This window comes from Thermobia domestica, chromosome 7 (genome assembly GCF_964235325.1).
Source record: "Thermobia domestica chromosome 7, izTheDome1.hap1.1, whole genome shotgun sequence".
Taxonomy (NCBI): Eukaryota; Metazoa; Arthropoda; class Insecta; order Zygentoma; family Lepismatidae; genus Thermobia; species Thermobia domestica.
The window spans coordinates 250,712,541-250,784,629 of record NC_137460.1 but is presented as its reverse complement, the minus strand read 5'-3'; the positions used below and the strand labels follow the sequence as shown (position 1 = coordinate 250,784,629).

Here is a 72,089-nt window from a genome sequence, read left to right as displayed (position 1 = left end):
AAGATGTAATATTTTGTATTCAGCCGAATACAAAATTCTCAATTGCCAATACAATAGTGTCGCAAAACCGTGACGCGTATCGAAGTTCTATTTCAAAGTAATATAATGCTATTTTCACTAAATATAATATTCTATTTTAATACATCTTTTTGTCTGGTGAGGGACTTAGGGATTTATTGTTTAACTTGCAGCTTCAAGGTAATGTTTCAAAGATTTCTCAAGAAACTCCAATTCCTACCATTGGATATACGGCAGGATTTCTTTTCTTTTCTGATTCTCGTTTGGGGTGGCGACCGTACTGTTGTAATAAAGATTAAGTAAAAGTTAATTGTTTCGACGTAATTGAATTCTTCATCAGTGACTATAGTTTTCATTACTCTTACAGGTTTTCTTGTAACATATAGCGTCTAACATATAGCGTTGAAGCCGGTTCATTGCAACAAGGTCTATTACACTGTGTAGTTTGGTTTGGTTTTGGTGTGATGAAGTATATTTTCGATTGTAATAAATATACGTGATGTGCCAACGCCGTACACATTGAAGAGTATATTTTACAAAGCATTATATTTGTTCTATTTTAGATACTTCATTTATTTCTGGAAGCAAGGGGAAATGTTGCTCAAGAAATACAGAAGTGTTGCAATGGAAGAAGACCCACAGAGAGCAGTAGCGTAGCCAGGATGTGTGTTTGGGGGGGCAAGTGCTGTTATAAGTACATATGGAAAAATTCCAAACAAAAAATATATAAACATAAAAATATAAAAAAAATTACAAACATCAAATTACATTGTCGGACCTCTTTGGGGGGCCCGGCCTCTCTGGCCCCCCCTTCCCTATGCCACTAATGGAGAGTATTGACAAAAATCATATGTACTAACATCCTTAAAGGTATTTGTAAAGAGTGGTAGGATATATGTGGGACTACACTTTTTTTTCCTTTTAGAACTGGTGAATTTCATTCAATCATAACATTTGTAAAAACTTTTCCATTTTGATGCGGTTTATTTCAAATCACACGGGAATTATGGTCATCACTTACCTTTCAAGCGAATATTGAGAATTACGGCTTTGAAATTGATTTTTGTTTTGCCAATATTACCTTAGTCTCCCTATCCCAGTTTTTGTCGTTAAATTCTTTTTTTTTATTATTACTTCATCTTTTCTATGCAGTGTTGTAAAATTTTCTGTATCTCTCTATATTCTGACAATCCTGATTCTGAGTTATTTAAATTCTACATTACTATTTCATAGGTTTGAAGTTTTCTTCAATTATAAAGACAACTGTTGTTTGATATTGTTCTTAACTTTTTTTTTTGCGTGGAATCAGTTAAGAGAGAAAGTGTAATTATATTTCTCAGAGTACAAGCTCCTTAACGGTGAGGTTCAGTACCATCGCCTCCTTTCTTTTCTATCCCATTGATTTGTAGGGGAAGTATTCTTCCTTTTCTTTGAAATGAATAAAATTTTTGACGTTCTGATTTTACTGATTTCTTCTGAATATCTATTTAAATGTCCCTTGCTTTGTCAAAATGATCTTTTAGTATATATAAGTATATTATTATTTAAATTAGATGTCATTTATGAATATTAAAACATACAAGACAGAATTTTATTTCCACAAAGTAAGAGACATTTAAATAGACCTGAAGAAAAATAAAAAGTAAAACCCTTAAAATCTCAAAGAAGCAGAGGAAGATTTCCTCGTATATATCAATGGGCTAAAAAAGAAAACTGGCGGAGTTATTCAAGACAAAATATGGATAGCAGGAATTCTTTAGAATAATATAGTGCTTTTTTGAACATTGTAATCACTTCATATATATTTGCTTTTCTGATTTTACATACTGTATGAAGGCTATCTGTGTTAAAACTCAATGTTATGAAATGCTACAAATTTCTGTTTAAAAAAAATTAGTAGTACATCCGAAGGGATATTACATATAACTTCTAAATGATGATAAGGTTCATTACATAGGCTAATGTATATAAGTTAATACGATGTGCATTGTATTTTGTTAATACAATTTGGTGCTTTTTTAGTGCTAATATAGACCAGAAAAAATTGTGATCTTCCCTTCATTTATTCTCTTAAAGAATTCCTTTAAAACAAAGGATCTTTGCAAAATATTGTGGTAAAACACTTCATTTTTGATGTAAATGACTTCATTAACCTTTTTTCTCTATATAATGGGTATGCACTATGAGTATACTGTACATGTGGTTGTTTCATTTACGATATAAATTATTTTCTCACATTTTTCTGTTTCATTGTATACAATTAATGTATAAATTATATAGAAACGAATTAAATGAACAATTAGTTACCTACTTAATTGTATTATTTTATCTTAATATGATTTCCACTTTTAAAGTGTATTTAAATAAATATTTAAGGCATAGAGTTAGAACTGATAGCTTAGTCGTTAGAACTTGTGTTTAGTGCATTTCAGTGTTTGGTTTCTACGAATATAGTCATGGGTGTAAGTAAGGGTAAAAGTGTGGACAATGCGGGTGGACGCCGTCCCCTTACTTCCAGGAAATATCCGTGGCGTCCCCACACTTTCTAACTTAATTACAATGTTCAAAGATAGGTACGGGGGAATTCATGCGTCTCCCTACCTTTTCAAATCCACTTTTACCCCTGGGTGCAAGTAAAACTGTACCCTGGCCAAGGGTGCCGATTTCTCTGTAAATTTCGGGGAGGGGGCATCCACATGCAAAAGCCATACATAGGGATTTAAAGACAAATTGCATTCAAATTATACCAAATATGGTATATTCATAAATACAATGCGAGGAAGCCCACATGAGCTTTGGGGGGGGCTAGGTCCTCCAGGATCGGCGCCCTTGACCCTGGTTTCAACAATACATACATGATGCTTTAGTATCGGGGATTTTAAATTATTGCCTCACAATTTCGACCATAGCCGGACAAGCAGACAAGTGATCGCTCGGGCCACTTTTTTTTTTTTAAATACCAAAGTTACAACAAATGCAGAGCCATTTTTGTTTTTAGTGTAGTATAAGAAAATGAATGCATTCAAAGACGCAGGCGTGGAATTGCTAATGAAAAATGTTTAACATTGTGGCCAGTATTTGAAGCTTGATTCATACACATAATCCCTAACGGCTGAGCTATACGGATATTTTGCAGTATCATTATATTTTAATTAGTTTATTTGACTCTGTGAATAATTTTTCGAGTTAATTTTATATTCACCATCTATTTGCAGTAAATTGAACAGAATATCAAAAACTCTGCAGTATGGAAATGGAAAGTAGAATTCACATTAAGGGCGGAGGGATACTGTCATGACTCTTTATAACATTGTTCGGCTTTTATTTCAATTGTTTCATATAGTTCACAATGTGTAAAAACTCACAGAGCTTCTGTTCTACTGTGTTTTACAGGACTATAAAAGCTTCATATTTTACAAAACTATGAAGTGCTTTATATTATTCAGGGTTAAAATTTTGTATTGATTTTAAGGTTAAGATTTTATGTCGAACCCAGAAATGTGTCCCAGTATAAACCGTTGAACCGCTTAAGTTTGACGTGAAACAAATCCATTCCACAAAGCTAAATTCTTTCCCTTTTATAAAACTATACATTTTTCGTCTTTCTTCAAATGATACAGAAAGGAAGTAACATGATTTTATGGATTATTAAATAGACCCTCTACTGTACTTTTAGAAATCTGTTATGTTGCAGCCGAAACAATTTTTCTAATTTCAATTAGCAAATTACTATAGGAAATTAAGGAATTACCATTTCGCATTGTATTGATAATCCTTTTCTATACTATTATTAATTAATATTTCCATTTATTCATTCTGAATCATTCTAAACAATGCTTTTACCTTTCTGTATAAGCTACCGTCCTCGGATTCATATTGAAAATAAGTACGTCACTTTATGTGGTTTTATAAACTAGAGAAAAATTTAGTTTTGTACATAAACGTTTGTTTCACATCGCTACGTTAAGTGGTTCAAAAATTATAAAGCGAGAACAATTTTGAATTGGGCATAAAATTTTAACCTTAAGAAAGGTTAAACACAATTTTAACCCTGGAAACTTTGTCAATATATGGACAACAAAGCAAAAGAGGTTATAACAAATTGAGTCATGGTTATTTCAACTAATAAAGGAGGTTATATTAGACGAGATACTCGGTTACTAGGATTAACTTACCCTATTACATTAATCGAGTAAACGGGTTATTTCAATTAACTGAACAGGTTAAATTAACCGATCTACTCGGTTAAACATTTGCCCTACCTTATTACATTAATCGAGTAAATATGTTATCTTAAATAATTTAATTTGTTGTATGAACCGATCTACTTGGTTATACTTTTGTCCTACCGTATTACTTTAACCCAGTAAATGGGTTACTTTAAGTAATTAAATATGTTATATTAACCAAATACTCGGTTACTGCAGTTGATGCACCCTGTTTCATTAACCGAGCAGTCGGTTATTCCAACATACTAACTAGGTTACCGGTTACAGGCTATGATAGATAGTGGTAACTACGTGATCGGTTAGCGTACCCCTGTGAGTTATTACACTGTAACCTAGCAATAATAACCTGTAACGCAAGGTTGCTATCACCTTCTCTCGTTAACCTTTTTGGCTTGGCTGCTTGGACACACGTCTTTTTCCATATATTGACAAACTAACTTGGTTACTGTCCACCTTTTTCTTGTTTACTAGTAACCTTTTTTTTTTTTGCGTGTAGGCTCGGTTTGAATCTCTCCGCCACCATATACCGTTTATTACAGTATTTTTATTTATAATTTTTACTTCATTAATTTTTATTTAAATCTCATTTTCCATTGGGAGTGTGACCCCTGTACTTTAAACAATTTAGAAAATCATTGTCGTTTAAAATCCTTTTCCAATAGTTGATGGGAAAATGACAACCTGAAAAGACCATATTCCGACGGATTGCTGCGGCTTTTTTTTTTTTTTTTTTTTTTTTTTGAAGAAAGCGTTTGCAACTAGCAAATTTTGATTGCATACAACAGAGTTGTTCCTAGTGGTCGTGATAGTGAAAGATGTGCTTTCAGGGGGAAAATGTACTGACTGTTATAAGTTTTTCACATTAGGCGCACAGACATGTTAATTGAATTATTCTTAGCGTTCATTATTAGCTGCTCAGTTGTTATTTTTAGTTCGCTTTTAAGCATTTGTAAGTCATTCCCAGATACTTTCCCTCTATATAGCGCTTAAATCGTACTGAGAATTGTAGAAATGTACTGCGTATGTACCGAGTGCAACATTACTGGTGGGAATCCGCCATGGTTTTTATTGCAGTGCTACGCATCTTTTCTGCTGTCTGTCGACTGGTCGGAAAGGCAACTTTCCACCGGCGGCGCCGGTGCATTTTATGCGCCTTTCCGGTTGTTTGCCGACTGCTCGAAAGGACCTCTTTTCGATGTCAGCTTCTCAATTCTCCCACAGGCGGCATCCGACCTCTTGCCGCAATCGAAAAGTAGTCCTTTGCCGACTGGATATCAACCCTTCAGGAAGGCAAAATTTTCACAACTTTTTACAGTAGCTTTGCCTAAGTTTGCCTCCGTGCTATGATTTCTCATGAAGGGCACAATTGCTAGTTCTGAAAGTATATAATACTTCCATGTCCCATTCAATTTCTTCCTTTTTGGCTGAGACTGCTGCAAAAAGCAAAAAGGAACAAATTTTATACTGGGACACACAACAAAATGCAAGTATTATACTTCAAGAACTTCCAAGGGTGCTCCTTGTCGAGAAATCATAGCATGGAGGAAGACTTAGGCAAGACTAATGTAAAAGCTGATGAAAATTTTGCCTTCCTGAAGCGTTCATTTCCAGTCGGCAAAGGGCCACTTTTCGACGGCGGCAAGAAGTCGGATGCCGCCTGTGGGAGAATCGGGAAGCCGACGTCGAAAAGAGGTCCTTTCCAGCAGTCGGCAAACAGCCGGAAAGGCGCATAAAATGCGCCGGCACCGCCGTCGAACAGTTGCCTTGCCGAGCAGTCGGCAAACAGCCGGAAATGAGCATTAAATGCGCCGGCGCCGCCGTCGGAAAGTTGCCTTGCCGAGCAGTCGGCAAACAGCCGGTAATTAGCATTAACTGCGCCGGCGCCGCTGTCGAGAAGTTGCCTTGCCGAGTAGTCGGCAAACAGCCGGAAATGAGCATTAAATGCGCCGGCGTCGCCGTCGGAAAGTTGCCTTGCCGAGCAGTCGGCAAACAGCCGGTAATGAACATTAAATGTGCCGGCGCCGCCGTCGAGAATTTGCCTTGCCGAGCAGTCGGCAAACAGCCGAAAATGAGCATTAAATGCGCCTGCGCCGCCGTCGGAAAGTTGCCTTGCCGAGCAGTCGGCAAACAGCCGTAAAGGTGCAGTAAATGCGCCTGCGCCGCCGTAAAAAAGAGGCCGGCAGAGGGTCGGAAAGAGGTCTTTGCGACTGTTTTGCCGACTCTGGCGGTCGGCAGCAGTCGGCAAAGGGCATTTTTTTACGATTTTCGACCGCTTACCGCCTCGGCAAAAGGTCGGCAATTTTGAGCAAGTAGATCGTCGTGCCGCCGCGGACGGGTGCCGGCGGCCTGCCACCGTCGACGACGGCAATCCCTCTTGCCGACCGCGGCATTCTGATGGGGTGAGAGGTGTTTTTCTATAGACACTAATGGCAATGGTGACCAATACAAGATTTGAATTTCTATTGTCAGTTTCAGGTTGTTATCCATCAGCTGGACTGTCATTTGAATTAATTTTTCTTTTCTTTTCTTCATCAATGGCACTGCTTTGGCCCACGTGCTGTCTTCTTTGCTTTTTCTTATGATAAATTGATCCATTTCAAACAATAAAACAATACTAAACAGAAACAAGAAATGAAAAACTTCATATCAACATTATATATTCACAGTAACACATAAAAACAGCTGTCAAAATAACGTTACTGTTGGAGAAAACACGCTGCAAAACATGTCATTTCAAAAACAGTGGCGCACTTGCGCATAGCCCACTTGACCAAGTTCAACAATACATTAGAAAGAACACGCAAAGAGAACCATGTTACCCGTACACGAAGAAAAAACATCTTTTTAGGCAGGTTTTGAGTTATATTTCCGAAGCTAAACAGTGTTGTAAGTCTTCCATCGATTTTCGAGGTTAGCACAATAATGGGGGTATTTTTACATGAAGCCGATACAGCAAGAGTCGGTATATTAAATAAAAAAATATCATTCCACATTTTCTCTTTTCCCTTTGTAATGCTATAGGTGTAGAAGGAAAGGAATCTTTTTAGATACTTAGAAAGCAACATTTTTTTTCTTGCCGCTACCGCTTTCTTGGAAGACTGAAGAAAAAATCTCAAGGCAGAAATATTTGAAACTGAGCATGAAACTTTTAATAAGTACTAAGTCAAATTCGAAATATTTTTGCCTTGGAACCAAGTTGTAAATTTTCACAAAGCTCTAGTTGTTCAAAATGAAAATACACACTAAGAATTGCGTACTTTCAATTAGAACCTATTTTCATAAATATTTTTATAAAGATTTTCATATAGCTCACATACATAATTAATTATATTGTCACTGATAGGCTATATAGTGTTCATTGGGCCAAACACTCCAAGTAATAACAATTCATCTTACACTGGAGAAATAGTTATACTTCGTTTTTCATTATCATTTGACCATAAAACTAATGCCGGAGAGATATATTAACCTCGTATACAAATGTGCGGTGTTGGGATGTATAATTGGTTGAGATATGATGCTTTACTTTTTAAATTTTGAATACTTCCGCGTACTCCTAATAAAATGTAATAAAAATAACGTCCATTTAAAAATATTCAATTATAACTCAACAATCGTCACAAAATTTTCAATCGATCAGTGAAAACAGCATCTTTCCAGAGCTTGTAGTTTCCGAGATATGATTGTTAAAAGAATTTGCCACATACATATAAACGTTTCTTGACCACAAACATGTAAACGTAGCATTTTAATATATAGATATTTCAAAATTTTATCTTTTCTGCAAATGAATGTGTGCATGCTTTGTGGTAGTTTTCGACGTATCTAATACAGTGTCGCTACTTTCTATACTTCATTTATATTCCCTGGTAATTGTTACAGTTTTCTTCAATGAAACTATAATTCCTTTCAATTCCAGGAACTATTCATTGACAATCGACGTTCCCATTCCAGTATTTCATCATTTTTGCGAGATGTTTGGGGAATAATTCCTGCTATAGAATTTTCTGGGGAGGAGAATCCCCTCCTAGAAAATTTCTGGGGTTGACGCGTCCCCTTCATCCTCCCCGGCTGGCATGCTTTGGTCCATCCCGTCCGTTATTCCGCACGAAACTCTTAAACGAAACTGAATTTGGTTCATGCAATTGATAGCTAGAGTAATTGTCTCGAAAGAGTACGTTAGTAGAGGATCATAAACCAGGAGGTTGTGGATCAGAAACCAGGAGTGGTAGAAATCAAACATTTTTGCTTTTAACGTTGATCCTGTACACCGAAAAGGGTAATACATAACAAGAAACCGTTTTCAGCAGTCGATTTACCATCCCAAGAATACCTTTCAACTCCATCCTTAATACTGTATTAAAATATAAAGTGGCAGAAATAAACAAGTTCCCGCTTTAACATTGAACGGGGAAAAAGGGTAATATATAGAAAGAAACAGTTTTGGGAAATCGACTAAAAGATTCCAAGAACACTTTTCATTTCTATCCTTAACACTTTGATAAAACTATGTAACTGTACCAAAATTTTGCTTAAAATATTTTTCGTATAAACGCAAATTCTGCGTTGGTGCATTATGTGACGTTCATCTGAATTTGTACACTTTGTGCGGTGTATGCTTCTTGTTGATCGTGCTGCCGCCTGGTGGTGCTAAAAGTCAGATTAGAAGAAAAGGAAAAGGAAAGAATGGAGTTTTTAGTTGGACTTCAATGTGTGTTGGTGTGTGTGAAACATGATTCAGCAATTTTCTTTTGCTGATCATGTTATGATCTTCTTACCAGACGTTATGTAAAAAGGAGTGTTAGTTGTCATATGATTTCGAAAATCTATCGTTATCTTCGAATATGCGTAAAACTCATTAAAAATAGTATTGCAAAAGTGAATATTTTGGTGATTTTAAGTAAGTCATTATTAAAGTAAATCGGCCCCAAGTAAAATTTTATAACGACGAGGGGGCGTGATCGAGATTAAGAGTGAAACAAAGGACTTGGCAGGTGGTACTTGAAGGTAATGGACATATAGTCAGCGACTAACACAAAAATTTGTCGAAATAAGTCAATTCTTCAACAGAAATCACAACATAATGCTGTCTCTGCGTTCGCATGGAATGACTGTCTGTTAAATTCTCTAAATCGGAAGAAAGGACTGTTTCTGTGAGCGGATTCGACGGATATACAGTGTTTCAACTTAAAATGTGATCACACCTACCGACGAGCCATGGCGGACAGAAAATATTGAAGTGAGTAATAAAAGTATGCTTACAAATTCATTACACAAATGGGGCGACTAATGTAAAGAAAAGTTTGTTTATCTCAGGTACGTTTGTTCATTTCCAATAAACGGCACTGTAATATGTAATTTTGTCAGTTTTTTTTTCTTTCACAGATTGCATAACGTGGTGAGAACGTGATTGTTAAATAACTTGTGTTCAATTCATAAAAGTAGGTGATGCTCTCGTCTATTTTCGTAATACGCCTTAGGTCTTCGCCCAGGTGATTCCCGTCCGAGTCTGGACCGTACGGTGAGGTACATCGCGCCTTCCTTGAGCGATTGTCGTGGGGACGAGCTTTCTGAACCCACAAATAAAATAGTGCAAAGCTATATTATTTGGGGGCAAAGAATGGAGGGTTCTCCGCGATGGCCGGTTAAAAAGGGTGGGTACCTAACAGCACTATGCTAGACCGTAATAGAATGGCGTTTCCCTCCAGGGACGGATCAATTAATAATAATTCACGTTTTTATTAATTGATTCGTAACGGATGTAGCATCTGGGAGAAGATCTAGGTGTAATATTCGATAGGTTTCATTTCTCATGATATGCTATATGCGCTAACTTGAAGATATTATTGGTGTTTGTTGTGTTTATATATTTGTAACTGGTAATCATGGCAGAAAGTGAAAATTTGAGTTTGCAAACTTTGCTTGAAGCTATTAATAAAGTTAACGCTGCTGTTAACGATACTAAAGAACAAATACAATCACTTAATGGTAGTGTGAACGATACTAAGCGACAACTCAATGATGTCATTACCGAGTCAAAAACTGAAACCCAAGTTCAGATAGAAAAGTTCTCTAACGATCTTACAGGTAAATTAGAAATGTTAGAACATAGGATGGATGGGCAAATTCAGATACTGTCGACTGAGTTAGTACAAATGAGAAGTGAAATAGACAGGGTTAGTCGTACTTGTGCGGATAACTTTGAAAAACTGTTATCCGGTTTCAGGAGAAATTAAATGTGCAAGAAACAAAGGTTGATGAGGTTAAGCTTGCCGTAAAAAATAACGAAGACAAAATACGTTTAGTAAATGCTAAAGCTAATCAGTTAGGAGACCAAGTTAGAGACACTGAGGAACGTATTATAACGATTGGAAATAAAGTTAAGGATTTAAGTTCCGATGTCAATTTAGTAAATGATAAAGCTGAGCGAGCGCAGGAAAAAGTGGGAGAACACGAAAGTAGAATCATGAAGTTAGATCAAAATGTTCGCAAGATTTATGATGTAAGTGTAGCAACCCGTGAAATAGCTCATCACACTCAAACAATGATAGACGATGTTAAGGGTGAAGTAGAAAGTAAGTTTGATATAGTAAATCAAGAGGTCAGAAATTTGCGTGTGGGTTTGATTGAAAGTCAAATTAGGTCATCAACACTTGTGGGAAATGTAAAACCCGAGGTGGAAATTAAAGAAGAAAAAGTTGATACCAGTGTACGTAAAAACACCAACCCTTTTCTTGACTATGATGTTAGTCCGGTGTTAAGTGAAAACGATTCTTCGGATTCTCACAGTGATAATAGCTTTGTTGGGGTAAAAACAATCAAACTGAGGAAAAAGCGAGAAAGAAAGGTAGCTTTAAAGTTACGAGATTTAGATTCTTTCGAGAAATTCTCTGGTCAAGAAAATGAATTAACTGCCACTGCATTCTTACGTTAAGTTTGAAGATCAAGCTTCGCTTACGTCAATTTCTCGTAGTCAATATTTAGATATTATCAAATTTTTGTTGACTGGTTCTGCGCAAAATTGGTACATTAACAATTGTTGTTTTTTCACTTCTTACGATCGTTTTGCCGAATTGTTCAAATTAGAGTTTGAGAATGAACAGGTTCGTGCTAACAAATTAATGGTATTGCAATACAAACCATATGATGCAAAAGTCGACGGAAGTGTACAGAATTTTGTGAAATATAGATGTAATAAGATTCAAGAAATTAATCCCGACATAAAAGAATCGTTAGCTATCAGTATGATTCTCAATTTGATTCCACCTTACTACCGACGTCAGTTAACAACATTGTCTACTATGAATTTGTCTTCTGTATTGTCCGTTATACAAAGATTAGAAGCAATTCCCAGGTCTGATAACCGTAATAACAGCAATAATCATAGATTTCTGAAAGTCAACCAGGTGTCTGTTAATAAGAATGGTAAGCGTGAAAATAATCAGAATAACGTTAATGATTGTGATGAATCAGATCAGGTACATTCGAACGAAAATTCAAATAACAGAGGTAATCGGAAAAGAAAAAATTCCTTTCGTAGAAACAAAAAGAAAAAATGGAATAATAATAGTAGTTCTGATAGGCATGAAGAAATTGTGTGTTTTTGCAATCATGGTTCAAATGTAAGTAATAGCAATGCTAATGTAAATCAAAATGAAGCCACTAGTTATGTAACTAATAGGCCAGCGAATAGTAATTCCCAAACAAGAAATTCACCTCAGATTGGTTACAGTAATGGAAACTTTGTAAATCCTTCGAATTTTGGTAATATTACTGGCTTTGGGCCACCAAGACCGAATTTTACGAATGTCACTGCAGGCAATTTTGGGTTCCAAGATAGATTTCCTCCCCCAAACTAAAAGCACCCTGCCTGAAGAGTGCTCATAGCAGAGAATTAATTCAAACGTGTAGTAATGAGTTAAATAATGCACTCCTTCCAAATGGTCAGACTGTTTTTGTAAAGCTTGATAAAAATCTAATAAACTTAGTACAGTGGGATGATGTTTTCTCATCTGACGAAGAGGAAACTAAAGATTTTTGTAAAACTAATGTAAATTCATGTGCCACTGCTGAAATTCTTGTCAAAATCATGAACGAAAATCTGTACGCTCTGTGCGATTCAGGTGCTTCGGCTAGTTTGTTAAGTTATAATGCATGGAAGAAAATATCTAATATAGTGTCAAACGCTGTATTACAACCCGCTCCTCAAATTGTTCTAGTAGATTATAGTGGAAAAAGAACGAAATCAGTTAAGGGTTAGGTTACCCTCTGTGTAGAAATTGGACCTGTAACTTGTGATGTTAGATTTATTGTTGTCAGTGACCTTAATTGTAATTGTCTGCTAGGCAGAGATTTCTTATCGCTAGCTAATGCAAAATTAGACTTTGGCGAGAAATCTGTTACTGTAGGTTACGACCCTAACACTTGTAAGGTACCAATGAAAGAGTATGAGCACGGATTTGGTAGTGACCCCCTTCTGAATAAAGAAAGTAAAGGTAAAGTAAAAATACTTACTAGAGAGAGTGTTAATAAGGTTGGTATTCATTTAAAAAACGTGAATTGTGTTGACACTGATTCTGCTATTGAAAGCGAAATCGAAGATGTAGTCGAACCTGTGCTAGAGTGTCCAATAGATAAGAATTTAGAAATGCATAAGAAACAGTTGACGCAGGAATGGATGGATAGTTTGTTAGAAAACAGTAAAGCATATGGACACGTAGATAAGTTTACTGTCAACAATGATTTAAATGTAGAGGAAATAAAACAAGCACGTTTGAACGAAGCTGCTGAAGTTAATTTTTTGTATCATTTTTATGTTGAACAAATTCATAAATTGGATGAGGAAATTCTAAAGTCTCATAATAATGTAAAAATAAATCAGGTTGTTTGTAATTCAAGTAAAATTTCTCGTAATACCCAAAGTCACTTTCCTTCTGTTACTGAAATTAGAACAAAAGTTCTTGAAATTGAAAATTAATCTAATGTTCAAAAACAACAACTTTATGATTTGTTATTGAAACAGATTGGTTTTTAGCGATTTGCCAGGTAAATGTAATAAATTTGAATACACTATCGAAGTTGAAACTGACCAACCGATTGTAAAACGTCAGTGCCCATTACCCTTTAAATATAAGGAAAATATTGAACAGCAAATAGCTGAATGGCTAGAATGTGGCGTAGTGGAAGAATGTATCTCTGTGCATTGCCATCCTTTCTTGTGTGTAGCTAAGAAAAACACTACTAAACTTCGTACTGTTGTAGATTTTACTCAATTGAACAAATTTGTGAAATTAAAGCAGTTAAAAGTCAATAAGAACGATGATCTTCTCATCAAATTTCAAGGAATTCAATTCGTATCTTGTTTAGATTTTGTGGGAATTTATTTACAAGTATGTTTAAGTAAAGAAAGTAAACAATACACAGCTTTTTGTTGGAACGGTAAAATGTATCAGTATACTCGAGTTCCGTTTGGTTACATAAACGGAGGAGCTGCTTTTATGTTGTGTTTGCAAAATGTCCTTGGGGCAGGTTTATATGAAAAAGTAGTCTCGTACATCGATGATGTCTCTGTAATTTCTGACTTTTGAAGAACAGTTACAATAATTGGATCAAATATTTCAGAAAGTTTACGAGGCTGGCATGACTTTAAATCTACAAAAGTGTACTTTTTGTAACACGAAATTTAGTTTTTTAGGATTTGACATCAGTCCGCAAGGCATTACAAAAAATCCTTCTTATGTACAATGTATCAAACACCTTGCAAGACCTAGAAATTTGAAAGAATTACAAAGAGTTTTAGGTTTGTTCCAGTGGTGTGCTAAATTTGTTGAAAATTTCGCTCAAAAATCTGAACCTTTGTTTGGTTTGTTAAGGAAAAATAAAAAATGGATCTGGGATCAATCTTGTGAAGACAGTTTCAATCAATTGAAAAGTGATTTAGTACAAGAGGTGATGCTTGCACATCCTTTGTTAGATCATGATTTTTGTTTAATTACAGACTGTAGTTCAGTTGCTTTGGGAAACATTCTTTTTCAAGAAGTAGACGGTAAAAAACATATTTTAGGGTTTTATAGTGGAACGTTAAAACCTGCAGAGAAAAATTACACTGTGACTGAACGTGAGTGTCTTTCAATTGTAGTAGCGCTCAAACGTTGGTCTCAATTGTTATATGGAAGACATGTAAAAATTTACACGGATCATAATCATTGGTATATTTGCACAAAATGAAACAGTGGAATTCTAGACTTGCTCGTTGGAGTTTACAAATTCAGGGATTTGATGTACAAATTGTATATATTAAAGGTCAAGATAATAAGCTAGCGATGCATTGTCACGTATCATTCTGTTTCCTGAGGTTGAAAAGCATGAAGTTAATAAGTACGGAGTGTTGTCATCTTGTTTTAAACATTTGTTTGTACAAGATTTGATCAGTAAACAAAGAGAACACCCAGAGTATGAAAATATTATGAAGTACTTAGAGATTCTTAGTGATCCTTATGTTAAGGTTAAAAATCGAAATATTGGTGAATTTTACAAAATCGAAAATGGAATTTTGTTGAATCGTAGTTACCATTTTCCTAATCAATGGAAAATTTGTATTCCTCCTTCACTTGTGAACGATGTAATTCAAAATTATCATGAACAAGGTCATTTTGGTTTTGAAAAGGTTTTAGGCTTTGTAAGTGATTGTTGTTATTGGAAGTCCATGCGTAGAGATATCAGCAACTATTTGCGCGATTGTGTTGTCTGTAAACATACGAAAGTTGAAATTTCACCACCAGCTAGACATTTACAAACTGTGGCTGTAAAGAATGTAAGAAACATGGTCTCGATCGATTTGTTAGGACCTTATCCACCTTCTCATAATGGGAATAAATTTGCATTGTCAATTTTAGATGTATTTAGCAGATATTACACAATGTTCCCAATTAGAAATGCAACGACCAAATGTGTATTAAGATGTTTAGAATATTACTATTTTGTAACCATGGGAGTTCCAAAATCCATATTGGTGGACAATGGTGGATGTTTTGTATCGGCAAAATTTAAATCTAAAATGGAAGAATATGGTATTAAAATTCACTATATAACTCCCTACCATTCGAAGAGCTCAATTGTAGAGAGAATCCATAGAAAGACGAATTGGTTGTTCAAATTGTTGTGTAACGAAAAACATACTTCTTGGAAAAGATACATACCTCAAATTGTCATTTTGTTAAATTATTCTGTGTGTAGTAGTTTAGGTGTCAGCCCTGCTAGTCTTCATTTAAATGTGAAAGCAAATTATTCTGTGTTGAAGCATTTTGGCATTGTAACAAACGAAAGCTATGATGAAAGTGAACCTGTAAATTGGGAAAATAAACTCATAATAGCTGACTACCGCAGAAGTGAAAAAGTTAAAAAAAGAAACGAGAAATATAATGCATCCCAGGAAAGAAAATATAAAATAAAAGAAAATGATTTGGTATTTCTGTTGCAATCACATTTGAGTTCGGCAGTAGACAAACAGATTCGTAAATATTTTATGCTTTACAAAGGTCCACTGTTTTGTAAAAGTAAAATTTCAGACAAAGTATTTGAACTTGTAGATCCTTTAACCGGAGAATCTTGTGGTGTACATTCTATCGATCGTATGAGAGTGTGGAGACCCACTCAGAAAACTAGGAACATCTGGTTGGAATTAGCTAAGAAACATATTCATGAAAAAGAATTTGATTCTGTAAAAGAAAATGGTGAAAAATTTGATTCTTGTGAACCTGAAACTATAGTAAATGTGAATTCTTTAAATGTGACGAAAGTTAGTTTACCTGTTTTCAACGAGTGGCAAGGTAATAAGTTCAATGTTCAGTTGTTGTTGAAAGAGCTATTAAAATGTGACACATATTTGCAGTACTTGAACGATAAGCTATATTGTCGGTACCGTACTCTCATATTAGCTTTAAATCATTTGTTGAATCCTAAGCTAAACAGACGTGACGTGTAAAAAAAAGTCACGGACATGATTATTTTTTAAATAATAATATGTAAGGAAATGTTGTTCATTAGTATTCGTATGTAAGGAAAATATGAGTTAAAAACTCGTTTACATAAATTATCGTATTGTCTTGTTGATGCTTTGCGATAAGTAACCGAAACTAACAATAAGATCCTAAACCACCAATTGTATAAGGTGAGTTGTTTAGCATTTATGTACTATAACTGATGTAAACGATGATAGGCTCTAATTTTGTTAGAGTGAAAGTAAGTTTTTATGTGTCAGTGGAATACTGTAACACGAGTATTGAATTATGAATGGCAACTCCCACCCTCATTTATTTTTAACCTTTGGGTTCATTTTTCTATGTTGTTTTATATTCCTACCTCACTAGAAGGTCTTGTTGCCATTCCAAAGGGGTGGGATGATAATATAAATGTAAAATGGGGAAGGGAGACTTAAAAGTTTAAGTGGATAGGCGCTTATTAGCGTAAAAGTGTGGCAAACTTACTTCTATCCGGCCTCACTCTTATTGTAACAGTACAAAAGAGTGCTAATAAATTTATTTCATGTAATTATTATGTTTAAGTGATGTGTAATCTTGTATTTTTAAATAACAATTTTGTTTTCATAATTTCTTTGTCAGAATAGCGTGAGAAGTGCAAGTATGCTTCGTCATTTATGCAATTTAAGTATAATGTGTGTAGAATAAGTTTGTTTATTTCCTTTTGTGGAATATTGAAATATATCATTCAAATAAAGTTTGTTTTATCTATTTGTTGAAAAGTTAAGTTATTCATGATAATGATTTGTTCATGTTCTATAGTTTTTCATATAATCTTGTAAAGTAAGTAATGTAAATATTTTACGTCTAAATAATGCATTGATTTCATGTAATGCTTGTGTTATTTTAATAATAAGAGCGCATATAGCAATATTGTAATTCGTATATTAAAGGTATATCATGAGAATTATTTGTATATCGATTGTGAGTCATGCATATATAAGTGTTTAACTTAGTGGCAGTGCCGAATGTCAAAAAAAAAGAAAAAAAAGAGAGAAACTTTACAAACTTTTTCATATAAAAGCCCCATAAAACTTTTATGTAAGTATATAAATGCCCCACCCGTTTGTCGTTTTTCTACGTTAAATAAAATTTAATTATTTATTTATTTGAAACGTCGCTTGTACTTGGCCCCCTTGGAAACCACAACATGGGCGCCCTTGCCTGCATAGTATCAATAATGTTCGTGGTCAGGGCTATGAAGATGTGTGTGTTTGATAGTAACTCCTGTGGATGAAGAACTGGTCAGACGATTCAGACAATTGTGCTATAACGAGTCCTGGGAATAAAGGTATTAGAATTGATATTCTACATTGCGGGGGGCAAGGAAAAATAAGGATAAAGGTACCCATCTTAATTTACATCCCAAATATTAGGAGGCTATTTAACGTGGCAGCCAGTGCTAATTGCTATCTATACAAAATCATTCTAGATTTCCTTATGCCTCCCTACACAATTTTTTTCTTTCAATTAAAAGAGAATGCATTCTTGGCTATGACAATTAATTATTTTAAAATGCTAAGTTCTCCTTTATAGGTAACGTTCTTAAAGGAATCATTAAGGTATAATTAAACCGACTATGCTACTTTCAATGAAATATTTTGTCTTTCAAAAATAATAATAATAATAATCATATGGATACAACCAGCACCTAAAACCTGCCTGTGGACAGTCCTGAATAATAATAATAATAATAATAATAATAATAATCTATCACAGAAAGTAATAACATTATGTCTTTATTTTTCATTTGTTTTCCTTCCTTTTTCTTTATTGTTTCTTCTTCAGCCTAATGACATTGGACATCTGGCAACAACCACCAACCATCGTCCTAACAAGGGTGGGTTGCCCTTTGGGTAGTGGTGTGAGAGAAGGCTCTCATGTTTTAAAACTTCCTATACACGAAATGGAGTATCAAAATTCAATGTGTCAAATCATGACACGGAACTAGAAAAATATTTGGGAACGAAGGAATCCATATAATTAAGAAATTACGTCCCTTATGTATTGTGGTACTTCGGAACACAAATATGCAAGCAAAGAAAGCATTTCAGAATGATACCTATAAAATACTTAGGAACGTTCAAGTACACATTAAACACGCAAGACATGTAAGTTTATCCTAAATAAAGCATTTTGCGCTATCCTCGTTTACCAACATTCTGCGTAATGCCCTAATCTGCACAGCAATGTTCTCTTTACTGGCCATCTAGCGCATGCTCGTTAGAGTTCTTTGTACATCGTTTCATATTCATGTAGGTTTAGTAAGCCTCTAAAGTGATCCTATATTGAGAAATTGAGGTCCATACCCTAGAAATGATTGCTGGGAATTTAAAAAGTAGACTTCCTTGAAATAAATTAGTGCAGCTATGAAATGGATTTGTGTATGGACCTCTACAATTAATGAACATTCATTCTTGGTAAAAATATTCTTTATTTGTATTTTGCTAATGTCTTTCTAAGCCCTCGGGAGAAATGAGGCTGGACCCATTTGAGCTAAATCCTGAATAAAATTACAAATGTCCATAGTTTTTGTTCCAATATAATACATTCCACGTTTAATTTGGAAAATTTTAGGATGAATATTATTCTCGCGATTTCTTATTTTACAAAAGTCTCTATATAAATAAAACAATATCGTCGAGTACCTATATTTTAAATATGTGCAACATTTAATGACTAATGTGTAATCAATAATAATAAAAGAATCAATTTTTTATCAAGATATAAACTACATAAGACTTGTATGAGCAGTAGTTTATATCTTAGAAAAAAAATATTCCTTTATATCTTGACAAAACATCGATTCGTTGTTATTATTTGGTATACAGCTAGTGTATGTGTGCCATGCCATTCCCAAAGTGTAGATTACTAACTTACGTTCGAGATATCTCCCATATATATATATACTTCTTGTGAAGCATTTCTTTTAACCAACAATTTTCCGAACCCATGTAACCGTATTATCAATCTGAGCCAATTAGTATATGAAAAAATGAACATTACCTTTCTGTCCGAACTGAATTTAAATTTTTTGTGGTTAATTGTTGGGAGTCATTAGAGTACGACGCGCAAGTCTCCTGAACCACTATTTTTCGTAGCGTTTCTATATTACTTTCAAGTGCAGGATCATCTTCTTCTGTTAATTCTGATTTCACCCTATCAACGTTTAGTTTCACATCCAAAGAACACATAGCTGTATCCTTGTCCATTGTTTGCTCTCCTTCCGTTGTAGAGAATATTAACTCTTTGTTGTCAGTCATCAGTTCCTATGTCCGCCCTTTCCCTTCGAGTGGATCTTCCTGAGGTAAGTCATAAACAATTTCTTCTTTACACATCAATTCCAACTTAACAAACTCCTCACCAGCCATTGTGAATTGAATAATAAGAATTTAACACTGGTCTTATACTTCCCTTATATTTTTTTTGCCAGTTAATGAAATGATTTACGAGAACTTTCAGAAAAGTAACTTTATTTCTCCAATCTTCTTCTGCGGTTGCGTATTTCTTTCGTAGAGTGATGCCAGGTTACTAGAATTAATGTTTGGTTATATCGGTAAAGGGACGCTGATTGGCTGGGGACACGACGTCACTGCAAGATCAGGCAGGAGGACGACAAATTGTAGAGGAGCAGACAAGCGAAGCGCGCAGCCACAAGCAACACAAGACAAAGTTTGCACAGGAAACAAACAATAATAAATAATATTAAATAATAATACTACGCACCTTTTGCTGCTTAGTTTTTTTGTTGTAGGCCTCGCTGTGGCTAAGGCATGCCTAGTCATGATTTTCTTTTATGGGCATTTGTTGATTTTAGAATTTTACTTCTATTATTCATGTATTTTATGCGAATGATGATCCTAGTTATTACATATATCTCAATTAAATGTTCATTTACATCAGGATACTTTTCACTTATTTTCTCGGTTAGTCTTTTTACAATGTTTTTCTTTCACCGGACATTGTGCGGGTACCATTAATGTCATTGAAAATAAGTTCAAAACTCTTCATTTTTGAAATCCATTCTTCTGATGGAACGAGGAGACAGAAACTCGATCCAACCTTCAGATGCTGCACCGGGAATGGGAGGAAGTGCATCTCTACTATCCATTTGATAAAGATAGGCCCCTGGTTTCGTGGTGCTGCCGTGACGTTCAGTCAAAACTTATATTGCATTGTCGTACCTCGTTGGAATTGCTGAAATGTTGTCTTTTCAATACTTAAGACATAAAACATTTCTTTGTACTATGCAGTGAGAAAAAAATAAAGATTAATGAAAAAGTGCGTATTTTTTCGTACTTTTTTGGTAGATCAATGTTTATAGGACTATATCTCAGAAAAAATGATCACGTGAAATAATTTCCTGTGTACAATATGTAGATGCATCCATTAACTGTAAGTTTTGAAAAGTTCAATTTTCATCCATTTATACTTTTTTTTTGTAATTAAAACAAATGTACGACGCTCTGATCTCCTTTACCATGGTAGGTAGAGAAACGTACAAAACACTGTTCAAAAATTTGGAAGTCTAGTGTTCCAAATATTTGAAACTATTAACAAAAAAAGGTTTAGTTGGTAGAGTATTTATTTTTTGATTATTTTTTTTTTTTACTTCAACATGTTTTCTGCGTTAAGCGGTGAGCCATGTTGCAGCCCAATCTCTAAATTTCCCCCGCTTATATGAAGAAACAGCCTACAGTAAGTGGAAGTGTGGCAACGATGTCGTGCAGTGTTGTCACGTTCAGGAAGCTTTTAGCGCAAAGCTTACTTCATAAGAATGTAATAGGAAAAAGTATTTATTATGACCTTTCACAACATCATGAAAATAATATTATTGCATTACACATCTCAATTTAATCGAAATAAAACGTTGAAGTAAAACATTCAAAACTCATCTATTAATCTATTTACTTCATTCACTTCGTAATGGGTTTGTTGACTTATCGCTGTTCCTGTTATCTTCCTGTATACTTATTAGCAATGGCTCCATTTCTACCTCAAGATCTATCAGTATACACACTTTCCAGCTCTCGAATATGTTAAAGGGTAAAAAGAAATGTATCCCTGGCAACTGCGATCAATTCCCCTGCCGAATGTATATACAACAACACAGAATGGGTCCTTTGTTTTCTTTCAACTTAAGAAACTATGCAGTGTGTAGGTGACGAGGGCTGTATTTGCATCTAATCACGTCTTCATCACTTCCCCACGGTTCGTAGGAGTCAAAAACTTAGACATGCACTCACGCCATATGGGTTCATTTCAATGAGACGGACGAACGGACATTTATATTTTCCTTAGTATATGTCGTGCTTTTTGATTAATATATATATCTATATTAAGTTTGTGTGTCTGTGTGTGGATATTCCTTTACGAGCGGCGGTATTACAAAAAGAAGAGGCATAATTTTTAGCGATAATGAAATTGCAGAACTGATGAATGTCTCCGACTGACGGTTATGAGTTAGTAATGAATAGTAATGACATTGATTATTCTGTGCTCAGTGGCGTATTCAGGAGTGAAAAATATAGTAACTCTGTTTCAAGTGAACCTGAGGCTGCGCCGGGAAAGAGAGAAAAAAAAAGTGTCGTTCCTATTCAAAGACAGATTCTGATGTAGCTTGGAGCGATAAAATGCAGGTAACTGCAAAACCCCTGTTTAGTGGTATCCCGGGAATTGATCAAAATGCTGGGCTATCTATTGAGTATTCCGCATATAAAGTGTTTCAGCTGTTTTTACCGACGAAGTTTAATAGTAAAAAAAAAAAAAAGTTGAATTGAATTTGAGTGGAACTTCCTGTTCAGCAGTGAGGCTATATGAGACGTCGACCTACTGATTAGCGTGGAATCCAAACTACATGAGCTCCCCCCAGGAATAGTAGTAAAAGTTATGAATCAATACGCAAAACAGCATATTGAGAAATTGAAAAAAATACTAAAAATAAAATCTTTTTTTCTAAATGAAAGCGTGTTACTTCATTTAAAAACAAGGAACTTTTTACACTAATTATTCACATAAGTAGGGATGCGCACGAGACGAGTCGAGACAGGATTTTCCAGACAAAATTCGAGTCGAGACACGGCTCTTCCAATAGAGAAATATACATTTTTGGAGTCAGCCATCACTGTTACAGCACATTTTCGAGACGAGACAACCACAAATCTTGTCTCGTGCCCATCCCTACACATAAGCCTTGTACGGAAGCCAGCTTTAAGCGATTTTTACAAATCAACTACGCAAGAGCTATTAGTATGTCTGTCAAGTGGTGGAAGAAGTTTTACAATTTTACAGACTCTGCTATGAATATTAGTTTTTTGCCGGAATATGACTCTTTAGTGGTGAGTGTAACGTGATTGAAAGAATCGGTAATGAACAGTGGAATGCCGTTTCTCAACCAATTGTCTACATAGATAAACGACCGGAAGATAATAGGGGCGGAGTGTTCGTAGTATTAAAATAAGTGGGTCAGCAGGGCACAGAACCATCTCGTACGTGAGTGTGAATTTATTTGAGCTAAGGTAAGTATGTCCAAAAACACAAATTTCGTCGAGTGTTTCTGCAGACCATATAGAAACAGTCCTCAAAATTTACTTGAAACATGCAACGAATCACTTCCAGTTGCCATTAGAAGGTGACAAAGGTGCTCATTTTGGTGACTGTAACTTGGGCTTAGATATGGATCTACAGTAAACATGGGATAACATCAGACCCTTTGTCGAAAATTCTATTCAAGGACTCGTTTTGGGATAGTACAATATTCATAACGCGTGTAAAAATAACAGCTTAGGTTATGTCATCTCTATTTTTCCAACAGAATGTGTCATCCCATATAAAGAGTTGCTTCTCCCAGACCGCGAGTTCCCCGTTCCATATGTTACTCCCGAACTCAGAAGCCAGCAATCCAACTCAAAAAGAAAGTTTGTGCCTGTCAGAAGGAAGGCCCCTTTGGGTGAAATTTGTAAAAAACTAATGGTGTTACAGTGGACACTTTTACTAGATGGAACAATAGACGAGACAGTGGGTTATTTCTCCGATCTTTTTAATGCAACAATAATAAATACTTTGTACTGTTCAAAAAAGTAAAAACAGTGAAATTTCCAACAAGGCACGGCGAACAGAGTTGCCACTCATTTCGAAATAAGATAAAGCTTTGGGAATTGTTGCGTGCATTTCAAAATGAACACATATTCTTAAAAGAATTTCTGATATAGGAAAAAAGATATTGAGATGCAGCGAATACCTAAACTATATATTTTTTTTAAAAAAATCAGACACCAGCATCAACAACACTAAACAAGTTTGGTTTTAGGTCTAAAACTTCTAGCATACCTCTAGTAAGGTAGAATGATGCATCAGGTGCAGAAGTTGAGGGAAAAGCAGAAAATTTTAATGAGTTATTTTGTAACAAATTCTAAACTGCATAATCAACGTACTTCCCTGTTCAATCCGTTTGCTCGTCCATTTTATCTCATTTATCTATCACTTCTGCACTTTTATTTTCTCTCCGGCCTTAGAGCCTCTGGCCAGGACAACATAAGCAAAACCTTTTGCGTTCGACGTCTTCTATTATTTCTTTTCCGCTTTCGCTCATTTTTGATAGATGCGTAAGGGAAACCTGTTTTCCCTGTTCTTGGAAAACAGCCCGTTTCTCTCCCATTTATAAATCTGGATTAGAAAGTTATGTCAAATCCTGAAGCAATATCTCGCTACCCTGAAACATATGAATCCTCTACGAGAAAATTATCGAAACATTACTTCCGGTTCAGTACAATGCCAAAGTTGGTATTGGAGGGTGGATGGCCCATCTGCCATCAGAGGTAGCCAAAACGTGATTTTTTTTCGTTCCCATTTACATAAAATGTAAGTATATCTTTCATTACGTTTCAATCGCAGTTTCATTTTTAACATCCCTAACATCAAAAATTATACAAGAAGACCACATCTGTATGAGTTAGCATTGTACTAATAAATGAAAACCTGAAAGCTCGTTGTGAAATCTCAACTTTGAAAAAAAAATTGCTGCTGTTCTTGGCACAATATAGAAAGCAAAATACCAATGACGAACGAGACTAACATATCCGAAGAGATATCTGCTACATCTCCTGGTCAAGACAAAACAGAACTCGCCTTGAATGTAATGATTGTGGATAAAACGTGTTCAGAAGGCAGTCAACAATTACTACTACTTGCAATACATGCCAGCAATCTCAGAAAGAGGGCAGTGACATGGAGGTTGATTTATTTTGAACTCGCCTGGCATCTACATATTGTGGAAAAACATGTGCAAAAAGCACTCAATGATTACTGCTCCCTGCAATAAATGTCAGCATTATCATAGCTAGCTCAGTGACATGGATGTTGATTAGGTTAGATTCTGTCCTTTTGTGTTTTGTTCAGTGTGTTCAGTCATACAGTGTTGTAATTTAATTTAAAGCATAAGTATACTTCTGGTCAAAATTGATTTGCTTTAATTTACTAAACCTAAATGCTCCAAAACATACACTTTGCATCATGCACAATGCTGAAATATGTGATTAATCGATGGCGGCCGAATTGACGTCGTGGCGAGTGGAAACGTGAATTGGCAGTACGTGAGCAGATGAAGGTTAAAGAAAGTGATATTTAACGAATTTTATCGCGAACTTTCCCCAACTAAGATGTTTCGCATTTGTATATTTACCACGTGTGTAACTTGACTATACCATTTTATATACAAACTTTATTTTTCAGTAAATCGTTTCACATATCTTGCTATATCTTATCACTAACAAAATTTGGACTTAATGTAAACGGTTTTCACAATTATGCATAGCCATCTTTTACCTGTATGAAATAGCATGTTTCCCCAAAATTGAATTTCGACTATACCAGTCTTCATAGTCTTGACACGAGCAGTTCCTCCCCATGTGTATAATATATCTGTTGCAAAATATAAACTTAGTAAGTCGTTTCTACACACTTAGAACGCTTTAGTTTTTAATATGTTTTCTCCTGCGTGTTTTAACATATGCATTGCAAAATGTGAGCTCCATATAAATCTTCTTTTCAACTGTGTGTATTCATGTGTGAGATTTTCTACTGTGTATTACAATGTCCTGCCAAACTTAAAAATACACAAAATACTTTTCTAAACTCGTCGTATGTGTGGTTTACTAAACTGTCTAACTTCGTCTGATCAGTTTAACCGATGTGGAAGAGAGGACGACTTGATTTTTTGATCGCTTTTTTTCTTCAATTTGTCATAGTTTCCTTCAATCGGCATTAAAAAAATGTCTTGGGAAATATAAATATATGCGGTAAAAACGGGCCTCCGCAACCAGGTATTAACCAGCAAGACGCAGCCGAATCGCAGATGATCCAGAAGGCCCTAGTGTTGGAACAGACATGGAACATGTTTGTTCCGCTGGATCTACACTTGTAGCTGATGAGGAAGGTGCACCCTGATTATCGTTGTCGCTTAAACTTGTTACCGTTATCTCCATTACATATATGTAGACTCAAGAAGGGGTATATTTGGAGTCATTATTTTCAGATAAACATTTACTTGAGGAATCGTCATTCGAATCTTCCTCGGCGTCAGCCATTTTTCACTATGCTACAATTCCTATGACGGCAAGGCAAAAGCGCAGCTCGTAGAGTAGATGCGGCTCCAATTTGCAGTAATATCTGCCCAAATTACGAACTTAAAACCTGTTTTCCAAAACACGTTCCGTTACAAAGTGGAGGTACGACATTTGAAGGACTTAATGTTTTTTTTAATATTATTGTAAACCTATTTTGTAGGACATTTATGATGAACTTATCATTTTTTTCAGAACTTAACATCTTGTGAGTGCGTCAAATCTTTCTATATCTTTTGTATAGTTAAATGTCTTGCCAAACACCATTTGCATGTTTGGTTATTGAAATGTTCTGATATTGCCATTTGCCAAATGTGAACTGCCTGTAAACGTTTTTCTACACTCTCCGTACGTGTGGTTATTGTCCTGTCTGATTTAACATGTGATTTACTATGTGTGAACCTTGAGTAAATGCAATCTACGCTCTTTGCATCTCTGTGCTTTTTACTTTGTTATTGAAGTGTCTTCTAACTTTGAGCGTAGAATTTACATTTTTCGCGTATGACGTTTCCTTTCTGCGGGTCAAAACGTATGAACGTTGAATAAATTCCATTCCAGTGTCTTTGCACGTTTGATATTTTTCTCCTGTGTGGACTAACATGTGACTAACCAAATCTGAACATCGATAAAATGACTTACCACACTCTTGGCAAGTGTGATGCTTTTCTCCTGTGTGGATTAACATGTGTGTAGACAAATTCGAACGTCGATTAAATGAATTGCCGCATACTTAGTAAGTGTGATTCTTTTCAACTGTTTGGATTAACATGTGCCTAACCAAATGTGAGCTTCGATTAAATGACTAACCGCACTCTTGGCATGTGTGATGCTTTTCTCCTGTGTGGATTAACATGTGTCTAGTCAAATCTGGACGCCGCTTAAATGATTTTGCGCACACTTGGCATGTGTGATTTTTTCTCCTGTGTGAATTAACATGTGCGTAAACAAATGTGAACGTCGAATAAATGACCGACCGCAATCTTGGCATGTGTGATGCTTTTTTCCTGTGGATTAACATGTGCGTAGCTAAACTTGAACGCTGATTAAATGAATTAAAATACTCTTGGCATGTGTGATACTTTTCCCCTGTGTGGATTAACATAAGTAGACAAATTTGAACGTCGATTAAATGAAATGCCGCACACATGGCAAGTGTGATGTTTTCTCCTGTGTGGATTAACATGCGTAGCCAAATTTGAACGTCGATTAAATGATATGCCGGATACTTGGCAAGAGTGATTTTTTTCACCTGTTTGGATTAACATGTGCCTAACCAAATGTGAGCGTCGATTAAATTACTTACCGCACAATTGGCATGTGTGATGCTTTTCTCCTATCTAGATTAACATGTGTCTAGTAAAATCTGAACGCCAATTAAATGATTCTGCGCACACTTGGTATGTGTGATTTATTTTATCCTGTGTTGATTAACATGTATGCAACCAAACTTGAACGTTGATTAAATGATTTTTTGCACAATTGGCAAGTGTGATTCTTTTCTAGTGTGAATTAACGTGTTTAACCAAATTTGAACGTCGATTAAATGCCTTACCACAAACTTGGCACGTGTATGCTTTTTCTCCTGTGTGGATAGTCAAGTGTGCAACCAAACTTGAACGTCTATTAAATGGCTTACCACACTCTTGGCATATGTGGGCTTTTTCTTCTGTGTGGACTAACATGTGTGTAACCAAACTTGAACGATGTTTAAATCCCTTACCACACTTTTGGCATGTGTGATGTTTTTTTCCTGTGTGGATTAACATGTGTGTAGCCAAACTTGAACGTTGATTAAATGCCCTACCACACTCATGGCATGTGTGAGGTTTTTCTCCAGTGTGGATTAACATATGCCTAGTCAAAATTGAACGTTGATGAAATGGCTTACCACACTCTTGGCATGTGTAGTGTTTTTGTCCTGTGTGGTTTAACCTGTGTGTAGCCGAACTTAGACGCTGATTAAATGATTTTCCGCACACTTGGCAAGTGTGATTCTTTTGTCCTGTGTGAATTAACATGTGTCTAGCCATATTTAAACGTCGATTAAATGTCTTACCACACACTTGGCACGTGTAATCTTTTTCTCCTGTGTGGATTGACATGTGTGTAGCCAAATGTGAACGTTGAATAAATGCCTTGCCACACTCTTGGCATGTATGGTGCTTTTCTCCTGTGTGGATTAACGTGTGTCTAGCCAAATCTGAACGTTGATTAAATGATTTTCCGCACACTTGGCAAGTGTGATGCTTTTCTCCTGTGTGGATTAACATGTGTCTAGCCAAATGTGAACGTTGATTAAATGACTTTCCACACTCTTGGCAAGTGTGATGTTTTTCTCCTGTATGGATTATTATGTGTCTAGCCAAATTTGAACATGCACGAAATTTCTTTCCACATACTCCGCAGATGTGGGATTTCTGACTTGTATGCAGTAACTTACCGTTTGACATATTTGAGCTTTGACTAAAGCGTTCATCAGTGTTTTGGTACGTATCACGCTTTCCACTTTCCTGCGTCAGTATATGTCTTGACAAACGCGATCGATGAAATCCTTTGCCAAACTGCATCGAAGTATGAGATTCCGGATCTGAATGAGAAATGGCTTTCTTTAATATATTCAACGTATTCTCTTCTCCGTGGGAAGCGTATACCATATCGGGCCTGTAACATATTCAACAAACAACGAAATGTGATTGGAGATAATGATTAAGTAACAACAAAAAAAATGTCATCATTGGCTATATTTCATGATAAAATTACGCTCAATTTGTTTCATTACATGAACTATTATAGAAATATGAACTGGAGTACCACTGAGAAGTCTCCATATCTTTCTACTTTCAAAATAAGAGCCTGTAGCTTTTTCAATATATCAAATTGAACAATCATTTGTATCGTGGCGGTCAAAAGTCTTTGACCATGTAATGGCGACTGCTTTGAAACAAATGCAGAGTATGAGAAGTAAATCTGTCATATCTGTAGCTTCGTGTGGAGAAAAAAACAAATTTGCGAACCAAAGGTTTAAGAACAAACCAACTTTTTAATATATACTCTACCATAGATTATTCACTTATACCATCATAAGTGAAACACGAAAGTCGTTTTTGAAAAAAAAAAGTAACATACAACTTTCAACGCTGAGGCACAGAAACTTAACGTAACCAGAATAAAGATGAATCGTTTACAGCGTAGTGATCGTGGTTCAGTGGTCTAGACGCTTGACCAGTAAACTGGAGATTCTTTCACCGAATACACGTCGAGCAACTTTTTTTCTCTACTTTAGGAATTTTGATTGCGATTGATCGGCAGACAGGCTTTTATTACATTCAAATATTTGAATACTCGTTTGATTCAATACTTGAACTATCAAATTTTCAGGAATAATACTAGTAATAATAATAATTATATCGTGAAATATTTAAACAATAAAAACTTATTATCGCACAGGTCATACCATTACAAGCAGAAACGTGATATTAGAAAAAAAATATTTCGGTTTACTGTAATGTTGCCCATGAAAAGACGAATTTCTCATCTCCATTCTAAAACAAACCGAATAAAATTGGGATGAGGCTTAACATTTTAATTCGACATGGGACAAGGGACAAGGCTAACTCACAATATCGTCACGCTTTTGAGATGAGAATCGAGACGAGACGAAAAGTATTGTAAACATTGCTCGTCTCATCTCGATACTCGAAAGGATATATGCCACTCTTTAGGAAACAATTGGTCTGTAGACTGAATTTTAGATATTATTTTCTTACCTTGTATATGGTCTGTATATATATATATATATATATAGCAAAACTTATATAGTTACATCTGCAAACTCCACAAGTTAGTTTATTATAACACTTAGTGTTCAATGATATTCAGTTGCTTTTATTACAGTTATTTTACTGAAATCGTGGAATACAATATTTTCTACAGGAATCTTTAGAGGAAAGCTTTCCATTAAAATTGAGAAGCTGCAGAAATGTCTCAGGAAGGTACGGAACACCTTCTCCGAAACCCCTACGTTTAAAGAAGTTTTGCCAAATTTTAGGGCAACTTTAAAACTTTTAATACCATTATCATTTTATCATCATTATTATTATTATTATTATTATTACCATTATTACTGAAGTGTTGTAGATTTAATGGTTCAACCTGTTTCACCCAACTCCCGTTTAGTGAGTATTGTGCTGAACAAACACCGTGTGTATAGGTTTTCTCCGTGTTCCGCTTCCTTCCACTTTCTTTTTCGAATATTTCTTTCATTCTCATCATCGACTTCTCCTGTAGCTTATCCGGCATAATCATTACTTAAAATAAATTTTCTTACGGCTCTTGTGAATTCGGAATCCCTACTTTCTACACGAAATTTGTCTCGAAACTTTCCGTTATAACATTTGGCTAGTTGTAGGGACGTATGAAGAGGGTATGTCCTGATGGTCCTGACACTTCTCCCAATCCCGACTATTTTGTAACTTTTGGCTAACGCTACCGGCGATTTTACAGGCTTTAATAATATGTGTCCTCGTATGGAATTTCTTATCTATATTATTATTATTATTATTATTATTACTGAATATTTGATACCTCAATATTACGTCCTACTGCAATGCAAATAAGCATACTGAAATTACGAAAATGAAAATAAATTCTTTTATCCCTCTATAAGGGTGTATTGAGTTATAAGAGAGGAAAAAGGTGTCAGCTACTTGACAATATGAAATTCGAAACTTCGGATGCCTTAAAAGAAGCTAAGTAGGATTTTGATCATCACGATACTCTTTCTAAGTAACACCCTTTATTTGCGTAAAAGACGTTGGATTATGGATGCGCTATATTGAAATATCTTAAAAATATACAACTGAAATAGTTACTATTTATAAATTTTCTTGAACAAATATATGGAACGTGTTGAAAATGGAGAAGGAAAACATTATTATTGCTTCTAATATGAGTAGAAGAACAGTTAGTAACAATTCAGGCAATTTTATGACTCATAGGTCTGAAAGATGACCCATTTATATTCATGAATTGTTTTTGAAACAAGCGAAGTTTTCAGACAGTAGGAATCGAGATTGACGTTATGTAAATAGTTTTTCCTGTGAAAGAAGTCATTTCAACGCTAACTTGTAAGAACAAGAGAAAATGACAATTTTTCATTTTATTATACATCAGAAATATTAACATTCTAAATTATAATTTTTTTCTGAGTATCCTTGGAGAGAATCGAACCGCGGACCCCCAACACACACAGCAAATGCTCAAGCCACTATCCTAAAAACGCTCTTTTAATAAAGAGTTGCGAATTGCTTTTATGTAAGAGTTTCTATGTAGCGAATTGCAAACGTGCTATTAACCATGAATCACTGATAACATAGTGTAGTCCAGAGAATTCAACATTAAATTTTAAAAAGTATCTCCGTAACTTATCTCTATTATATTCGGATATTCTTGTTTTACAGGTGTTTCCAGTAACCTTGAACGACAGGGACACGAACACAGATACATCGAAGACATTTAATATTTAGAAGTATTTCCAATCGGGAATCGAAAGTGAGACCCCGCATAATAAACAATCTAATGTGTCGGGTGCCTGGTTCGTTCCCAAGGCAAGTAAGGTTGAGACGGACATCGTGCTTGTGGGTTATCTCGGGATACTCCGACTTTGTCATTCCAACAATTCGTCCATCATAATTCACATGCTTTATTCATAGTCTTCTTTAACCTAACAGGTGTAATCGTTGGACAATAAAGGATTTAATTTTCAAGCTGTTAACTCAAACCAATCCGAATCGAAAACGTTGAATTTTTTATTGGTCATTACGTTTTCTCACGAAAATTATGTAGAAAATCACGGGAATCCTAATTCCATTCAAAAATGAAACTGCAGACTAGTAATACCTAAACCTAAAATGTAACCATTACATATCCTTTGGAACTTTTCCAAAATCTGTACGGATATTCCGGGAAGTGCCACTGTTGGAGTTGTTCGTTGAATCGGTGGGTCAGTCGGTCATGGGTCAAAAGCATATGACCCTCTGCGACCCTCAACCACCACCATGACACACTACGACCCACCACTCACCATGAACCACTACGATCATGACCCAGAAGTACAATTCTTCTGTAGGAAACAACATATATGAAAGATTTAATTCTCATAAGCTGCATTTGTTTCAAAGCAGTCGCCATTACCTGGTCAAAGACTTAAGTCCGTCACGATATATACGATATCAGAGTTAACCTGGTACATACCAAAATACTTATTTTGTGCTATATGGATTAAACATTTCATTATTATAAGTGAAAATAGAGACGGGTGTCACTAACTTTATTTATATATCATTACTTTTTGTGTCAGAGAATTTAAAACTCGGAAGAGATTTTTTCAATTGCAGCTACAAGAAACTGTCACTATGATTACAGAGAGACAAAGGAACGATATAATAACTTTTAAAATTTTGCACAAGATACGTGATTTCCTTATGTATACCAATTTCAAATTGCGATTTTATATAGTCTGATACCTTGAGATAGTAAAATTTTGCGTATATTGATATGTAGCTACGTAGTTACATCAGATACATTCTTATTAAATAAATACTTTTGACAAGCATAATGTTTTCAATTTCTTGTAATTTTAATCTACTTATTTGAAATACATGATACAACGATTCCAGAATTCCACGATAAGGTAATATGGACAACCATTAAAACCTTCATTACTCTTAAATTATTACTAGTGCTTTTATGTTTGTGCTCTAAACATAGAATTTAAATTTATCATAACCCGGTGTAATGTCATTCGCCGAAATCGAAATATATACTGTGTTTGGAATCCTACTATTACACGGATTTTGCAAACAATGCCCCTCGAGTGTTATTAGCATCGTGAAACACTCTAGTCATTATTGTTTTTTACGATAAAAGTAAATAGGGCGTGCGAAGATAAATGCTACACTCTGAATACCGAAATATTAAAGAAATATGTTATGCATCACATTATAAAATACAAGGAGCTGAACTACTTAAAATAAATAATTGAATTTGTTGAGAGTCTACATTTAAGTGGCATTTTATTACGTTACGTTCACTCAAATGGGCATTAAATTTTTACGTCAACTCTTATAATCTAAGTGGTCTCTCCTGTTAGAGAAAGGACAGCTGGCACAATAGCTTTTTCAGTTTTAAAAAAGTGTCGCGTGCAGCAGTGTTTTCGGAATTACAACGTTCAAGAGTGAGAAGACGAACAATCTGCATATTATACCTCAGTACAAAAAATTTGACATCAACCTAATCTGGTATTAACTACAGAAATGGCTGAATCCATTGAAATTAAATTTTACATGTCTGCCATTAACCAGACATGTATGATTTATCTCACTTAGAAAACTTATTTTTTTTTTTATTTTACGTTACTGTCTCTAGAATGAACATCCTACGAGTAAGAGAAAAGCTATAAATGTTACACTAAAAGCAGAGTATCTGATTAGTGGATTATGCTTTGGAGGTGAAAAATGTCATGAAAAATCTTTACTCTATACCAGTGAGGAAGTTACTGGATAAAAACAGACAATTTTGCGCAGATTTTATAATACATAAATTTACCATATGATATAAAATGAATATGCAATGTACAGAACTTCGTCACGCATTGCCTGATGCACTCAAGTGATCACAATATTGCTAGCATAAAAAATGTAGAAAACTACGTTTTCAAGGGGATGTTGTGACATTAAGCTGTAAACTTCAAATCAACAACTTATAGACTTCCTTAGATTTTTTTAACAATAGCAACGTCAAAAACAGCAAAAGGCTTGTAGCATACGACTTACAAAAATTTACAGCGAAACAAAGTATTTTCATTATTTCTCTTTCAAACAACGCCTTTATCATTTCCGAACGATCTTCTTTACTTATATGGAGAAGTATATCTACCTGCTTCTTGGGGAAAAATAACGAAGAATCATTACCTCTTCCTCGATAATTCACATTAATATTTCCTGTTTCATTCAAGCGTTACTGCAATACAATACTCAGGAAAGAACACTTACGGACATTCTTCACTAAGTATATCTACATACCTTTAACGGCATCATACATATATACCTTCTTTAAACACAGTTGGAGGAATAGAATTACGTAATACTATATGACTAATGTTGTAACGAACACTGGAGATATATAAACACTTACAACGTAAAAACTAAAAAAATAATAATAATAATTAACATTTGAAATAAATTTTCAAGAAAACCTTTTCCCGACCTTGCCATCGCATTTCGAAGAAAGTATACATTTTATTTATACTATTTCAGTCAAAATATGTTTTCTTCGCATAAATGCGTCTTGAAACTAGCCCACATCTCATTAAAGTACGAGTTAGGATCAAGTTCCTGCACAAATCCTGAAGCAGGGCCAATAAGCATATGCTTGGTTATGGTTGTATTTACTGTGCTATCTGTGAAATTTCAAAGTTGAAGTTAAGCATTGGTTTTCTGTACACTTTTTTGCAGAGGTAGCACCCTCGTGATCAGGTGTTTGTTTCGCTGGTTACAATAAAGTACAACATACTGAACATACGTTCGCGAAATTGTGAATGAAGGCTGACAGAGTAACTTAATTGCATGAAACGTGACCTTCATTTGAAGTTTTCATAGTAATTTTCAATGTGTAATTTTAGCAGTAATAGCTTAAAATGTAAAATATATATTTCACTTTAAATTTTAGTATACATTCAAGAATATACGAAACTCGTTCACCCACTGAATAACCAAACCCTAAGTCCCACACCTCATAAATTCAACTTCTCGACTGGGTATCATCCTACACTAAACCATGCAAACTTGGATTATTATAGCCCATTCTTAGAGTATCGTATCCTATAATATCTTTTCGTTTTTGACACACCAAAATGTCACAAAAGTTTTACAATTCACAAGCATAGTGACGCAAGCGACGTGACCCGCCTATCGTAGACATATCGATTTCATTATTTTTGTAAAAATGTGATGTCTCCTTATTGTAAATGTGAACTAAATATATAGCACGTAAAAATTTCTTTTCGTTCATCTCACGCTAAGCAAGTTATTCAAAATTTAACGTCTTTTTCCTGATTGTTAATAACCATCTGTAACCCTTTCAGCCCTGACCTACACAATTGTGCAGGTAGGTACAATCACCAACATATAGAATACCGGCCGAACATTATGTTTACACTAAGGTAACTATAATGAACAAGTTCAAAAAGTTACAAAATTCGTAAAATATCTGGGTTTATGAACAACTGATACGCTGTTAGCGGAAACTGTGAAATAACCAACGTAAATGTCGGAACGGTAAAATCTTGTAGTGGTTAAAACATACATCATTGGCTCGAAAACGAACAAATAACAGCATTGCCTAGTACTAAAATAATATTTCAAATCAGGATAAAGGTTAAAATACATGGCACTGAAAAGAAAATGTGAAGGCGGCACATTTTTAGTAACTATTCACATATCTTCTGCCAAATATGATACATAGATACAACTTTTTTATGCATGGCTAAAAGTATCAACCTGGTGGGGTTTATTAAACACTTTATACAATACCCAAATAACAAGTGAATATCGTTTCACAATCGACTTCCAAAATATGCGAATTCAATATTCAAACATGAGGTAGTACATCTGTAACAATTTGTCCCCATATATTAAGAAGATCGAAGAAGGAATCTGTTTCTTGAACGCTGGATCTATCTCAAATATCTATTACTAGTTATTCATTACTCTTTCACTTCAATAAAGATAAATGTTGAAAAAACTTGTTAATTTGAAGCACTTCTAATTTGAATAGAAAGTTATGGAAGAAGACAGAACGTATCGTTGGGACGCTGACTCGATCGCACAAGAGCTGTTCGACAGCTTATGCAGTTTTTCTATATGAAAATCAGATAACAGGATTACTAATCACTTACAAAACAACAGCTGCTACATACCTGTTACCATTTTCGTTTTATAGCGATAAATGCTGAAACCGGAGACGGATAATTTTAACGACGTCCAGTTTGAATTGAATTTACACGGAAAAAATGACCATACTATTTGAATGCAGAATCGATTACAAGAAACTGCAACGTGAGAGATTTTTAGCACTCTTCTTCTAAGAAAATAAGTAATGAAATTGGATACAAGTTATAAGAGTGAAGTTGAACTACTTTTCTATTTGATATGTATACAGTTAAAAAAAAAAAATAGCCGTGATATTACGCCAGATTCGACACCAGTTTTGGAATGTATGTTCTAAAATAGTGTTAAAATGTGTTCGTGTCTACATAAAACGATTAGTTTTAACACTGATAGTTTCTATATTTTATCATAATAATTATCGGTAGGTCATTTTTGAAGAGAAAAACTGATTTGACAATGCGTGTACGTGCAGAAAACTGATGCCACCAGCACTAACAGTGAGTAACAGGTTTGGCCGCAAAGCACACACTGGCAGTAACTTTCGGAATAAAGAAAAAATAATGCATTGCTGTGTCAAAAAAAATGTGCTTTGGCATCGTTCTATATTTTCTTCAAATACATCCTTACTTGTTAAATAATTATTAACTTATTAAATAAATATTAACTACTGTGAATATATAGGAATCCATTTTGAAGTAAAGATAGGAAACTGTAAGTATGTATAACGAAACCTGGTTTAACCAACCCTAATCCATGAACACATGGTCTAAGATAACATATGTGAAGTGCAAGAAAAGAAATATTAATAATATATGTGAACATATAGATACATATTTAAAATGAAAATGTTTCAACTTCCGTGATTTGAACCCACGACCATTTATTACAGACAGCAACGAGTTAACCATCTCACCACAGAATCAACCTACGAAGTTTTGGTTTCTCCGTTTTATTTACTGTGCAAAAATGCAAAATTAAATTAAGATGTAAATTGTTTCGTACAAAAATTGCGTACTATACATAGCATAACACCAGAAAGATTTTGGCTATCACGACCTGAGGCTCATTTTTTGGAATTTAAAAGAAATAGGACAATGTTAAGTTTAAACTTTATTACCTAAGCCTCGTATTTGGAGGAGCAATCTTATAACATTTTTCATCAGTTTGGTATTTTGTACACTTGTGTTAGTAAGCCCAGCTCCGGTCTTACGGCCATATATGCTCAACAAGCAGGGACACTGATAACGTGAGTGCGTCATTTCTGGTGACTGTTTTCTTATATCTGAATTTCGGGACAATCACCCTGCACCTACGCACTGTTATAACTAAAAGACAATAAGACGATAATTCCGGTCCCGATGCTAGGAGTGAAAATCGGGATTTTCTCGGCTGATCATATACAAGCTTTGGTTTGCTAAAAGAACCTTCAGTGCTTTGCACGAACGCCTGGTCGTCGCTGGGAAAGGCACCCACGAAGGCGAGTGGGGTGCGCTGTTGTAAACACACGTTATACTCTTCTGAGTGCTCCACTTGTACGGATTCAGCTTCGCAAGCTAAATCGCCGTTTGCATGCGCGAGAGCCAATTTTTTCTTAGTTTATCATCAGTGATTGTACGATTTTTGCATACACCTTGGTGTAAAATATATTTTCTAATATTGTGCAGAAATCAGCAGTGAAGTGACTGGTAGAAATGTTTTACCACCTTAACATTCGTTTGTAGTTTCAGTATTGTGTGACAATTTTTGGCTCCAAATCATTGAAAAGGACGGAATAATTGTGCCGGCTTGGACGATCGCTTATTACTATCAGCAGAAAACTCCAGAGGACTCTTGGGATTATCCGACGTGGAACGTCTCAGATCATTATAACTGCAACGCCCCTGACGGAGATGACCGGTCGAAGATTATTGTAAGTGAAATCTTAATTTTTCGATTGTGCCACACCGCCACCTGTATTAAAAGAGAAAAGAAGATAAAGGTGGAAATAAAGAAGTCGAAACGGCCGTAAACATATACAGTAAAAGCTACTTGTTCATTTGTAATCTTTTGATGTTCTTTTACTTTGTATGAATTACATTCAGTATTATTAGATTTTGCACAGAGTTTAACCAGGTTTTGTGATTTGCACCGCAAGATAATTTTAGTTTTTTAATATCTGAGCTTAATTTGATAATTTGCTCACTTTTCCATTTTTACGATACCTACACTTTGTATACCGTTCTCCCTACCTTCGGTTTATGATAAAACGTAGGTACGGAAGAAATCTTGATTTGCGGTAGCAAAGCTGGGATAAACGAAATAAACTAGTGGCAGGGAAAGAGAGGGATGTGTAAACTTTTGGGAAAAAGGTGAAAATCAATATGAGCGTTACGATTATATTTACAAGATTCTAACAACGAGAAGAAACACGATTTCACGGCCATAGGAATAACCCATGCAGTCAAAAGAAAGAAATAGAAGTGTAAAGATATTTGACAAAAGCTAGCCTCCACTAACCACTGGTCAATAAAATTTAAGATATTTAGAAGAAATGCAGAAAACAAATTATTAATAACAAAACAATGTGTTTTGAGAGTAAAATATGGCTTGTATCAGGCGATATTTGAACGCGAGTTATTTCAAAAAATAACACGACATAGTTCCGATGTATTCCTGCGAGAGCTTGGACATATGATTTTCAAGGTAAGATTTACACTGCACGAATATTATCTAACAAAGCTACGAAATGTAATTCCCGCATGGATTATTGATGAGGACACATCCTTCAAGAGGTAGAACTGGCTTCGTAGATTTATGAAATCAACTTTCTAATCATCCTTAAGGAAGTAGTGTAAATATCGCAAATTTGGTAGATCACTCTTTAAATTATCGGTTCCTTCCTGTTCTCCCCAACCATAGGTAGGTGGGCAACACGGAAATTATGAAATTTTTCTCTACGATGGAAGATCAGTTTAAAAACTTGATAACGTCCCTTCTTCGTAACTGCCTACATACTATATCCTTGGTCTTCGTTTTCCTGGTATTCCTATTGCATTTCCCGTTATCAGCATGGTGATACAATCGGAGTGCGGAATAAGATGACCAAGCATGCTTTTTCTTTCTTTTCCTATAATTTTCATGATCTGTTGCCCTTAACTAGCGTCCCGTAGTCCTTGTTCATTTCTTTTTTTTTCTGTCCATGTTATACACAACATTGTGAGCCAATAGCAGATTTGAAGTGCTTCTAACTTGGATATTTTAGCTTTTCTCAATGCAAATCCTCGATTAAACCTACATATGTGTAGACGCAACAGTAAGTTCTGAAGATTGTGTTTAATAACTTTTGCCTGATCTTGATCTACAGATCCAAGGTTTTTTTCTGGAGCCACATGTTTAGCCACAGACATCTAAAAACCGAAAATAAAATTAAAAATTGAAATGGAAACGGCGGCAACTATATGGCAGTGTGCAGTTATATGGCTGTTTTGAACATACGCCTTAGATTGTGCCCCTATTTGGATAGCGTGTGAGACTCATTCTAAATATTCTCCGTTCGATTCGCCTACAGTTTGTTTTTCAATGAATTAAGCACTGTAAAATATGTTTGCTATTGATACTAAAAGCAACTTATTCCATAAGAGAAAAGAAAAACCGAAACAGAAAGATGGGGCAGGAGGGAAATGCAGACTGTCCATGCTTAAGAGTTAAAAGTTTGTTGTTCTGTCCATTTTTCTCTGTCTCAGCATGATACACATTATTATATTCATTTTGTTTGCATTAATTTTCCTCTCTTAGAACTCAACGTGAATGTAATTTATCCTATCTATCTAGAACTTCTCTAAGTGATGCCGAAATATTCATTCTTTCTTGCTCCAATCGGAGAAATATTCTGGCGTGTCATGTTCGGTGTCCAGCTATAAGATATACACTGAAACAATTCACCTGGATGAAGGAGCTTCTTTTTTTTAGAACGCCAACCTCCTTATATGTTAGTGGTTAGCTGACTAGGACAAGTAATAAAAAATTGGATTAGAAAGAAATAAGTGAATATTTAAGAAATAATTGTAAAAATTCCGATTAGTAATGTAGCTAAACGCAATCATCAAAAGAAAATAAATAACATGGTGAAAATTAACCATAAAAGGAAAAATTGGAATAATACATTTCGAGTATTAAAATTAGGAAAAGGGGAAAGAGAAAAATTAAACAAAGAAACGATGGAAATTGTTACATGTCATGGTTTCTGTAATGTTTATACTAGAAGATTAAGTATTAAATATGAGTAACATGTTACTGCATGGTAGACAAAACGCCGGACTAACCTATCGGTCATGGGTTTACGCTCCCTACAAGCAACGACTTTTGTGTCAAATATAATGAAATGCCACATGATCGCTTTTTTGAAGTTTGATCCCTCAGATATAAAACAATCAATATATGTGACTACTCTATATTTGAATTATACTAAATTCAACTTTTCAATTTGGAATCCATGCTTAAATTTGTACATGTTTAAATATTTGATTCTGTAGCTATATTTTCCACATTTCAAGTTGGTAGCATTGTTATCATGGATGTGTAGGCCTGAATCAGAATTATTCGATTAAAATTTTGTACGCAAACGTACAAGTTATAAAATTGCCTTCTGCCAATTTTGATCACTCACTACGGTACCTGCGATTCGAGCAGGTGTGTTTCCAAACCTAGTAACTTATTGTGAAATAGCTATCATTTCACTGCGGTTTTTTCTTTTTTTTTCTTTTTTTTTTTTTTTGGAAGAATAAGGTAAGATGAATATTGTGTAGAAGCTGTACTGCATACTGTATGAATAGTATATGGAAGCTGTACCGTATAAATGATGTAAAGAGTAGTTACCAACCTTATCTCTCAAGAGTTGTGCGTTTTTAAGATTCCTGAAGGCAATGGTTTCTTGGAAAATTCAAGGTGAAAACATGAGAGTGTCTGGAGGAAGGTAAGATCATTATGTCGTTTCATTAAGTTTCTGGTTTCAAGTTTGTTAAAGTTGAGTTCTGCGCTTAAATACAATTACTATTGATGCGAATACAGTTACTATTCCAATGGACATTCCTGACGGGGTATTCATTTTCACCCCGTTTGCTTGTTTGGAAATAGTTCCGCAGGTGTGTTAATGATGACACTAGGAAAGTAGTACCCAAATCATGTGCTGTCATATGATATTATTTCCACCTCGCATACACTTTCGATATTTCGTGACTTTTTACGTCACACTCAGCTAAAATATAAATTAATCGTTTTAAAAATTGTTCATTACCATAAACAAGTAATAAAAATATCATTTAAGTTACCTTCACGATTCTCATACTACTTGGATACAAAATAGAAAATATCTGTGTTGCAAGTGCTATGTTGCTACTTGCTAGTATCCTATGAACTTTGAGCTCTCTGCAAGTCGTAATCGAACAAATGTCAAGCATGTAATACTTTGCTGGTAAATTGTCTGTATTTTGAGAACCTGTAATTTCAAAACAAACTTCGAAAAAATCTCAGCCTTCCACTTTTTTTCGCCAACTGGTAATACTACTTGAAATGTAAAATTTAACTAATTTTTAAGGTTTCACTCGTGAACTTCCTGATTTTGTATGAAATACCTCAGCGTTTATAGCTTCAAGTGCAGAAATACGGAACTGTCCAAAAAGGCAGTATGAAGTATGATAAAAGCTATCATTACACACAAGTACTGACAAAATGGTAGAAAACTCATATCTTGGTGGAATTCAATCGAAAATAGTGTGAAAAACTTTTAAGAATTGAGAAAAAGTGCAAATTAAAGATAGGGAAATATACGTGGAAACACAAAATACATCAAAAAACTGATACACAAGTAAACTATAAACCATTAGCTCCATAACTTTCTCGTCATTCTTGGTTCCACGTACCCTCACGTTCCTGCACTTTTGATTGGATAATGGAATATATTCCCCCGTGTAAGAAATATAATAAACGTGAACATTTTTTTTAAAAGCAGTTTATATCTTTCACTCATAAAACCTTGGATTCATAGTCTTCATCGTGCTTTCCTAATATAACCTGCAATCCAGAATGAAATTCAGCTTAAACAGTGTAGTTTTCTATGCTTCGAAAATATTTTGTTCGAAAGGCGGGATGTACTTAGTAATTTCGTATTTACGATTATATTCCTAATCTGGACTGTACAGGGCTAATTTATAAATAAATAAGTAACGCTTCGCTGGCATTTTATGAGTACATCTCATTAACCCACAATGAAATTTGACTTAACATCGTTCTGAAATGAATTTAAAAAATAATGATGATGTCAGGCTTCAGGAGTTCTATATAGAAGAACGAAAATCCATTATAAGATACAGTTTTCAAATGTACTACGAGAACATTATCTGATAAAATGCTGCTGCCCCTTAACAAAAATTGAAACTAACGTTACTCAGAAATCGGTTAGTAGTCATAATGACCACCTCCCTTTAAAGGAAAACTAAAAAGAAAAAGCGGACGTTGGGTACATTTTTAAAGGTACTAAGATTCTATTTTGTCAAAAAACATACTTTGCAAAGCTATTTTGTATTGATAAATCTATTCTTAATCTTCTACTCCAAAGCTTTTCTTAAATAAAGAACACAAAATCCTGCTGGACTTGTATCTAGGGCCATTCTCACTTGTCTAAAATCTAAAAGCAGAGTAACAAAATTTATTTCAATCAAATAATAAGAAAATCTTGATCTTAAATTACATTCTCTGCAATTAGAAGCAAAATAACTGGCAATACCTGTTAAATTTCGCAAGATGTTTCAAACAGATTGGTTGCAAAATTTTTCAATGTTTGTACACCTTGTCTCAAAAAGGTTGAGCGCATTCTTTATTGCTGTTTCGAGGCAAAAATTTTCTAAGTCCAACTTCCGGTATCTTCGGGAAAAGTAAACCAGGTTCGAACCTCGAAGCCAACCTTTGCAATCGGGAAAAATCTTGCAGATGTGTTTTCTTCTTTTAAATATAATAAGACTTATTACCAATTATATATAAAAAAGCAACATTGATTGAAATACTTAATGATACAATATTTCGAAACTGTATTAATGCCAGCACATGCTTGTTTGTCATTTAGCTCTCCATACTTAATGGAATATTTAGATACGTAAACGAATCTTTCCATATGTAAAAGAATGGTGAAAGTTAAGACATAGAACATTATTCTCTCCTGAGTACTGAGTATAAAAGTCAAAGTAGAACAAAAACAGCGTTTGCAGTGGATATGAATGTAATTATTATCTTAAATACCGTTATATATCGCTAGAAGTATTATTCGAGGAGCGCTTGTGTTAGCTCAGTGGTACGCCGTTGGATTTCAAATCGTAAGGTCGAGGGTTCGATTCCCATCTGAGTCAATGTTTTTTTTATGAAATCTATTTTCCACAATGCATGAAAAAATATATAAGATAATTACATTAAAATACGTCAGTTGTATATATATAACATACAATCATTGCAGAACAAAGTGATTATTATGTTTAAAATATAACAGGTGTTCACAGTACGTTGGTATTGTATGATATATGTGAATGTTAAATACAAATTAAGAAAATAATATCATCGCAATGAATAAATTATGTAGTGTATTTATTTGGAGCTATTTGTCATCGGAAGTTACTTCTGAATCTTCTCATTGCAGCAAGTGATTTACGCTTTCTGAAAGGTAAAGAGACTATTCGGGTATAAACAGAAATTATTATACAAACTCCAATCTTCGTTACAGACACAAAACTCCCGATCCCCCAAACTATGTAAACAGGAAATTTACGAAGACGAAGTCATGTCTAAGAGACTTATTTATACTCGAGAAAGAAGGCAGAATAGGATTTCTTTCCAAAGGATTTCAGTTCAATAATCTGCACGGCTTTTGTATATGGATGTGGTCCCTTTCTCTCCGCCAATATATATAAAGTAAAAGCGAGCGATATTAGTGTCGAATCCATAGTTCTCGTTGTTGCAGAAATTAATAATTACAACTCCGAAAGCGTTAAAGTCCAAATTTAACTCTCATCGTAAAGGTCCTTTGTGGTTAAGCGTATAGCGTACACGCTTTCGGAGTGGGAGACCCAGATTCGGCCCCCAGCGAGAGCTCATGTAGTTAGCGTTAATTAGTAGGTCTACGTCTCATATAGCCTCACTGCTGACGGGACGTTAAACTCAAAATCAATTCAATTGATTGAAAACCCATAATTATGGCGGGCGATAAAGGATGAAAAATGAAATGTCTCAAGTGACTGAGATTAGTGTCAAATCCATAATTTGAGTTCATGACACTGTTACAAACACAATGTCATTTAATGCCACGTCTTGGTATGAGCGACTATGCCTCCTGGATTTTGAATTTACAGGAGCAACATCAAAAGCATTGCTCACACAGCTCTAAATGTTTTGATGTATGTATACGTGTATATTCCAGCGAAACTCCGGAATGTCTGGAGCAACTTTTACCTAACATGGGAGACATATTACTTTCAATCTAAGGAAAAAAATATTGTGGAATTCAGATATCTTAAGGTATTGAAGTTGGGAAGAGTGGTATGTAAAAATAGTGTAAAATGACTGATTGTAGAGTGTTATCCATTGCTTTCTCGGTCGTTGAGATGAGTAGTGAGGCACTCAATGGCGTTATATCCAAATTCATCCTCATCTTTACAGGTTGAGGGGCTTGGAGATATGATTAATAAAATGTAAAAACTTACTTAAACATTTGTCGAAGTAATAGTTTTCTGGGGTCGCGAAAGCGTTTCTAATAACTTTGGAATGTAGTTTGTAACCACTTCAAGACGGGCTCTTTAATCATATAAATTTCTCACCTTAAGAAGAAATTACCATCTCAACTAGTATATGTATCAAGCTAGCCTTCGCAATCGAGAAAAAATTGTGTAGATGTATGTTTCGTCTTTTAAATGATATACTAAATGTAAAATCAGAGATTGAGTTAGGCGGTGGGTCAAATGGGTCAAAATTTATGAGTGGGTCAGTGGATCGTAGGTCAGCAAGGCCCCACTGCGAAACACCATCACTGTGACTCACACTGACCCATTGACCCACCAACCCATTCTGCTCAGTGCCATCTAGATAGCATTTTCTGAACACTGGCAACTTTGTCTACGTTTTACTTTCAAGACCTTCATTTTTCTTCTTTTTTCATTTGGTTGTAATGAAGAAAGAAGTTCAGGCTCTTTTGGATTTTGATATTTCCAGTTGTAACAATGGCAATAGGACTTACTGCTTGGCTTTTGAGATGCAGGCTATGAGTTTTTAGAGGAGTTAACTACTGGAAAAAATTGGTTTATTACAAATATAATCTCTTAAGTCAGTAGAGAGGATGGCGTGGATAATGGATCAAACTTAATGACGATGTATTTTAGTGGGTCGGAGTTGGTCACAATGGTTCAGAGTTGTTTATATTTGGTGGTGGGTCAGAGTGGGTCATGGTGGGTGAATGGGTCACGTTGGGTGTTGAGTCATTGTGGGTCACGATGTGTAGTGGGTCAGTATTTTGTGGATCAAGGTTTCATTGACCCACACCATCTCTTGTCAACATTGCACTAAAGAGGAGAGTTTCCGAAGGTGCGCGTCGGCGATTTTCTCAAATTTTGCACATAGATAGTACCCCACCAGAAAGCAATAAATCTCGAAACGGTTCACAGTACCATCTCACAGAGCTCGAGATAGAGGGATTTGTTTGATTGGGTAAATTAAGACCTCAATAATTTATCCTTCTACAAGCGAGATTTTCTTCATCGTTTCCGTGGCGAAGTCAGAAGAATATGCGGCAAGTAAACTTAAGGTTAAAGGTTCGCGCCCACCTTGGCATACTTTCTTTTTTCCCCTAGTGTTTTTTACACTCACCTGAATATTAACAAATCAAGCATATGGGCGATTTAACATATTTTGGGGGAGAAATTTTGTGGTTCGTTGGCGTTTCGTTGAGTCTCTGCCGCTGGTGGTATAATTTTCAAAACCGAAGTGGGGCCACCACGGATCGTATCTGCGGGATCACCAACTTTTGGCGAAATGTCGCCAGTTGCGCATCGGTGGTCCACTGACGCTTACGACATGGGGGCTTGTATCTGAAAACTAAGAGAATAAAGAAGCATGGTATCCATGAAGCCCGTTGACACTAATAAAAGTCTGAAACGATGAAACAGATGTCAACACTGGAAAACATATATTTTATAGTTTCAAAGGTACCCCGTGTCGAGGAAAAAGATTTGCCGCAAGGTTCCTCGGTGGGTCTCAGGAGGGGTGCAACTCAAAATTTGAAAATGGTATGGGGAATCAAGTAGTATGATATTTAAAAGTATTACTAAAATTTTAAAAAAATGGTAAGAGTCCCGAATCTTTATGCTAACTTGTGCAAAATAGCGAGCGTTCAAGATGGTAATAAATCCTTCATTGAAAACTCCTTGACCACCTCTACAAATGTGAAACTGTGAAACTACCCAGAAGAGGTAAACACTTGTCTTACCATTGCAAAAGTATAATGCACCAAGCTAAAACAAGAAGCGACCCATTATGGGTTTTTACATCACTAATATTAAATTCTCCGTTCCACGATTGTGTCTTTAAGCTAAAGGACAGGGTGATTGCGACTTATGAAATTAATGGTAGAATACAGAATTGACCCACAACCAACTATGAACCACTCTGAATCATTGTGACCAACTCCGACCCGCCAACGTAATCAACTCTGACCCATGATCCACATCCTTCTCTCCATTGACTAAAGAGGTTACAACTGAAATAAAAGAAGACTGAAATTTCCACTTATCGGAGTTTCAATTCCTACCGTCAATCGCTCAAGCACCGCTCTGTTACAATACCGGTGGATCTGACCTTTACGATATACAATGGTAAAGTGTTTCTCATCTTCAAAATTAAGATGATTTTAAATTTATCATATATAATTATTTCTTTCTTGGCTTACATATACATTTCAGTAGAAAACAAAATGAAATTTGAAAGTATCAAATCAAGATAAAGTAGACCAACGTAAGAAGAAAAGAAAGAAAAACTAGCTTTCCATATAACTAAGCATGCCGTACTAATTTAAAATGCTCATGAAATTAAGCTTGGAATACAAATGTTATGTCTATTTTTCTCACAACTTTATGGTTTGATTGCCTTATGCTCTGAACGATCCATATATTAAACACCAGCTTCAGCAATTATTATATTAGAAAGCAGTGGGTATAAAATGCAAAGGACTGTAGTTTTCATTCCTCAATTAGTTTCTCAACTAATATCAATCGTTTTCGATAATTTTTACAAATCAACCCACTACCAATTTCCAATATATAGAAAATCCCCCCCCCGCTCAAAAAACACATTTTTAAAAATGCCAGGACACGTTCTGTTAATTTTTAGTAAAGAGTTATATACTGAATTTAAGCTCTCTAAGTTGAACGGCTTGTAAGATACTCAGTTTTGCGCAAAAATTTGGACACCTACTCCCCACTAAGGATATGTGTTATAATGAAAGTGATAAGCGTATGATAACTTCCCAGTTGGGATTGGGGCCTGATTATATACCAAATGTCATTTCATTTGACTTTGCAATTTGACCGTGATAATCACGCAGACATAGTTACTTTCAGTTTTTTATACTAGGTTTAATAATTCATATATTACAGGTGATTCAAAATTTTTTTCCAGCAGTTAGCTCCTCTAAAAGCTCACAGGCTGTATCTCAAAATTGAACTCCTATTTCTATTGCCACTCTTACAATTGCAAATATCAAAATCCAAAAATGCCTGAGCTTTTTTCATTAGAAATTGAGATTCAGAAGAAGAAAAATGGAGATATTGAAAGTAAAACGTAGACAAGCTCACCAGTGTTCAGAAGATGCTGTCTATAATGCGCAGAACAGAATGGGACGGTGGGTAGTTGGGGGTCGTTTCGTCCAAAGGATTTTCGTCCAGAGACATTTAGCCCAAACACATTTGGTCCAGGGACATTTGGTCCAAAACACAATTGGTGCAAAAGACAATTGGTCCAAACGACATTTCGTCCAAAACACAATTGGTCCAAAACATATATTTGCTCCAAAGGGCATTTCGCCCAAAAGACAATTGGTCCAAGGGACATTTCGTCCAAAAGCCAATTGGTCCAAAGAACATTTCGTCCAAAGGATTTTCGTCCAGAAACATTTAGTCCAAACACATTTGGTCCAGGGACATTTCGTCCAAAACACAATTGGTGCAAAAGACAATTGGTCCAAACGACATTTCGTCCAAAACACAATTGGTCCAAAAGATCTTTGCTCCAAAGGGCATTTCGCCCAAAAAGACAATTGGTCTAAGGGACATTTCGTCCAGGGATGTTTAGTTCAAAGCACATTTCGTCCAAAGAACATTTGGTCCGGTAACGCTTGGGGGTCAAGGGTTTGCTTCTATTAGAAGAGTAAAAGTGATGCATATAAAATTATGACTCACAAGTAATACCTCCCAAGTGTAACACTCCGATTTTGAAAAAAATAGGCAGGTAGATACTACACACAAAATAAACGAATACGTGTTTTTCTGCGGAAAAGTGGTTTTAGGGGGGCAAAAGCCCCTACTCATAATTTTGAAAGTTGACGCCCGAAAGCCAAGAAGAGGTGGACCGAAGTGAACTAAATTGTGCACAAGTATTGCAGACGTAAAATGAGGGAATACGTGTTTCGTATTTTCCTGGAAAAAATGGTTACGTGGGGCACAGACCCCTCCAAACCTTTGATCACGAAATATCAAAAGTACTAATAACAGTATGTCAGATGTGTGTAAAGAACATGAAGAATTGCAACAAAACTCTGAGTAGGGACAATACGCAAAAAATATATACGTTTTTTTTATTTTCTGCGAAAGAACGGTTTTAGGGGCAAAAGCCCCCATCCAAAAGTTTGAAACTTGAGGACGGAAAGGTCACAAGAACCAAAGTGAATGAAATTGGCAGAGATATTGTAGATATAAAATGAGGGAATACTGGTTTCGTATTTTCCTCAAAAAAAGAAAAAGCTTTGGGTAGGACACAGACCCCTACAAAACTTTGATCGTGAAACATCAAAAGTGCGAATAACAGTATGTCAGAAGTGCTTAAAGGACATGAAGAATTGGAACAACATATTGTGTAGGGACAATACGCAAAAAATAAACGAATGCGAGTTTATTTTCTGAGGAAAAACGGTTTTAAGAGACAAAATTCCCCACCAAAAATTTTGAAATTTGAGGCCTAAAAGGCAAGAAGAAGTGTACAGAATTGAATGAAATTGTGCACAGATATTGTAGACGTAAATTGAGGTAATTGGTTTTCTTAATTTCCTTTAAAACAAAACGGTTGCGTATATCACGGACCTTTTAAACTGTTGATTACAAAATGTCAAAAGTGCATATAATTATACGTCAGAGGTTCTTAAAGAGTGTGGAGAATTGCAACGAAACCTCGTATAGGGACAATTCGCAAAACAATAAACGAAACGTGTTTAAATTTGTGCGGAAAACAGTGTTTGGGCCTAGGCCTTATCCGAAAAAAAAAAGTAAATATTACCGTAATAGCGCAGGAAGTAGTGGACCAAAGCAAATGAAATTGTGGGTAGACATTTTAGAGACCCTATGTAAAATAAGGTCTTTCGTGTTTCTGAAGTATCCCTATCCGTTTTGCTTAAAATTTGGCACATCAACAGCAAATTAATCGACACGTGTTTTTGTTTATGCGGAAAAACATTGTAAGGGTTAAAGGTGCCTCCTGAAATGCTATAAAATACACTATACTGTTTGTGCTTTTTGTTGATCTGCCAAATTTAAAGGAATCAGATGGAGACACTTGTGAAACACGAAAGGCCTTATTTTACGTAGCCAATATCTACATACAATTTCATTCACTTCGGTCCACTTCTTCTTGGCTTTCGGGCTTCAACTTTCAAAACTTTGAGTGGTTGTTTTTGCACCCTATAACCCTTTCTTCGCAGAAAATAAAAAAAAAACCGTGCTCATTTATTTTTTGCATATTGTCCATACACAAAGTTTCGTTGCAATTCTTCATGTAAATTTAGGCACTTCTGACATACTGTTACTAGCATTTTTGATACTTCATGAGCAAAGGTTTGGAGGGGTCCGCGCCCCACCCAACCATTCTTTCTACAAAAACACGAAACCCATATTCCCTCATTTTTCGTCTACAATATTTGTGCACGATTTCATTCATTTCGGTCCACTTCTTCTTGCCTTTCGGGCGACAACTTTCAAAATTTTGGGTGGGGGCTTTTGGCCCCTAAAAACCGTTTTTCCGCAGAAAATAAAAAACACGTATTTACTTATTTTATGTGTAGTATCTGCCTGCCAAATTTTTATCAAAATTGGAGTGTTACACTTGGGAAGTGTTACTTGTGTAGCTTCTTATTTCTAAAGGAAATTTTGAAATAGAGATTTATTCCGCAATTTTCTTTACGATAAAACAAACATATGTTGAGATATTCAGAAAAAAACGTAAACGCCTGAAAACTAAATGGCCACCTTTCTTTGCTTTCATTAATAATTTTACAAAAATACAGTTTTAGCTTCGCAGAAATACAGTTGTAGCTTCGTTAGTTAAGGAATTCTCCTCTTAAAATGATAAACAACCCTTTGAAGAGCATACTCCCTCTTCATTTGCGGACAACATTGCCTCCGCATGGTCATGTGAATCTTGTATTTGGTTTGAGACTTTGCAATGGATATCTTAAATGTACTGTGTTGTACCGAGAAAATTAATATGAAAGCAAAAATATATACTATATTTGCATAAGGAGTAACACTGAAATAAAAATACAAGACAAGTTAACAATTCTGGTTTGTCATACAACTCACTAATTATGTAGAAACGTCTGCCGAAGTTACACACTATCAATAGTCTACAAATATAAACCAGACTTGTGGTTAACCTGAAAAGATACGTATATTCTACACGAAATGTTCCAACTTTCATCTTATATTTGTCAATCACTTTTCACAATGTTGCAGCCAAGAATGTGACTGTTTAAGAGTATTATCTTTGGACACTAAGAATATATTTCACACATGTGTATTTTTCTATTCTCAGTATTTCTTCAAAGATACTTGACACATAATTTTTCACTTTTCTAACACAAGGCTTTGAATACCTAATATTTAACTTACTCAAATTTAAACTCAATTAATTTTAGTTACCGGTACTTATTTTAGAACTATTTCATTCACAACATGAAAATTTTAGATGTCATGTTAGCAGTTATTACAGCAACATACTTCACACTACAACCTTTCCCTCACTCCTGTTGTTCGGCCATGTTGTTTTCATGCGTTTACGTTTTTCTGAATATCTCAGCATTATTTGTTCTATCAAAATGAAAATTGGGGAATAAATCTCTATTTCAAATTTCCTTTAGAAATAAGAAGCTACTGAGTCATAATGTTATATGAATCACTTTTACTCTTCTAATAGAAACAAACCCTTGACTCCCAAGCGTTACCGGACCAAATGTTCTTTGGACGAAATGTGCTTTGAACTAAACATCCCTGGACGAAATGTCCTTTGGACCAATTCTCCTTTGGACGAAATGTCCTTTGGATCAATTGTATTTTGGACGAAATGTCATTTGGACGAATTGTCCTTTGGACCAAATGTCTTTGGATTAAATGTCTCTGGACGAAATGTTCTTTGGACGAAATATCTTTGGACTAAAAGGTTGGCCACCGGGTGGGCCAGTGTGAGTCACGGTGAGTGTTGTTTCGCAGTAGGACACGTCCTTTTGACCCACGATCCACTGATCCACTCACAAATCTTGACCCATTTCACCCACTTACCAACCGACCCACTCCTTGGTATATCATCAAAGGAAAAGAGAAGGTGAACCACTTGAAATTAATTTTTGAACACAACACTTAGGCCGACATTGTGTTTTGTCATTTCACTTTGATTGAAATGAGTATTATCAGGGAAAAAATGATTTACATTTTTCGCATGTATTCTTTCGTGCGTAGAACTGAAACAGTGACTAAGATATGAGGTGCAAGGCTATAGGCCGAGCAAATTTGAGGGATGAAGTCTCCAACTAGCCGAAAGCTAGTATACAATAATTCTAAGAATGGATTAAATTTAATTTTTCCGACATTTTCGCAGGGAGGCTCTGCATCCTTAGTTACGCTGTTAGCCATGTGACTGGAAATACAAGTCTGGCGCCTATCTAATTTAAGGCTGAAACATATAGGTACGATTATGTATCAAATTGGTCATCATTAGTGAGCAAATATTTCAGATTTGCGATAGACATTTGCATGGGCTCAAATCTGTCTTCAATATTAGGGAAGGGGAGACGGGTAAAACCAAGACCGTTCCCATAAACCTTTTTTCTTTTCTTTTTCTTTTTTTCTTTTTATAAGCGATGTTCAAAATATTTATGAACTTGAAAAACAGTGCTGTGAGGATCAGGACAGCAGAGTTGTCTTCAACATTAGAAGGCGGGCAGATTTGAGGCTTATTCTGGGAAAGGGGGATGAGATTCATATTACGGTAGATTAATCTGATTTCTGAGGTGAATCTGTTGTATATTACACAGCAAGGGACATCATCTCATTTCTCTTTGTGGCATTTGGACACAAATCATCACATTTCTGCTCCCTCCCCCAAAAAACACATTTCAAATCGAATTATTGGGGGGACAGTCCTTCAGTTCCAACCTTGGGGAACATGTCCCCTTCATCCCCCGCGATTTGCGCTGTTGGACATTTGCATTAATTATTTTTGTCTCATGTGGTTCGGATTCCACGTTAAGCCGTAGGTCCACGTCTCATATACCCTCGCTGCTGAAAAGGTGAAGTCTAAGTGAAGTCTTGACCCGACTTTGGCAGGTTCAATAGTTGAGGAGCTATGGACCTTTAAAGTTCATTTTTTCATTTTTTCGGCAGCTTATAACTCCGAAAGGGAGTATTTGTTCACCTAGGTTGATTTATACGTTTTGTCTTATCTTGGTATCAGGAATCACCTCCTAAACGTTGTCGGTGTTGTTTTGAAACACCCTGCATATTTGTTGTTTTAAATTAATTTTCTGAGAGAACATTCTTGCAACAAGTGCTCGGAAAATTCCTGTAATTGAACGCACAAAGTATCGGAAGTGAACCTTAACAATAAAACCATTTATTTTACGCTAGAAAATATTTAATTTTATTTAAGAATTTTGAAACATTTATTTTATAAAACATGAGTTACAGAGTTGTTTTAAATTAATATATTTGGTGTTCATATTTGGCGAATGTCACTGAGGCTATTGGGATGATTCGATCTACATTTGTTCGTTCGTCTGCCTGTACCACACATACAACAGCGTTCCACTTTCCGTCTTGTTTCATTTAAAAGACGAAACATATATCCACATAATTTTTTCATCGATTGCGAAGGTAGGCTTAATATCATAATTGTAATGGTAATTTCTTCTTAAGGTGAGAAATTGATATGATTAAAAAGCCCATCTTGACGTGGGTACAAATTACCTTCCAAAGTTATTAGAAACGCTTTCTCACCCCGAATACTATGAATTCGACAACTATTTAAGTAATTTTTGATATTTTATTTTTAGCTCTCCCAGGCCATCATCCTGTGAAGATGGGGATGAATTTGGATGTAACCTCCATTGGGAGCATCACTATCCACCTCAACGACCGAGAAAATTATGGATAAAACACTAAGATCAGTCGTTTTACATTATTTTTACATGTCACACCTCCCTTCATACTACTACAATATTTTCTTCTTAGATTGAAAGTAATATGTCCCCCAAGTTTGGTAAAGGTTGTCCCAGACATTCCAGAACTACGCACTCCTTATTAGATGTGCTGGGGGATCTTACTCTTTCTGGAAGTTGAACTTAAAGGTCATCAGAACTGCTCCCAATGAACTTGGCGACCACGAAAGATATGGGTTGTATACTAACATTGGCTATTTTCAATTATTTCTACATGTCACAAATTTCACAAACTCCTTCATTGTGTTAATGAGGGCTTAACTTACATGGCATCTGAAGTTCCAATCTTTACCTAAGAGACCCCCAAAATTATAGATTCGACACTAATGTAGGTCTTTTTTTATAATTTTGATGTCAGTCCCTTTCATTCCTCCTAGGACAGCAAACGGATACTGCCACTGCTAGGACTAAAATTGGTCTTAAATGGCATTAAAATTTCTACCAATTAATTTAGCGAACAGTGCTGCATTTAGAAGCTCGGCGTCCCTACGCACTTTTGCTCTCGGCGCTCCCAATAACTACACATTTCTCCGTCCCTTGATCCCTAACTTACAAATAAAACTTAATTCGTATATGCTTAATTAGTGAATTTATTGCAGTTAAATACCACTCACTAGATGCTACAGCTACAATTACGTAACAAAAAATAAATGGGAAACATGTTCTGAATTATTTTCAGATTTCTTACGCCATCATTAAATATATTAGAATAGTAAAAGAGAACTGTTCATGAAATAGTTTATTTGCTCTCGATTTTTTAAACTTTTTCATACGAAAAAAATTAAAATTTTAAACTTTGCGCTCTTCAAATATGTTGCCCTCTAGGCACGGGCCTAGTTGGACTAATGGGAAATGCGGCACTGAAAACTTACGCTTCGACTCTAATATTGGTTGATTTCGATATTTTTTGTCGCTACGTAACCACCCTGGGTGCTAATGGGAGCTTAATTGGACTTCAATTGAAAGTAGAACTGTTTACCTAAGCGACCACGAAACTATGGTTTCGATACTAATATCAATCCTTTTCTAGCATTTTTTATATATATCCCGACAGTACTCTTTTTCAGATTGTAAGAAATATGGTTAAAATTGCTATAGACATATCAGAATTATGTCAAAACACACACATACATCCACTTTCATATATATAAATACAGAGTGAGCGAGCGAGAAAGTGAGAGAGAGCGACCAAACGCATCACCACTTCCACATTGCAAAAGCATATATCAGGTATTGAATTGAAAATCTATGTAAAGACCATCTGCTGTGGCATGCTTCATAAGGACAATTCCAGTCTGCTCACATGACCTTTCGGTTTCATGAATTTCTTGCGAGCATTCCGACTTTGGACTCTCTGTTTATACCCTCTTTTTATGCCTCGGATAATTTTTCAAGAATATCAATGACATGCTGTAATACGAATGTTCAGAAGTAACCCCTATATGACAAATAGCTGCAAATAAATACACTACATAATTTATTTATTGCGATGATATTATTTTCTTAATTTGTATTTAACATTCACATATATCATACAATACCAACGTACTGTGCACAACTGTTATATTTTAAACATAATTATCACTTTGTTCTGCAATGATTGTATGTTATATATATACAACTGACGTATTTTAATGTAATTATTTTATATATTTTTTCATGCATTGCGGAAAATAGATTTCATAAAAAAACATTGACTCAGATAGGAATCGAACCCTCGACCTTACGATTTGAAATCCAACGGCGTACCACTGAGCTAACACAAGCGCTCCTCGAATAATACTTCTAGCGATATATAACGGTATTTAAGATAATAATTACATTCATATCCACTGCAAACGCTGTTTTTGTTCTACTTTGACTTTTATACTCAGTACTCAGGAGAGAATAATGTTCTATGTCTTAACTTTCACCATTCTTTTACATATGGAAAGATTCGTTTACGTATCTAAATATTCCATTAAGTATGGAGAGCTAAATGACAAACAAGCATGTGCTGGCATTAATACAGTTTCGAAATATTGTATCATTAAGTATTTCAATCAATGTTGCTTTTTTATATATAATTGGTAACAAGTCTTATTATATTTAAAAGAAGAAAAACACATCTGCAAGATTTTTCCCGATTGCAAAGGTTGGCTTCGAGGTTCGAACCTGGTTTACTTTATCCCGAAGATACCCGAAGTTGGAATTAGAAAATTTTTGCCTCGAAACAGCAATAAAGAATGCGCTCAACCTTTTTGAGACAAGGTGTACCTGGGATATTCTTACATTCGTCTATATTATCAAATAAGATCTCAATTCATTTCACTCGCCTAAAAGAAATGAAACGGTCTCAAATTATACCATCCGCGGAGTAGGAGCCGTTCTGAACCCCAAATTTAAAAGAAGTTTAATGCTACGATCAAAATTTCTTTCATTGTTTGTTATTACGGAGATTAATACTTCCTTCTTCATTAAAAAAAAAATACTTACGTGTTTCTTACCTCTTATACTAGGAATAGCAGTATGTCAAATATATACCTCTACGATAGGCTCAGAGCAGCGCCAAAAAAAAAAAAAAAATCGAATTGGAAAGCGCTTGAAATAGAACAAGTTGAAACTTTCTTTGTAGTTTCCACCTAAGATATTCTTACAAATTTCTAAATTGTAGAAAGCACAAACTCCTAATTTGTTAAACAACTACTAAAAATGAAAATAAATAAATTATTTATTCCGTAAAGTTGGTTGTAGAATAGCTGCAAGTAAAAGGTAAAATCCAAAACAAGGAAATACGAAGTCAGGAAAATACTTCCATTCCTTCTTCTTGAAATATTATCAAACGTGCGGTTGGTAATAATACTTTTTCCGTTTCTCAACACAAATGATATAATTTGAAAGTGTCTTACCCGTAAAAACGGAGGGAAACACATTTGTTGCTATAAGATACAATATAAAACATACAATTTTGTCCGTAGGTAGCAGAAACTAAAAATTATCCTTTTCTATTTTTTTACCTACTCTAAATTTTGACTTCTCATTTACGCGCTCTGAGGGACTAAGTTGGAGGTGTTTCACTTCAAATCACGTTATGGCTACCCGATGAGTGAAATAATTAGTTATTTTCTACAATCTAGGAACGGATAATAATATCCTAGGCAAGAGCTATACAATTATACCCAATCGTTTTATTTGTAACATGTTTAGAACTTGGATCTATTCATGGCGTGCGTTCTTCTTTTCACCATAAGGGTTATAATTTGAAATCACTAAAATTAAAAGACAAGTGAAATGACTAAAATTTTTGACGGACTTACAGAAAGAATGGGCTTAGATATGAATCACAAACAATTTCTTACTTTTTTATTTGAGACCCGGAATATTTCCGAGTTTTCTCCCTGGCCAAAAGAATCCCGGGAGGGAATTTATTTCCATTTCTTTACTTTATCTTCCAAATTATAAGAACAATATGACTAATTACTTTATTTTAAGTAGTATGAATTACTTCTAAATTTTAAAGAATTTGGACGTTAAAAAATTTAAAATTATTTGACTGTACTTTATATAACTAACAATATGATTTTCTTAAATTCCTTTCCCATTTGAACTAAAAGTAGGGTAATTGTTTAGTATAGGTGCCAAAAACTAGGAAAACGTAGGACAATTTACGGAACAAACGAGTTGACACTGATGTACAAGTACTCAAGAAAGTACCGAACGCAATTTTTTTTAGGGGGTAGGGGATTTTCACGAACCGTAAGTGTGAGAGGAAGTGATTTATGTGAGAAAAGAAAGTGAATTGCTGGTAACGAAGATAGAAAACAACGTGCCCTGCGGGGCTCTATCCCGCCTTCACTGGCTACGCTCGCTCGGCAATGCTGTCTGAATTTAAAGTTGGTAACGTAATTTAACATATGAAACCTCCAATTGCTGTAAATAAAAATATAATGCAACTTTCAACAATACAATACAATACAATACAAAAAATACAACTTTCTTTACAGTTTCCAGCTAAAGATATTCTTACAAATTTCTAAATTGTAAAAAGCAGAAACTCCTAATTTCTTACACTTAACTACTAAAAATGAATAAAAAAACATATTTATTCAGTTGAGTTGGTTGTAAAATAGTTGCAAGTAAAAGGTACAAATCCGAAACAAGTTAGGAAAATATTTCCAATCCTTATTCTTGAAATATTATCAAACTTGTTATTGGAAATAACAGGTTTTCCGCTTCTCAACACAAAAGATATAATTTGAAAGTGTCTTAACGGTAATAACTGAGAGAAGCAAATTTGTTGCTGTATGATACAATATAAAACATACTATTATGTCCGTAGATTACAGAAACTAAAATTATCTCTTTATTTCTTTTCTATTTCTTTTTACCTACTCTAAATTTTGACTTCTCATTTACGCGCTCTGAGGAACTAAGGTGGAGGTGTTTCACTTCAAATCACGTTATCGCTGCCCGATGAAAGAAATAATTAGTTATCATTTTCTACAATCTAGGAAGGGATAATAATATTCTAGGTAAGAGCTATACAATTATACCATAACGTTTTATTTCTAACATGTTTAGAATTTGGAAATGTTAATGGCGAGCGTTCTGCTTTTCACCATTGGGGTTATAATTTGAAATCACACCATTTAAAAGACAAGTGAAATGACTAAACTTTTCGAGGGTCTTACAGAAAAAATGGGCCTATATATGAATCACAAACAATTTCTTACTTTTTTGTTTATTTGAGACGTGTTTCCAAACTGTAGTGATTATTGATGCCATTTTCGATTTCGAGTGTTGGATATTTTAAAGATTATTATAAATATTTTTATACATAACTGGAATCATTATGTATTGTCCCCGATTACTCAATAGGTTATGATTATTAATATATATTTTATTGCTATATTTTTTTATGTTATGTTAAACAAATGATACACGTTCGGAATTTTTTTCACAGTATTAGGTAAAAATTCATATTATAGTACGGTACAAACTTGCATTTTACCATGCGCCAGGCGAAATAGCACAAGCTTCAAGAAAAAATGTGCATACAAAAAATTTGAAATAAGGAGCTGATAAGAATAAATAAGAGGAGCAACAATCTTACGATTTTAATGTCTTTTCCGGTACATTTCTAATTTCTTATCATAATTATAATAATAACTATTATTATAAAAATTAAACAAAATAAATACCAATGAGCAACACCTACTGCGCTAGAAGACTATGGATTCGATAGTGATAGCGGCCGTATTTGATCATCTTCTCATCTCTACTCTTCCTAATATTTTGGGTCTTTCACATCTATAGTACCTTTCTCCATAATGTTAGTTATAAGTGTATGTTAACTAGCTCTTATAAATTAGTACACGAATCGAGCTTCATCCTCCTAACGTGATGACAGGGAAAGAGAAAGAGTAAGTTAATAACATCTTTAACACTTCCTTTTCCCCAGTTAAGGTAAACCAAATAATGACATATAACCTACCGTTTAATCAAAACTATGATGTCTTGCATAAAACTACTTTAAAGTACCATAAGACGGGTTACTTTGCACATCGGGCGTTGCTTTGCACAAAATTTGAAAAGATTCACAGTACTCTGTCGGTAAAACCATGAACAGTAGAAAGGAAGTTTCAACTGCCACTGTAAGGTAGAACATGTAACTGTATTTCAGCTATAATGTTTGCGGTAAAATTCAGGTCAAATTACCGGGAAAGTTTGTTCTAGTAGATATAAAGGCTGATAAAGGCAGTAAAGTCACTGGAAAGGATGATAAAATTTAACAGATATCATCTATAAGAATTTCCGTCAAAGTTAAATTAGTTTCGCAGAATACTACCATGTATAATGGGACTTGGATCCAGTAGTTGAAATTGAAATGTGAAACGTTCTAAAATCATAAAAAACGTAAAACTGAGAGAAGGCATTTAAGCCTGTACTAGGGGTTAATTTGTACCAGTGCAAAATACAGCTTAGATAGGAAACTATTACCACTGGAGTCTGCTGTGTTTTAAATTTATGTGAATTTCCTATCTAGGTAGATGCTGGAATGGATTGTTTGTTAGAAAACAAATTATGAACAGTGGCAGATCCAGAAAAGTAGTATGAGAGGGACTTTATTTAAAAAGACTTTTTTTTTTAAGAAACACTAGACCTTTGGGGACTGGGCTTGCAGCTTATACACGTAGGAATCACTAGCAATAGATTTTTAGGCGAATCTTCATTTTGACTCAAGCAGTGACTGCAACGATTTATCTGATCCGGTGTTGGGAGCAGTTTAGGAATGATTCCCAAAATGCTCCAGTTTGCTCCCAGAACCGGATCAGTTGAATCGGTTATAGTTACTGTCCAAGTCAAAATAATGCACAATGTTAAGAGTTATACTATAAAGACAAGAGCCAAAATGTTACTAAACGCTATTCTTAATCAATCCAGGTGAAGTGGTGACTATCAATGTTGATATCTATATGGGGACTACCAACCCACCTACACCCTACTCAAGTACAATAAAAACATCCAAAAATAATAATATTTAGCAAACCACTAATATAAAGCTAACGTAAGAAGGAAAAAAATTAAAAAAACATTCATCACTAATTATAAATCAGTGAAGCATGACAAGGAAAAATAAATTACATTACACCAAGATGATGGAACAACCAGCAGCAAAGCAAATACTTTGCCAAATACTCAAATGCAAAGCAAATCAAGAATAAAAATAATATCAATTAAAAAACGAAAGCACTCGCCGTTTCGCCATACCAGACCACACATGAATAATGAACTCATAGTTTCTGATTCCCGAAAACCTAAGATAGCAGCAAGACATGCGCAATACTCAACTACACATTACTGAAAATGTTCCTTTCTGCACAGACGTCGATTTATTAAAGCGAGCAAATTTGTTATTTAGACAAATAAAACTAACCAATAAACGCCCAATTTTACCATACGTCGGGAATATCTTCAGCGTTCGACCACAACCATCACAGGTTTTCTCTAACTCAATTGAACCACAGTGCTGAAAGGTGATATGAGTTAATATCCGAATCTAATACAAACTTATTTAAAAACGACAAGTTCAAATTCTTTGTATTAAATTCATCTTACGCTGTCTCAATCGCACTTGCTAACTCGATCGTCGCTATGAAACGAAAACTCAATAACCCGCTCACCGCATTCCACCAACAACAGCACACACATACAAGCAGACAGTACATGTGACGTCACAGTACCAAGCTGCCATATGACTGTACAGAGACACTTAATGGGAAAAATATGAACTACCACCAATCACTGAACTAAAACGTTACACCAAAAACACGAACAATTCCAAGTGACTCACGCAGAAACAGTTCGAGAAAGTGACTATACCTGTAAGAACCGATTAAAGTCACTGTTTCAGGTCTAATTGCAGGCTTGCCAGTAAAAAAAAAAAATGCAATTTTGGGTGGGTTTCAGCCTGAAAAGTACAAACCCCGTAAATCTTAAACTGATAAGTGTTCAGATCATATTCTTGGACAAAGGAGCAAATCAAGTCATTTTACAAAAATAATTTTTTTCTCGTCAGTTGGCACTTCTGTGGGACATATTTTAAACTATTAGAATGTGGTTCCATAGTCGGTACCAGAAAATACATAATTTCCTTTACAAATATCGATAACTCAAAGTAAGTACTGATACCGGTACCATCATTATATCAATCACAGTGGAAAAAAATCATGATTCTTTTTTAAAAAAATCCTTTTTGTTGATTTAAATAGATTTTTTTGTTTTAATTCAAATCTTTCTCCTCGTATAATACAGGTCGCGAACTGAAGAAAAACATTAGGAATTAGTTTTAAATGTTAATTATGTCATTTAAGTGAAAGTATTGGGGTTGAATTTTGAATTAATCCCCAATCGTTAACCTATTTCAATTCCAAACAATGTTTCTTCAACATTAAGGAGAAAGTAAACCAACATTCATCAACATGACACTTTTCTTTTCACGAAAGTTACTGATATTTCGCAGGGGCATATTTAAAAACCGGAACTAGCTAGCGGCACGAAATACATACATACAAAAAACATAAATTTCGCCTAAAATTCAATAATGTCCTATGGAACCAGGAGTTTCAATGCCACATTTACAAAAACTATTCATTGACTTCTAGCCTTAGCCAATTGGATCCAGTTTCTACTTCGTATTCCTATTTCTGCGAGATGCATCTTAATATTGTTCTCCCATCTGCGCCTAGGTCTTCCTAATGATCTTTTTGCGATTGCTTTTCCAGTTAAGGCTTTAAAAGCGTTTCTACTTCCTTCCATTCTGACTATATGACCTGCCCACCTAAATCTCCTAGACTTGATGACCTTAACAATGTTTGGTAAACCGTATAAATTATGTAGTTCTTCATTATGAAGTTTCCGCCATTCCCCATTTACATTCCTCTTGGGTCCGATTATTCGATTCAGGATCTTATTCTCAAGTACTTTCAGTCTATGCTCTTCCCTCGTAAGCGACCATGTTTCGCAACCATATAGAGCAAAAGGCATTATTATCATTTTATATACAGTATTTTAAGCTTCAAATTCCTCGTCAATATTCGCGACGACAAAAGTTTTTGAACTGATTAATAACAAGAACACCCTGCTTTTAGTCGACATTTAAGTTCTTCGTGAATATGGTTTAGGTCGGTTAATATTGATCCTAGATATCTGGAAGTACCCACTTTATCATATGCGCTATCCTCGTTTACCAACATTCTGCGTAATGCCCTAATCTGCACAGCAATGTTCTTTTTACTGGCCATCTAGCGCATGCTCGTTAGAGTTCTTTGTACATCGTTTCATATTCATGTAGGATTACTAAGCCCCTAAAGTGATCCTATATTGAGAAATGGAGGTCCATACCCTAGAAATGATTGCTAGGAGTAAAATTAAAAAGTCCATAGTTTTTGTTCCAATATAATACATTCTACGTTTAATTTGGAAAATTCTAGGATCTCGCGATTTCTTATTTTACAAAAGTCTCTATATAAATAAAACAATATCGTCGAGTACCTATATTTTAAATATGTGCAACAATTAGTGAGTAATGTGTAATCAATAATAAAAGAATCAATTTTTTATCAAGATATAAACTACATAAGACTTGTATGAGCAATAGTTTATATCTTGAAAAAAAAATTCTTTATATCTTGACAAAACATCGATTCCTTGTTATTATTTGGTATACAGCTAGTGTATGTGTGCCACGTCATTCCCAAATTGTAGATTACTAACTTACGTTCGAGATATCTCCCATATATATATATACTTCTTGTTAAGCATTTCTTTTAACCAACAATTTTCCGAACCCATGTAACCGTATTATCAATCTGAGCCAATTAGTATATGAAAAAATGAACATTACCTTTCTGTCCGAACTGAATTTAAATTTTTTGTGGTTAATTGTTGGGAGTCATTAGAGTATGACGCGCAAGTCTCCTGAACCACTATTTTTCGTAGCGTTTCTATATTACTTTCAAATGCAGGATCATCATCTTCGTTTAATTCTGATTTCACCCTATCAACGTTTAGTTTCACATCCAAAGAACACATAGCTGTATCCCTGTCCATTGTTTGCTCTCCTTCCGTTGTAGACAATATTAACTCTTTGTTGTCAGTCATCAGTTCGTATGTCCACCCTTTCCCTTCGAGTGGATCTTCCTGAGGTAAGTCATAAACAATTTCTTCTTTACACATCAATTCCAACTTAACAGACTCCTCACCAGCCATTGTGAATTGAATAATAAGAATTTAACACTGGTCTTATACTTCCCTTATATTTTTTTGACAGTTAATGAAATGGTTTACGAGAACTTTCAGAAAAGTAACTTTATTTGTCCAATCTTCTTCTGCGGTTGCGTATTTCTTTCGTAGAGTGATGCCAGGTTACTAGAATTAATGTTTGGTTATATGTAAAGGGACGCTGATTGGCTGGGGACACGACGTCACTGCAAGATCAGGTAGGAGGACGACAAAGTGTAGAAGAGCAGACAAGCGAAGCGCGCAGCCACAAGCAACACAAGACAAGGTTTGCACAGGAAACAAACAATAATAAATAATATTAAATAATAATACTACGTACCTTTTGCTGCTTAGTTTTTTGTTGTAGGCCTCACTGTGGCTGAGGAATGCCTAGTCATGATTTTCTTTTATGGGCATTTGTTGATTTTAGAATTGTATTTCTATTATTCATGTATTTTATGCGAATGATGATTCTAGTTCTTATATATATCTCAATTAAATGTTCATTTACATCAGGATACTTTTCACTTATTTTCGCGGTTAGTCTTTTTACAATGTTTTTCTTTCACCGGACATTGTGCGGGTATCATTAATGTCGTTGAAAATAAGTTCAAAACCCTTCATTTTTGACATCCATTCTTCTGATGGAACGAGGAGACAGAAACTCGATCCAACCTTCAGATGCTGCACCGGGAATGGGAGGAAGTGCATCTCTACTATCCATTTCATAAAGATAGGACCCTGACTTCGTGGTGCTGCCGTGACGTTCAGTCAAAACTTATATTACATTGTCGTACCTCGTTGGAATTGCTGAAATGTTGTCTTTTCAATACTTAAGACATAAAAATTTTCTTTGTGCTATGCAGTGAGAAAAAAATAAAGATTAATGGAAAAGTGCGTATTTTTTCGTACTTTTTTGGTAGATCAATGTTTATAGAACTATATCTCAGAAAAAAAGATCACGTGAAATAATTTCCTGTGTACAATATGTAGATGCATTCATGAACTGTAAGTTGTGAAAAGTTCAATTTTCATTACTTGATACTTTTTGTGTAATTAAAACAAATGTACGACGCTCTGATCTCCTTTACCATGGTAGGTAGAAAAACGTACAAAATACTGTTCAAAAATTTGGAAGTCTAGTGTTCCAAATATTTGAAACTATTAACAAAAAATGGTTTAGTTGGTAGAGTATTTATTTATTTATTTATCTTTTACTTCAACATGTTCTCTGCGTTAAGCAGTGAGCCATGTTGTAGTCCAATCTTTAAATTCCCCGCGCTTATATGAAGAAACAACATACAGTAAGTGGAAGTGCGGCAACGCTGTCGTGCAGTGTTCGCCTTCAGGAAGCTTTTAGCGCAAGCAAAAAGAATTTATTATAACCTTTCACAACATCATAAAAATAATAATAATGCATTACACATCTCAATTTAATCGAAATAAAACGTTGAAGTAAAATATCCAAATACTCATCTATTAATCTATTTACTTCATTCACTTCGTAATGGGTTTTTTGACTTATCGCTGCTCCTGTTATCTTCCTGTATACTTATTAGCAATGGCTCCATTTCTACCTCAAGATCTATCAGTATACACACTTTCCAGCTTACGAACATATTAAAGGGTAAAAAGAAATGTATCCCTGGCAACTGCGATCAATTCCCCTGCCGAATGTATATACAACAACACAGAATGGGTCCTTTGTTTTCTTTCAACTTAAGAAAACTATGCAATGTGTAGGTGACGAGGGCTGTATTTGCATCTAATCACGTCTTCATCACTTCCCCACGGTCCGTAGGAGTCAAAAACTTAGACATGCACTCACGCCATATGGGTTCATTTCAATGAGACGGACGAATGGACATTTATATTTTCCTTAGTATATGTCGTGCTTTTTGATTAATATATATATATATATATATATATATATATATATATATATATATTAATCAAAAATCATATATATATATATATATATATATATATATATATATATATATATATATATATATATATGTGTGTGTGTGTGTGTGTGTGTGTGTGTGGATATTCCTTTACGAGCGGCGGTATTACAAAAAGAAGAGGCATAATTTTTAGCGATAATGAAATTGCAGAACTGATGAATGTCTCCGACTGACGGTTATGAGTTAGTAATGAATAGTAATGACATTGATTATTCTGTGCTCAGTGGCGTATTCGGGAGTGAACAAGATAGTAACCCTGTTTCAAGTGAACCTGAGGTTGCGCCGAGAAAGAGAGAAAAAAAGTGTGGTTCCTATTCAAAGACAGATTCTGATGTAGCTTGGAGCGATAAAATGCAAGTAAATGCAAAACCCCTGTTTAGTGGTATCCCGGGAATTGATCAAAATGCTGGGCTATCTATAGAGTATTCCGCATATAAAGTGTTTCAGCTGTTTTCACCGATAAAGTTTTATAGTAAAAATAAAAGTTGAATTGATTTTGAGTTGAACGTCCTGTTCAGCAGTGAGGCTATATGAGAAGACGACCTACTGATTAGCGTGGAATCCAAACTAGATGAGCTCCCCCCAGGAATAGTAGTAAAAGTTATGAATCAATACGCAAAACAGCATATTGAGAAATTGAAAAAAAATACAAAAAAAATCTTTGTTTTCTAAATGAAAGCATGTTACTTCAATTAAAAACAAGGAACTTTTTACACTAATTATTCACATAAGTAGGGATGCGCACGAGACGAGTCGAGACAGGATTTTCCAGACAAAATTCGAGTCGAGACACGGCTCTTCCAATAGAGAAATATACATTTTTGGAGTCGAGCCATCACTGTTACAGCACATTTTCGAGACGAGACAGCCACAAATCTTGTCTCGTGGCCATCCCTAAACATAAGCCTTGTACGGAAGCCAGCTTTAAGCGATTTTTACAAATCAACTACGCAAGAGCTATTAGTATGTCTGTCAAGTGGAAGAAGAAGTTGTTTTTTCTGCTGTTTAACTTATCACACATGTCAATGCTCACATACTGTACAGGAGGAAAGCAGGAAAACATATCGCACTTCGAACTTTTATGCGAATGTAGCAGATAAACTGCTGCACTCAGCAGGCATTGAAGTACAGGGACCTTCACCCGGTAGAAGGCTGGTAGGAAGGGGCCATTACCCATAGAGATTTTTCCCCAATATCTGCAAATCCTAACAGAGTAGGACAAAGGAGATGAAAAGTGCGTAGCGTCCTCAAGGTGAAAAAAGGTTTTTAATAAATATTAGCGCTTATTGCAGGGATGCAAATAACCACTCGCCCAGGGCATGTAGTTCATCGGTGCGGGCGAGTATTTAATATCATACGGAAGTTAAGTAAATTATTTTTATTATGTGATGTGGGCTAGTAACTTTTGTTTTAGGCAAGTAAACTTTTGTTGCTTATTTGCATCCTTGGTTTATTGTCTGATATATAACGTTGGACTTTGGGTGGGAAAGTGCTTCGAAATGTACAACATTAAAGAGAAGTGCTCCTAGATCTGAAAACAGATTTTCTGTGATGTGTAAACTCAATATTACATATCAACTAAGGTTGTATCATATAATAAAGTTTATGCTTGTAATTGTTTCTGTGCAAGTGTATTTTGTACTGCGTGCAGTAAGTGAAAAACTGACAAAAAGCAACAAATTTTCGAAGACCATCACATGCAAATCAGACAAAATAAGAGTTCGCTTTTTTAATTTTGAACATTTGGCACATTTTCTGTATATCCTGTTAATTTCTAAGAAATTGCTTTAAAATCTATGGAAGCATAAAATTTTAAAAATATCTCTAAAAAGTGCCGGACAGTGTGCGTGACAAGCTTAAATACCCGTCCGTCTGAGAGTGTATACGCGCCAGGAAAATGTGGCCACGTAGCACTCCGTATAAACAGCGATAGCGAAGGGTGCAAAGCTGAGAAAATCATAATGTCATATTTGTGATTATTTATCTTTTAAAACAAGTCAAAACAGTTTGGTTGAGAAAGCTACTTTAAGATCTTTCTAAAAGTTTTTTTAAGATTGTTAATACACCGCAGCAATTCAGAGATAATGATGTCTCACTTTTTACGGAATAACAAGAAAACTACTATATGTTGAGTAATGAAATTTTCAGAACTTACAGGTAACATGTGCATCTACATATGGTGCACAGGAAATTATTTCATGTTATCTCCTTTCCGAGATATAGTCCTATAACCATTGATTTACCAATAAAGTACGAAAAAATACGCACTTTTTCATTAATTTCTATTTTTTTCTTACTACACAGTACAAAGAAAATTTGTATGTCTTAAGTATTGAAAATACAACATTCCAACAATTCCAATGGACGACAATGTAATGTAAGTTTTGACTGGACGTCACGGCAGCACCGCCAAGTCAGGGGCCTATCTTTATGAAATGGATAGTAGATAGTGTACCCATTGATGTGTCGTATTTTCTTCCTCGATGAGCGATGTAGCCAGCAAGAAATCGAAAACCTTCCACTGAGCAATCTGTCTGTTGTTCAATGGCCGGTGATTAGGTAGGTGTTCTGTCATCTGATACAAAGATATTTTCGGTTTCGCCTTCAATCATTGCCAAGGGTTGCGTCATATCTGGTAGAATTCCTTCTAATAACTCGATGTCAAGAAATCTCCATCATCTTCTTGCGCGATAGGAACTTCATTTGAAAGAGGGATTTCATTTATATTTTTCCCCATAAGCAAAAGCCGCAAACTGTATTTAAACTCGATTGGTGTCGGATGGTCGTAGCCCATGTAGCCAAAATGGCTGGGCCAACGTTAAAATCAGGGTTGATATGTGTAAAACGAGGGACATTGTTTTTTTCTCTTTGTTTTAAACGTTTTAAACAAAATGTTTTAAACGTGTTTTTCTTCGATGGTGTTTGAACATTTTTAAAACAACTAAAATATCAGATTGAGTAAGTTAATTTAATTTTCTAACAAACAACCTATCTTCCGCAGGATTTGTGCATGGAGTAAATTACAAGCAGAGTTATATTCTTATTATAACAGCAATTACTGAACGAAATTCTGCACATCAATGTGCGTATAACTAAACCAACAGAAATTCGAATTAAGTATTTAAACATTTCTTAATTTTCAAGAATAACGGAGGGTAAACACACTATACACTATTCTAAGATCCAAATTCACAAATTCAAAACTTGGGTATTTTTGATCACTATCATTTCCATAATAATGAAGAGTTCTCGCATGATAAGCTAGAAGAAATTCTCTGACAAATACAATACAACTCATAGAAAAGAACAGTGACTAGCCTACAAGGAGCAAATGCCATATTTTAACTAAACAGTTTTTAAGATACATCTCTATCTGCAACATGAAAAGCTAATAATGATTAATGTCTACGGCATAACAAGATAATTAACTCTAGACGCCCGCCAAGTATTTTAACAAAATGGTAGACTCTCACGTTCGGGGCTCTGGTGACCTCCCTAATTTTCACAGAGTCATGAGTTATACACCATTGGAAAGCTTATAGACCACAAATTCCAATGAGGTAACATTCGTCAAATTCCCGCCGTATTCGTAGAAAATGAACAGACATTGAAAAAGAGCAGAGATAAAAAACATTAAAAATATGGAAATATTGATTTTGCGGGGACCTGGCACCCTTGCAGCCACCCTACGCTGACAAAATGATGAATGTGTAGGCCACATACGTGGCCGGGTGACATCCAAAAGTCCTAAACGGCAGAAGTCCTAAAACTATAGGCACTAGACCTAAATTTTAGGACTTTGCAGTTTAGGACTTTTGCCGTTTAGGACTTGTGCCGCGATATGATTTTTAGGACTTCTGCCTTTTAGGACTTGTGCCGTTTAGGTCTTGTGCCTTTTCCAATTATTTGCTTTAGTTCTGAAATTCGCCACCACCACACAGAATTGCGACGATGCAGTAACTAGTAGGCAATAATGTTACGGACGTAGCTAATTCCAACAGTAATAGTTATATTTGTACTACTACGATTATTATTATCATTATCTATTCTGCACTTATACACGAATTACATAATACAACCAATTTCATTCTAAGAATTAATTACATAATTAGTTAAGAAATTCGTTCCTTTCGAATGGAGATACGAGAATCCCAAGACAAATTAATAAAACAAAAATAAATAAATAAATAAATAAAATGTTTAAAAGGTATATTTTACCAGAATTCTGAAACCAAGCAAACATTTAGAATTGCAATATATACTGTGCGGAGCGTATTTTATTAAGAGTAGGACAAAAAACCACCAAAGTTTACGTAATTAGGACAAAAGCTCACTAGACATTTCACGGGTGAACATTAAATACTAACTGTATACATAAAGAACGTAGTAAATTCAAAATTGAACAAAGAATATTTATTATGCAATACAGTGGGTGACCTTCATAAGTACTAAACGGCACAAGTCCTAAAAATATAGGCACTAGACCTAAATTTTAGATCCTGTGCCATTTTTGCATAAATTACTACATACGGTAGTCATTTAGGGGTGTAGGCTGCACATTTTCCTAGGGGAGCAGGCTTTTTATATATTAAAAGCAAATCAAAAGTTTATTTCCAGGTTTCGAAAGCTTCAATAAGACAATAAATTTATACATATTACACATGTACATAAATACATAATATTATTATATTACCAGTTAGTTCCTTTTTGAAACCTGGACCTTGACAGAGCGTAAATTTAAAACCACAGCTTGTGGGAAATGTACGAATAAGTTAGTTATAAGAAATCGGAAAATGTTCGTGGAAGTCCTTTTGTTTGACTGTATTTATCTTCTGTACTCTTATATAAAAAAGTAAAGATGAGTGATTCTTTGAGCATACTACTACAAGTACAGTTGTTAAATTTTAATTATAAAATATAATTTTCTTATGAAAGCAGGACATAAGAAAGAATTTTTGGAAATAAGTATCGTAAAAAGGGTGGGGCAAGATTTTTTTAAAGGGTAGTTTATCTCGCAAGTTTTTGAAGCTAGTAAAAGTTCTTTTCGCACATTCACATCCACTGATAGTTCACCATATGTAATATTAAAATAATATCTTGTTAATGGTGTAATAACAGTATGTGTTTCTGCATAAATTTCAAACAATTCCTCCTGTACACGAGGATTCACCAGCTCAGACCAAATACGAATGTCCAAAATGTCTTCATTACAATAAACACATTCATGAGATCATTCACATGTATCATGCCAATAACATGCATAACATATTAAATAATCATTTGGATTCCATTTCACAATGCATTCTCTAACACAGTTCACATCCACATAATTAACACCACCTTTACAATTCCAACTTAATTCCGATAAAGCAGGTGAACATGGCGGCGTACCCACATTTGATACCACTTCGTCACCTGATTCCGCCTCAAAATCTGAGTTATCTTCCGAAAATTCGTACTCTTCATTATCTGATCCCTCTTCACTATCACATGTATAAAGTTTTATATTATCATTTTTATATCTTTCTAATTCATTTTCATTAATTGTAGAATCCGGAGAATCTGGATATTCTTTTATATTTTTACAACAACTTTCATTCTCAACGTCTAACTTATGCTTCACATCAACGTCTTCTACAAACTGACGGTTCTCCATCGCTAACAAAACTATACATGTCTATTTTTTAAACCAATATTTAAATAAAAATTTCAAATGACGCCACGCTCTTGCGCCAGCGCACGCCGGTATTTTCCGTTCGCACCCCGCGCATTCCCGCGCCGCTTCCGCGTTTCCGGTATCCGCCGCCGGCTTAAAAGTCTTTTTTATAAATATTTCATCTATTGTGCAATGTTGTCTTCAAATTCCATCACATCAACATCTGCTATTATTCTCTTCTTTTATTTATAACAATCTACCATTGTTCAACCAGTTTCCAATGCTTTTTCTTTTCTATTATTCTTTTCTTTTACTAATCATTTATCATTACAACTTTGACATCTTTTATTATTCTCTTTTATGTAACTCCTGTACATACAATAGTACCCCACACATTACCTGTCATCATATGTCATTTAAATAATATTGTAATTCTATACTTCTAAACTCTCTACCCATTGTCTGGGGGAGACCGCATGGGGCGAATTTTGGTTAAATTTTCCTATATCAACTACTGACGACCGGTAGAACGTAAGACAAAGAAACTAAACTACTTAATCCGTGAACGGAGATCGGGAAAATCCCAATTTCTTTCTCCGGAATTGAACATTTGAGCGGATCGAGATTAGGGATGTTCCCGAAATTTGATATAGCGTTTGAATATAGATGCCAAGCAATACCTAAGAGTGTAAAAATGTAATATATATGCGTATTTAGATTATTGTTTTAAACAAAATAAACATTTTAAACATGTTTTTTTTGTTTAAAACAAAGTACTGTGTTTTAAACGTTTAAAACGTTCTAACAAAATAAATGATATGTATATATGTATATACAGGGTGGGCCATTTTAATTAATCCACGGAAATATCTGAAAAATGATAAAACATAGAAGTAATGTTTCAAGTACACGTTATATATTGCTAAGGGGGAAACCCAATTCCGCCAAAAGTACCCCTCCCCGCCCCCCTAAATGGGGGTAACGGGGGGTAACTTTGAAATGTCAAATGGGAACATGGGTCGAGTAATACCTCGTTCGAAAGGTCTTAGAAAACTAAGTAACGCTGTACCAAAAGATGTTCCATATTGTGCACC

General features: G+C 35.0%; 1 protein-coding gene across 1 annotated transcript; it reads right to left on the bottom strand.

Annotated features, from left to right (window-relative positions):
• Window positions 1-22,748: 22,748 nt before the first annotated feature.
• LOC145690803 (uncharacterized) lies at window positions 22,749-63,531 on the bottom strand. Its single transcript, XM_081766097.1, has 2 exons — window positions 62,996-63,531; window positions 22,749-28,566 (listed from the first exon to the last, which is right to left on the bottom strand). The coding sequence occupies exons 1-2, from the start codon at window positions 63,358-63,360 to the stop codon at window positions 27,405-27,407; spliced, it is 1,527 nt and encodes a 508-aa protein (XP_081622223.1). The 5' UTR covers window positions 63,361-63,531; the 3' UTR covers window positions 22,749-27,404.
• Window positions 63,532-72,089: the final 8,558 nt, after the last annotated feature.

Bases quoted from the DNA above. Each gene is read 5' to 3' on its own strand.
- LOC145690803 (XM_081766097.1), bottom strand. From the start codon at position 63,360: ATGGCTGGTGAGGAGTCTGTTAAGTTGGAATTGATGTGTAAAGAAGAA. The intron at 28,567-62,995 runs GTAATGTTCATT...AATATGTTACAG, and splicing joins AATTCAGTTCGGACAGAAAG to GCCCGATATGGTATACGCTT.